The sequence below is a fragment of the Musa acuminata genome, chromosome BXJ1-3 (genome assembly GCF_036884655.1).
Source record: "Musa acuminata AAA Group cultivar baxijiao chromosome BXJ1-3, Cavendish_Baxijiao_AAA, whole genome shotgun sequence".
NCBI classification, from domain to species: domain Eukaryota; kingdom Viridiplantae; phylum Streptophyta; class Magnoliopsida; order Zingiberales; family Musaceae; genus Musa; species Musa acuminata.
Window position 1 is genome coordinate 31,230,456 of NC_088329.1, and position 70,294 is coordinate 31,300,749.

The window sequence follows — 70,294 nt, forward strand, 5'->3', positions numbered from 1 at the left end:
ACCAATAGTACTTATCATATTTATAATTCGTTGCAGGTTTTGACAATACCTAAGAGACTGGCGAGAGGCAAGTTGGACTTTAAGATAGGTAATAGAGTAAAAGTTGCTGTAGTAGTTGTTGGCGAGGTCGCCCTACATCTGCTTGGTGGAGCTATTATTGCATTGGATGCATGCTATTTTGTTCCTTCTATTATTAAAAATATTATTTCCATTTCATGTTTGATAGTTAGTAGATATAAATTAGTTTTTGAGAATAATGATTGTTCAATATTATTAGATGATGAGATCATCACAATAGGAACATTGCATAATAGTTTGTTTATGCTAGACACTACTCCATATATCATTAATGTAAGTGTGTTAAAGAGGAAACGAGATGAGGTGAACAGTGCATACATGTGACATTGTAGGTTAGGTCACATCCATGAGGAAAGTATTCAAAAGTTACTAAAGGATGGATATCTAGATTCATTCGACTATGAGTTATATGCAACCTATGAGTCTTGCCTTCATGGAAAACTGACCAACTCTTCATTTAGTGGAACTAGAGAAAGAGCCACTGAACTACTGGAACTCATACATAGTAATGTATGTGGACCTATATCAACTCATGCCATTGGTGGTTACTCTCTACTTCATTACCTTTACTGATGATTTCTTAAGGTTTGGACATATGTACTTAATGAAGTATAAGTCAAAGGCTTTTGAGAAATTCAGAGAGTATAAGAATGAAGTGGAGAACCAAACTGGAAAGAGTATCAAGACTCTTCGATCAGATCGATGAGGTGAGTACTTAAGTACAGAGTTTACCCAGTTCCTCAAGGACCATAGGATTCTATCCCAATGAACACCTCCTTAGACACCTCAACTCAATGGTGTATCTGAAATGAGAAATCGTATACTATTAGACTTGATACGGTCCATGATGAGTTTCGCTGACCTACCCATCTCATTCTAGGGATATGCCATAGAGACTGTAGCTTACCTTCTAAACAGAGTTCCAACTAAGTCGGTAGTATCTACACCATATGAGATATGGAAAAGAAAAAAACTTGATCTTAAGGTTGTTAAGATTTGGGGCTACCTTGCCCACGTTAAAAGACACAACCCCGATAAGTTAGAATCAAGGACAGAGCGATACAAGTTCGTAGGATACCCCAAGAAAACTTGTGGGTATTATTTCTATCATCTCGAGGACCTAAAGGTCCTTGTATCCAAGAGAGCGGTGTTCCTTGAGAAGGAACACATTCTTGGCGGAGACAATGGGAGCATAATAGAGTTGAGCGATGTTGGAGAACCTAGCTCAAGTACCACTCTACAGCCCAAGTCTGTTCAGGTACCTAACACGCAAGTTTTGACTTTACGTAAGTCCGATAGAGTATCCCATCCTCATAAGAGGTATGTGGGACATATTGAAGGAGAGGATATTAAGAATATTAATCCTCAAACCTACGAGGAGGCTATTATGAGTATAGACTCCGGGAAGTGGCAAGAAGCCATGAATTATGAGATGGATCCAATGTATTTCAACAAGGTTTGGAACCTAGTTGATGCGCCCGAGGGCATTGTACCCATCAATTGCAAGTGGATCTTTAAGAAAAAGATCGGAGTAGATGGAAAGGTAGAGACCTATAAAGCAAGGCTAGTGGCTAAGGGGTATCATCAAATGCAAGGTGTTTACTATGATAAAACCTTCTCACCCGTAGCCATGCTAAAATTCATCCGAATTTTATTGGCTATTGCAACACACTATACTTATGAGATCTAGCAGATGAACGTGAAAACCGCGTTCCACAATGGCAACCTTGAGGAGGAGGTGTATAAGATACACCCCGAGGGATTCGTGTCCAAAGATTACCGAGATAAGGTATGCAGGTTGCTTAGATCTATTTATAGACTGAAACAAGCTTCCCGAAGTTGAAACATAAGATTTGATAAGGCAATCAGATCTTATGACTTCGTTAAGAATGAAGATGAGCCTTGTGTGTACAAGAAGGTAAGTGGGAGCACTATCACCTTCTTGATGTTATATGTGGATGACATCCTGATCATTGGGAATGATATAGGAATGCTATCAATAGTAAAGGCTTGGTTATCTAGACACTTCTCCATGAAGGACTTAGGGGAAGCATCCTATATCTTGAGGATTCAAATCTATAGAGATAGATCCAAGATGATACTTGGCTGGTCTCAGTCCAGATGCATAGACACCATTATCAAAAGGTTTGGCATGAAAAATTCTAAGAGAGGTCTCATACTGATAAGACATGTGATATCACTTTCTAGGAGTATGTCCCCAAAGACTCCTGAAGAAAGGGCGAACATGGATAGGATTCCCTATGCATCAGTAATAGGGTCTATCATGTATGTCATGCTATGTACCAGTCCTAATATAGCGCATGGTCTGAGTGTCATAAGCAAGTATCAGGAGGATCCAGGCTTGGAGCACTAGAAAGCAGTAAAGTGTATCCTTAAGTACTTGAGAAGGACTAAGGATCTTTTACTAGTATATGGAGGTAGTAGCCTCAGGGTTGAAGGCTACAAAGACTTAAGTTTTCAGTCTGATGTCAATGATAGCAAGTAGAATTCGAGGTATGTGTACACCTTGAATGGAGGAGCAGTGTGCTAGAAGAGTTCCAAACAAGATACTACTACTGATTCGACCATAGAGGCAGAGTACATTATTGCAGCAGAGGTAACAAAAGAGGGAGTCTGGATGAAGAAGTTCATCGCAGATCTAGGAATCGTGCCGAGTAGCAAGGAATCGATTTCCTTATATTGCGACAACTACGAGACGATTGCTCAAATGAGGGAACTCGGGTCTCATCAGAAGTGTTCTGAGGAGATTCCAACTTATTAGAGAGATCGTGACCCGAGGAGATATAGCAATGGAAAGAGTTCCATTCGAAGATAACATTGCAGATCCACTGATAAAGTCGTTGTCTCAAATTATCTTTGAGCGTCACAAGGGTCTGATGGGGATCAGACACATATGTAATTGGCTTTAGGTCAAATGAGAGATTGCTAGTCATATATTTGCCTTGCAAGCCAATCACGTGAGTGATGGCAAGTGTAACTTGACACGCAATCTTTTTGCTTATTATATTTTGATATTTATCACTTTATATTGCTTGTTACATATATATATATATATATATATATATATATATATATATATATATATATATATATATATATATATATATATATTGTGATGTCCTTGGATTTGTGTAATGGGAATCGGATTGTGATGAGATCATGATAATAAGACTGATTCGCCTTTAAACACAAATCCTAAATAATCGCGGTCATAGGTTACTCGAGATAACCAGATAGACTGATGTGTTGTATACTCGTCTATATGATGGATTGATCTCATAGCTGCTTATGTGGGGACACTAGGGATACAATACAGGTGCTCATTGGAGAATAAGTTCACTGATTGATTTGCTTATGGAATGTTGAATGGTTGACAATGCCTTATTGTCAGATAGTGATTTCGTAGTCCTAGTGGTGTATCTTGTGCTTAGACTTGAGACACCAAGGATGTCCTATATGAGTGTTTCACTCTTTGATACCAGATTTATAGGTTTAGATGTCCCACATCTAGCATAACCGGTTATCAAGAGTGATAGTCAACCTTACGAGAGCTATTGAGTGTCGATAGAGGATTATTCACTCTCGATGTCATGAGAGGAATGTCCCATATGTTCTTGCTCAAACAAATACCTGGCCAGGGTCATTTGAATTAAGAGAGAAAGAGTTCTCTAGGATAATCCGATTATAGCGAGACTCGAGTAGAAACCGTATGAGTTTGATAGCACCATGCCCGGTATATGGTCTTTGGGATATTAGATGGATGAGGGACTATAGGTACACTGTAACCGAAGATAGACATGTCCAATGGGTTGGATTCCCCTATATCGTTTGGGGACTACGGCGTAGTGACCTAGTACGTCCGCATTTGATGAGTCGAGTGAATTATTATGAAGATAATAATTCACTAGCCAGAAGAAGTTCTGATAGTTATGACTAACGGTCAACTCGATATTGGGCCTAAATGATCACACACATATGGTAAGCATTGTGATTAGTAGAGGTTCAGATATAAGATATCCGTCGGAGCCCCTCTCTTATTGGATATCCAATAAGCCCCTAAATTATTGGATCATATGGATGAGAACCAATAAAGGCCCATAAGAGATTATTGGATAGAGATCCACTAATCTAATAGGCTTGGGTAGTTGGATAGAGATCCAATACCCAATAAGGGAGGATCCATTAGAGTTAAGTTGACAAAGAACCTTTATAAATAGGAGGGCTTCAATAGTTTATAGGCTAGTGTTTTTTCTTCCTCCCCTATTCTCCTCCCCCTCTCCATCTCTGAGTTGGCCTAGAGTTTTAATGAGTGTCATCGCAGCCCTGCTGTGTAGATCACCGGTGGAGAGGAGGGCGCTTGACCTCCTTCACTCTCTCCTAGAGATCTGCAAGGATTCAGGGATATACGATATCCCTAGGTAACACAATCTATATCACACGTGGTTTTCTATTATGCAGATTTTTGTGCATCAATCTTCGCATGACGATGAACATATCTTTGGAAATTGGGAATTTTGTTTTATGTTCTTCTACTGCGCATGTGATGTCGCCCTAAGAATTCCCAACATGATCATCCGTCCACATCATACATCATATGTATATATCTTTATATAGGACTACTAGATAAATAATAAAGGTTAATTAAACACTTTAATTAACTAATATTTTTATAAAATTAGGGACATGTAAGAATTTTTTTAAATTATGGAGGGTGTTTTGGTAATTCGGATAGAAAGGACAAAACCTAGAATTTTTAAAATTCTGATGGGCAAAATCATGCTTTTGCCCCAAAAACCCTACTACCCCTTGTGTGCGGTGGCCGCAACCCTTGCGGTTACTGCTTGGGCTGGTAAGTGGCAATGCGACGCCACCATGCGAGCAGGTGGTCGCCTTGGCGTTGCCTTACCCATAGGCGGCCGCCAATGCGGCACTAGTGCGATGGTCGAAACCTATTATGGTCATCGCCTTGCGCGCAATCGATTGTCGTGTGCAAGGTAGCTAGCCAGCTGTTAGGATCAAGAGCACTAAGAGGGGGGGGGTGAATTAGTGCAGCGATAAACTTTCGACGATTAAAATTACGTTCGTATGTTGAAATCCGATTCCGACGTAAAAGTCATTTCGTGTAGATAATAACTTTGAAAGCTTACGAAAATGAATTTGAAGTAAAGTAAGGAAGGCAGTTTGCAGTTAAGTTAGAAATCAGAATGTAAGCGCAAACTGAAATATGATATTTGTACGATAAAACTGATTTCCGTCTTAACGCCGATTCAAAAGATACTTAACTATGAAATACGTTCGTAAATGAGCAGAAGGCCAGAAGCTATTGAGGAGGTTTGCAGTAAAGATAAGATGCTTAAAGTAAATGCAAACCGAGATTTAGGGTGGTTCGATCAATCTTGACCTACTTCCACTTTTGGCTTCCTCCACCAACGAGGTCACTGACGTCCACTAGAGGCCTTCCTTCAATAAGCGAAGACTAACCACCCTTTTATAATTTCACTCCTTTTGACTGGCTTAGGAGACAACCCTTACAAACTTTTCTCTCCTCTCTTGAAAGATCAAAACTTGGAAAAAGAGGGAGGAGAACTTCTAGACTTTACAACACTTTTGAGCTCTAAAATCATAGAGTAAGATCAAGCTTTCAGTGGTTTGGGTTACCCTTTCATTGCTGAAAGGGGGGGGTATTTATAGGCCCCAAACTGGTTTGAATTTCGAGCTCAAAACTGTCAACTCCCGGAATTCCGGGGTCTGGCGGTTGCACCGCCTGGCAGAGCTCGGAGACTGAGCCTCTAGGCGGTGCCATTGCTTGACAGGGGCAGTTACACCACTTGGCAGAGCTCGAAGACTGAGCCTTTGGGCGGTGCCACCGCTTGACAAGGGCGGTTGCACCGCTTGGCAGAGCTCGAAGACCGAGCTCAAGCGGTTCCACCGCCTGTCAGGGGCGGTTGCACCGCCCAGTTTCGCTCGGAGACTGAGCCCAGGCGGTGCCACCACCTGCCTGGGGTGGTTGCACCACCCAGTCTCGCTCGGAGACTAAGCCTTGGCGGTGCCACCGCTAACCCTGGCGGTGCTACCGCCTGGCAGGAATTCTGGTCCGAATGGGTTGATCCATTCGGCCCAATTTGGGTCTATCAAGGGCCCAATTGCCCCCAGATTAAGTTAATGGGATCACCTCCCATTCCTAACTTAATCTACATGCTAACTATAACATTTCTTAAGACATTTACTACAACTTGCTCCGGTGCGTCGATCGCTTCTTCCGACGAGCTTTCGGTGAACTTTCGTCGATCATCCGATGAACCCTCGGTGATGCTCCTACGGACTTCCGGCAAACTCCTGGACTTGCGATGATCCACTTGGCGAGTTCCGACGAGCTTCTTTTGGCAAGCTCTTGGACTTCTCGGATTTGTTCCCGTAGAACCTCCGACGACCGTCCGGACTTCCGTCGAACTCTCGAACTCCCAACGTGATCATAGTCTTGACTCCGACGCAACTCATGCTGCATGTCTTACTTCCATCGTAGTTAATCCTACACATGTAAAACAAAACTTTGATCAAGACAATTAATCCTAAGTAATTAACCAAGTTGTCCGGCATGTCATTGGTCCCTCGACGCTTCGTCCGATTCTTCGGCGCATCGTCCTCTTCTATGGCCTATTGCCCAATTGGCCAGTTGACTCCACAACTCCGATATCCTTGGCATAATACCCGCTCTTCTTGGTCCGATGCCCGAGTTTATGGCCCGAAGCCTTCTGTCGATATGTCGACCAATCCACCGGCCCGACGTCCAATCTTCTGACATGTTCCTCCGGCACAACATGATTTTTCCTGCTTTAATTGTCTCATCCTGATCAAAGCATCCTGCGTCACTCAAAACACAGATTAAATCATAAACATATATCAAGTGGTTTCATCATCAAAATACGAGATTCAACAATCTCCCCTTTTTTGATGATGACAACCACTTGATGACGGAGTTAACCTTAACTCCCGGAGTTTAAACAAACTCCCCCTATCAATATGCCATATTGATAGAAACTCTTGGATTCAAAAATCCAAGCAACATGTCATCATATACTTATGCATAACATGTCATGTCATCAACATACTTCTCCCCCTTTGTCATCAACAAAAAGGAGAAGTACAACTATTCTTGTGTTTGTGATATTAATTCAACTTATTGCATGAAAAACATAATATCAAGTTTTATCATCATGCAGTTTTGAAACTAAAAAATTTAGCAAGTGTTACATCATGCTTAGAACATTCAAGCTATCAAGTTTTAGATATGCAAGTTTTACAACATATTAGATAGCACTTTTGCTTCTTTTGAGATAGCAACTTCTACATCATGCAAGCTAGCAAATTAGAGATGTTCAAGAAGGCAACTCTTGCTTCTTGAAATATGTAAATTTTGTCAACTTTTCTAGATACGCAAGTTAGCATGTTTTGCTTCTTGAGATAGGCAAGATAGCACTTTTGTAATTTTTGTTTCTTAATATGTTCAAGATAGCAAGCTCTACATCTTGCAAGCTAGCAATGTTACAACATTCTAGATCTTGCAAGCTAGCAATTTAGAGATGTTCAAGAAAGCAACTCTTACTTCTTGAAATATGTAAGTTTTGCAAGCTAGCAAATTCAAAGATATGCAAGTTGGCATATTTGCTTTTTTTGAGATAGGCATGATGGCACATTTTGCATTTTCTTGAGATTTCAAGCTAGCAATTCTCGATGATGTTCAAGATAGCAACTTCTTCTCTTTTGAGAAGTGTAATTTTTGCTTTCTTCTTTAATTGTGCAATTTGCTTCTTTTGAGATAGCAACTTTTTGCTTCTCTTTAGATCACAAGCTAGCGATTCTAGCAAATTTTACATCATGCAAGGTAGCAAATTTTTGTGATGTTGAATATGTCAAGTTCTTTTCCTTGCAATATGTAAGCTAGCAAATATTTGCTTCCTTTGCAAAGTGTATGTTTCTAAATTTTGCAAGATTAGCTAGCGATATTTCTCCCCCTTTGTTAATGTCAAAAAGAAGGGAAGACCCTTTACGTCAATTTCTAATTCATGACAAAGGTGAGTAATCATTCTTATCTCAAAATTCCATAATTGAGATAAACCTTGAATTCAAATTAAGACAATTTTAATTATGATTCATATCATATGCAATACATCACATACATCATAATAAAAGGCATAAGTATTGCATACATAATGCCAAATCATCATGTATATAAAATATAACATCATCATTACATGCATGATTCCAAATCATCATTCTATCATAAAATGATAATTATTGATTTTCACATTATTTCAAAAGAAAAATCAAAGTGTTGCATGCCTTTTTATCTAAGGGAAAAATCATAGTGTTGCATGCATTTTTATATAAGGGAAAAATCATAGTGTTGCATGCATCATTCCAAAACATTTCAAGCCATGCAAGCTATAAATACAAAGAAATCATGTTATGAAGGATAAAATCATTTGAATACCAAAAGACATGATTCATATAGTAAATATCTTCTTTAAATAAAATATCAAGAAAAATCATAGGAGTACAAAGAAGAGATCTTGTTTTGAAAGAAAATCAAGTAATAAATCCAGGAACTTACAAGGAAAAATCATGATTCATTTAGAAAATCTCCTCTTATGAAAATATCAAGTAGAATCATAGGAGATCGATTAATGAGAAATTTTAATTTATAATAAAATCTCATATATCGAATGTCGAGAAATCAAAATGATGATTTATATAAAAAAATATCATAAGTTATATTCAAGAGAAAAATCATCATTCTTTTTCAACTCATTCAATTTGTCAAATCAACATTTTTTAGATATGCATGATACCAAAACATGGTTTCAAATGTTTGACATATAACATGCATAAATTCAAAAATTGAAAGGAGAAGGGAATAATTCAAAGGTACAAAGATTTCAACCATCTCATAAACAAATGTAAGACCAAGTCATGAATCTAAAATTCTATGAATCAAAATGATCATCAAAGTTAATCTCATGTTATTCCAAGAAATCAATATCATGATTTTGATAAAACTCATTTCAAATTCAAATCATCAAAATCACTTTTATGGTTCACAAAATTCATAACATAGGTAGATTCATGATTTCATTGATAATATATATATATATATATATATATATATATATATATATATATATATATATATATATATATATATATATATATATATATATATATTTTAAGTATTTCATTTTAAGTGATTGATTTCATGTTAGCATGTTTTTTCATTTATGTTAAATAAAAACATGCATCAACGTTTAGGATCGAAAAATGAATTTCATCATCAAGATCAATAGATTCTCAAAAATGAATTGTTAGGATCAAGAAAATCCGAAAATGAAATTTAACACTTTCATGTATTCGGACATGGTTTTGCTATAGATTTTCAAATTCAATCAAGAAGATAAAACATGCTCATGATCATGGAATTTTTTGTATCCAAAACACATAATTTTCAACGTGTTATTAAGGCATGTAATAGTGTAAAATCATCAAGATACACATGCATGGATTAATCCTAAGCATTATCACATATCATATAATTATCATCCCTAATGTTGCATACATCATTCAACATTTCAAAACATAACATGCATGAAACCTTAGCAATATACTTTTCATGATCAAATTTTTAATTTTTCAAAGATGCTAAAAAGAAAAACATGATATAATTTTTGAAAAATAATTTTTTATTTCCTATTCCTACTATCTAAATTAAGCACTCATTGAAATCTGATTCCGACGTAAAAGTCGTTTCGTGCCGATAATAACTTTGAAAGCTTACGGAAATGTATTTAAAGTAAAGTAAGGAAGGTAGTTTGCAGTTAAGATAGAAATCAGAATGTAAGCGCAAACTGAAATATGATGTTCGTACGATAAAATCGATTTCCGTCTTAACGCCGATTGGAAAAATATTTAACTATGAAACACGTTCGTAAATGAGCAGAAGGCAGTAAGCTATTAAGGAGGTTTCTAGTAAAGATAAGATGCTCAAAGTAAATGCAAACCGAGATTTAGAGTGGTTCGGTCAATCTTGACCTACATCCACTTTTGGCTTCCTCCACCAACGAGGTCACCGACGTCCACTAGAGACTTTCCTTCAATAGACGAAGGCCAACCACCCTTTTACAGTTTCACTCCTTTTGACGGGCTTAGGAGACAACCCTTACAAACTTTTCTCTCCTCTCTTGAAAGATCAAAACTTGGAAAAAGATGGAAGAGAACTTCTAGCCTTTATAACACTTTTGAGCTCTAAAAATCATAGAGTAAGATTCGATTTTCGGTGCCCTTTCATGCAGGAAAGGGTGGGGTATATATAGGCCCCAAACTAATTTGAATTTGAAGCTCAAAAATGTCTTTTCCCAGATTTCCGAGGTCCTGGTGGTACCATCTCCTGACTCTAGCGGTACAACCGCCTAGCAACTCGGAGACTGAGCCTCTGGGCAGTGCCACCGCCTGACAGGGGCTGTTGCACCGCCCAGTCTCACTCGGAGACTGAGCCCTGGTGATGCCACCGCCTGACTGGGGTGGTTGCACCGCCTGGCAGAGCTTGGAGACCGAGCTCAAGCGGTTCCACCGCCTGTCAAGGGCGGTTGCACCACCCAGTCTCACTCGAAGACTAAGCCCAGGCGGTGCCACCGCCTGCCTGGGGCAGTTACACTGCCCAGCTTTCCTGGGAGACCCTCTCCTGGGCGGTGGCACCGCCGACCCTGGCAGTGCCACCGCCTAGCAGGAATTCTAGTCCGAATGGGTTGATCCATTCGGCCCAATTTGGGTCAGTCAAGGGTCCAATTGCCCCCAGATTAACTTAATGGGATCACCTCCCATTCCTAACTGAATCTATATGCTAACTACGATATTTCTTAAGACATTTACTATAACTTGCTCCGGTGCGTCAATCGCTTCTTCCGGCGAGCTTCCGGCGAACATCCAACGAACCTTCGATGATGCTCCGGCAGACTTCCGGCAAACTCCTGGACTTGCGACGATCCACTTGGAGAGTTCCGACGAGCTTCCTTTGGCAAGCTCCTGGACTTCTCAGATTTATTCTCGTAGAAGCTCCGACGACCGTCCGGACTTCCGTCGAACTCTCGAACTCCCAACGTGATCATAGTCTTGACTCCGGCGCAACTCCTACTGCATGTCTTACTTCCATCATAGTTAATACTGTATGTCTCAACATATGGATTAGATAACAAATGACAATTGACTTCATCATCAAAATCCGAGATTCAATAAGAATGTCATATTAATTCGTCATAAAAACGATTATAAGAAAAACATGTTAATCTAAAATGAGAGTTTCAAATCAACATTTACTTCAAAAACTCATGCATGACATAAAATCATCAAGATACACATACATGGATTAATCCTAAGCATTATCACATATCATATAATTATCATCCCTAATGTTGCATACATCATTCAACATTTCAAAACATAACATGCATGAAACCTTAGCAATATATTTTTCATGATCAAATTTTTAATTTTTCAATGCTAAAAAGAAAATCATGATATAATTTTTGAAAAACAATTTTTTATTTCCTATTCCTACTATCTAAATTAAGCACTCACGAAAAACTTCAAGTAATTTCAAAATAATTCAAGAGAGTTGAGTTACTTACAATGCAGTCGAAGCCCGTCAAAGCCCAATTCGCCGTTTCACCTTTGGAAGTTCTTGATTCATCCTTGGTTGTCTTCCTCTTCTTTGGCCTCTTCCTCCGTTCAAGTTCATTGTTTATTTTAGATTTTTGTTTAATAAACTTATTAAGATTTAATGTTCGAAGTTCAAGTTCATCATTGTCCTCATCACTTGAGTCATCGCTCAAGTGGTATTTATTTATCCGGAGTTACAAATCCTTCCTATTCTTTGGAAGGTGGTTCAAGTGCTCATCGGGTTCAAACTGTTCCAAAAGTGTCATTTCATTGGTCATTAATGACCCGATTAATTCTTCTAATGGAAAATCATTTAATTTTTTTATCTCTTGTATTGCGGTTATTTTAGGATCCCACCTTTTTGGAATAGATCTTAAGATCTTGCTTACGAGATCAAAATTCAAAAAAGATTTACCAAGAACTCTTAGATTATTGACGACATCCGTGAAACGAGTGTACATGTTGCCTATAGTCTCGCTTGGTTACATTCGAAAAAGCTCAAAATCATGCAATAAAATGTTAACTTTTGAGTCTTTGACTCTACTAGTTCCCTCGTGCGTGATTTCAAGTGTTCGCCAAATATCAAAAGTCGTTTCGCACGTAGAAATCCGAGTTTTCCAATAAGTGTAGTCCAATCTGTTAAACAATGGTGGACGAACAACCGATAAGCCCTCTAGAAAGCCATGAAGAGCCATTTCTCTCGGGTGTAAATCCGAAATGAGAAATACCGGGCTCTGATACCAATTGTTAGGATCAAGAGCACTAAGAGGTGGGGGGTGAATTAGTGCAGTGAAAAACTTTCGACGATTAAAACTGCATTCGTACGATAAAAGCGATTTTGGTAAGAAAGTCGATTCGTAAATCACTTTAACTTGTGATCAAGCGAGATATAGTTAAAGCAAATATATAGAGGTAGTTTGTAGTTTAAGATAGACAACAGAATGTAATAGCAAACTCGAATACGACGTTTGTACGATAAAAGCGATTTTGGTATGAAAGTCGATTCGTAAATCACTTTAACTTGTGATCAAGCGAGATGCAGTTAAAGCAAAGATATAAAGGTAGTTTGCAGTTATGATGGAAATCAGAATGTAAGCGCAAACTGAAATATGATATTTGTACGATAAAACTGATTTCCGTCTTAACGCCGATTCGGAAAATACTTAACTATGAAACACGTTCGTAAATGAGCAGAAGGCAGTAAGCTACTGAGAAGGTTTGCAATAAAGATAAGATGCCATTTAAGCATCTTATCTCACTTTATATCTGCCCAATCGGTATGCTGACCTCCACAATATCTGATCTCCTTGGCACAATATCCAATCCTTCTGGCCCGATGCTCGAACTCATGGCACGAAGCCTTCTGCTAATACGTTGACCGATCCTCCAGCTCGACGTCAAATCTTCTGACATGTTCCACTCCGGCCCAACGTCTGATTCCTCTTGCTTTGTCTTTTTATAATCGAAACTAGTCCCGGGTCACTCAAAATGCAAATTAGATCACAAACTTATTAATTGATTTCATCATCAAAATCCAAGACTTAACAACTATGAGACCAACCGCTTCCATTATATGGACGGGTATACAGCACACCAATCTATTTAGTTATCTCGATGTCCCACTCAAGTAACATATGATTAAGATTATTTAGGGTTTGTGTTTAAAGTGGAATCGGTCTCATTATCATGATCTCATCACAATCCGATTCTCAATGCACAGATCCATGGACATTATATATATATATATATATATATATATATATATATATATATATATATATATATATATATATATATATATATATGCAACAAGCAATATAAAGTGAGAAAATGTCATAATAATAAGTGAAAAGACTACATGTTATGTCACACATGTTATCACTAACGTGATTAGCTTGCAAGGCACATCTGGCTAGCAATATGGTCTTTAGGATATTAGATGGATGATGGACTATAGATACATGATAACTAAGGGTAGATAGGTCCAACGGATTATATTCCCTTATACCGTCTAGAGACTATGGCATAGTAGCTTGGTGCATCCATAGTGGATGAGTTGAGTGAAATATTATAGGATGATAATTCACTAAATCATAAGGAGTTTTGACAGGTGCATCTTACGACCAACTTAGTATTATGCCTAGAGGGTTATACACATATGGTGGATGACATAACGAATAGAGGATTGGATATATAATATCCAATAAGCCGATGTTTTATTCGATCCATTGAGTGAGACCCAATAATAGATTAGAGTGGATAATTGGATAGAGATCCAATTTCCATTAAGCAAGAGATAATTAGATAGAGATTCAGTATCCAATATGTTAGGGTAATTAGATGGATATCCAATACCTAATATGATATGATCCGTTAGAATTAGCAAAGATGACTCTCTATAAAAGGGATATATGACTAAAAGGGTTATAAGGCTGAACCCCTTTAGTTGCCACCTCCCTGACCTCCCTCATTCTTCCTTCAGCAATTTGCCCCTTCTCTGGTGTGAGAGGATAGCAAAAGAACCACCCATTTATTGTTTCCCCTATTTGCATGGTGATATGCAAAAGCGAGGAAAGAATGCCTTATGCAATGAGATGTGTCGTCGCTTCATCCATCATGTTGGATCACTGTTAGAGAGGAGCTTGCGGGTGGGAAGGTCTTTCATCCACGGACTTGGATCTATAGTTTTGGGGATATATGATCTTCCCTAAGTGAGAGCATCTTACGAATCTTACGTAGTTTTCGATTTCACGAGTTTTTTACTCCCAATCATCGCATAAATATATTATATCATTCTTTTGTGAAACCAGTTTTGTTTTCTATTTTTCACTGCACATGTGATGCTCTTTCAAGGTTTTCCAACATCTTGCATCGCCCACAAGTAGATAATAGGAAGAACTAGATAGAAAAGCAGATCGACAACACAAATGGATCATTTAAGCATTGTAAATTAAAATTGAATAATATATTTTCACAAGCAAAGTGTGCTAATAAATAGTTCTAAAGTATTTAATTTCAAAACATGGCTCTCATATCGATTATAAGCATAAAAATCATAATTATACTATTATTATATAAAAAAAATTAATGTAAAAAATTAAAATCAAATAATAATATATTAAATTTATGATACTTACATTTCAATGTAATTCAAAAAGCCTTTATCTAATTTACAAGTACACCGTCGTCAGATCCGAAAGCTACAACGATTTGCATGGAGAACTATGCTCGCCTTCTTCTTTCTTCGTATCCTTCATAAAATCGTTATGAGTGATGGATTAGAAACTAAGGGAGATTGAAAATAGATTTATAATCTCAATAATTTGTGTTTCGTCTCTTGTGAGGCACTATCCGACGAGAATAGAGTGTTTAGGATGATAATTAAGAAAATATCTCCCATCAAAATTATATTCTTAAAAATTTTACTAGAACTTCTTTTCAATCGATTGATAACTATAATCATAATATAATTAAATATATACTATATTTTATATAATTAGATAGGATCGAAGCTTGTAACCGAACTCTGAGCCTACTTGTTCATCGGTGTGGGGTGAGTACCAAGGTGTCCGGTGGCATTGCAAAGGATTGGAACATCTTGAATGGATGAATGTACCGAATGAGCAACAGTAACATATAAAGATGCCCTGCCATAATTTGATGTAATTATCATCGAATCGAATTTATGGAGCCAACATCTTCTGCAAGAATAGTTTAAATTAAACTTGGTCGGTTTAAATATGAAATCGAACCGAATCGATCTGATGATACGTCGATTCAAAATGAAACTGGAATCAGCTTTGGATAGTTTGGTTTAGTGAATCGATCTGATGATATGTCGATTCAAAATGAAACTGGAATCAGATAGTTTGGTTTTGATTTTTGGTTTTTGAGAATCAGAATCGGTGGTTGCACTTGTAATTCCATTCCAACCGATGCCTTGTAGATTTTTCGAATAGAAAAAAAATAAAAAATAAAAAATAAAAATTGATCAAAACCTCTTTGATCGATTCTTTGAAGACTATTTGAGCGTTTTAACAGTCGAGACCTGCAGGGGGCAAATGATAAGCTAATTTCAGGAGGTTTTGATTATTTTTTTTTTTGTAATTAAAAACTTAAGAATGACATTATCATATAACCAGTTTTCAAAGTGACAGACATTACAATCAATACTTACAAATAAAATTATGATTTTTTAAATTAATTTTTAATTAAAAATAAATGTAAAATCAATGATTTAAGACTAGTTTGGATGAACACATCTGTTAGGACAAATTTTTTGAGCAAAAGATAAAACAAAAAATAAATTGTTGGACATTTCAAGATTAATATAATCTGAATGAGAATATTTCATGCAAATTGTTATGATATTTTTTTTTGGCATATGTTATGGTGAAGATGGTGCTATAACATTGTTTCCTCCTTAAAGAGCTATCCTTATAGTCGTGTGTACATCACTAATTAATACGTATTTGGGTAAATAAACTCTCAAATACATATTTGTCACGAAACCCAACTCTAAGAACGTGAAGAGATGCTGTTCGCTGCGCTTATCATATTGATTTAAGTGTTTGTGAGATAACGCATGCTCACGACCTTTGTTTGAGAGAGAGAGAGAGAGAGAGAGAGAGAGAGAGAAAAGCAACTAGCATACGAGGAAATTAGAGACAGGATACTGCATTTTTATTCCTCTTGTTTTCTCTCAAGGCATGAAGAAGGTGGGTGACATCTTGATGTTCTCCTAGGAACGAGTATAATATGGCACCATCCGTTGGCCTCCTCCCCGAAACTCTTTCGTTCGTTTTCTTCTTACACAATGCGTGATGATCTATTTCGAGTGCTCCCAGTTCATATTTTTGTGTGTTTCCCAGCCTCGAGGGAAAGCTATTTTGGATAATATTTTAGTTAATCCTGGCTATATTTTTCCACAAGCTACTAATCTGGTAGTGTACTAATTTTATATGGAAGAAATGAAGATGGGAGTCTATAAGAAACGCCTACCGAACTTTCTTTAACCATAGATCACATCGAGGTATTAAAATAAGAGGCATCTTCTCGATGCACGGTGAGAATATTGACGTGGGGGTACTTTGACTCGATCGTATCTTTCAATGCACATTGGGCATGCCTCAACTTCGTGGACAAAACGGATTGGCCACATCCTATTCAACCTTGTGAGGACCAACGAAGATACAATTTTTTTTAGTCTCACTTTGAATAGTTTTACAAAATAGAAAACTTGTTGCTTGAAATTTCTTTTTGAAGCCGATATCTTATGAGGATAACGAATGAATCCTCATGAAAGATGTTAACCTTGAGAATTAAGCTTTAATTATTTAATAAATATTTGATTTTTTTTTTTTGTTTTAAAGTAAGATATAAGAATTTTAAAAGCATTAAATGTTATGTTTTGAGAGGGTATTAAATGAGAATGAAGATGACATAGCAATCTTATAGTTGATCTCTTAAGGTAAAAAATTTTATTTTATCTATAAATATTGATAGAGAATCTACCGTCGGCTTGGTTGTCACGTGGCATCCAAGTCATCATCCATCCATATATATATATATATATATATATATATATATATATATATATGTATATATATATATATATGTATATATATATATGTATGTATATATATATATATATATATATATATATATATGTATATATATATATATGTATGTATATATATGTATATATATATATATGTATGTATATATATATATATATATGTATGTATATATATATATATGTATGTATATATATATATATATATATATATATATATATATATATATGTATATATATATATATATATATATATATATATATGTATGTACATATATATATATATATGTATAAAGATTTAGACAGAGAAATATAAACTTTCATCTCGTTTATTATGATAAGAAATACAATTATAAGCTTTTTTATCTTCTTTTATGATAAGAAAAATAATCATAAACTCTCTTTTCTTCTTTTATGACAAGAAAGATCATCATAAACTACTTTCCCTCTTTCAATATATAAAAATACATCTTAAACTAACAAATAAGATGATTACTCTTTCATTTTCTAAACTACTCGAGCTCACGTTTGGAAAACTCAAATTATTAACTTAAGCGTTAGAGGGATCGGATTGAAAAACCTCTGTCGACCCTAGTCTGGTGATACCTCGAGAGCACAATACTTTTACCTCGAATACACCTCGGATATTATTTCATACATGAGTCTACACCGTATCAAGTTATCAATAATATTTTTCATGATAGATATAGATGAAAAGTGTGTTAGTCTTACATTAACTTTTTAGTATATTTTTTTTATAATTAAATTTTTTGATATCTTTAGCTTCCGGTTGTTCTCTCCCTCCTTCCAATAAAATGATAGTTTTCAGCATTATTGGGGAATGCTTTTTAGCATAAAAGCCAAACCAAATTGCAGGTTAAAGTGGAAGCCTCCTTCCATGGGAATCAGGAAACAAATTCCAGAACAATCTAGGGAATAAATTCCAGAACAAGGCAGTGTTAGAATCAGAGGGGGAAAAAAATAGGAGAAATAATTGAAGTTGATAGCAAGAGTTAAAAAGGATGTTGGAAGAGGTCGGTAGGGCTCACATGCACCTAACCAGCAACAACAAATGGACAAATATCTCGTGGCTATAAATGATGTGGAGAGAGATATAGAAACTGTGTAGGGTAGGGTTCATAGCAACAACAGGCAGCCAAGAGACCACTTGGATGTTTTTGCTCCACCATATACAAGGATAGATATGAGGTGGTCACACCCACCGAGAAGACATTGGACCCGACGACACCACCACATTGCAAGCTGGTCATAAATGTCCATTAACGACTTAGCAAAGACACCATGAAAGCTGGGCCACTAATTGGTGTTTGTGCTTCCATCACCGACTGCTCTCGTAGAAGCACTTTCGAATCACGAGTCTGCAAGATAAATCACAAGGGGAGTGGGGTGGTGAACAGCTACCCTAATAAACTTAAGGGTCGAATCCATGTCTCCTCCCGAGTCTTGCTTGCACTTCCCAACGCTACGTAACGAGAAGTTGTCATCAGCTCACGTGATCACTCTATCGTTGTTTCCTGCATGCATGCTCTCTGGTTTGGCTGAGTTCTCTCTGACGGAGGTCGCTCGCTCACAGGTGTTGCTGAGATTACTGGGTCAAATATATAGAGTTTGCAGCAGTAAAAACAGAAGCAGTATCGACTTCAAGGTGACCGGAGTGGACCCGTCAACGTGTCGGCCACAAGGAGGCGAATTCTCTCGCTCTCTCTCTCTCTCTCTCTCTCTCTCTCTCTCCCTTCGATTCATCCTGCGAGCTTCGTGTGAGGGAGACCGTAAGAGTTATTCTTCTCGTCGATGGTGGCCTCGGTCAGGGTCGATTCCGGAGGTCTTTCATGGATTAATGAGGAGAGGGTAAGTGTTGCCGAGAGAGTCGAATGAGTGGACGGGGAGTTACCAGCAAAAGTAAAAGAGAGTGCCTAATCTATTCGCTGCCAAAGTTGCATAGTGGGAGAGCATAACTATATGTAGCGGTGGAATGATACGTCCCTGTCAAGCCTCGCTGTTGGATTCCCTTATCGGATGAGAGATGCCGCATGCATGATTGATGGAGATGGACCCCCCACCCCCGGAGGAGGGCTTAGGTTGGGTCCATGGGGAGCACAGCTCGATACCAACGTTTCCTCTCCCTCCTCCATCAAAGCCTCCATTATGGCTGCGTTGAGGACGCCCTACCGCCCCCGCCCCCCCACCCTCTCCTCCATCAAAGCTACTGTGTTTAAGGACGCTCTGATGTGATGCCACCGATGGATCGGCCCATCGTTGGTGTCGTGCCTGTTGCAAGGAGTGGGCGAACAGAGGGGGCTCACCGCTGGTGGAATCTTCTTCCTCCTCTGTATCTTCAACATTCTCAAAACATAATTACCATCTTTCACTGAGCTGGGAGCATCCAAGAGCTGCAGGAACGGTGAGCTTTGGGCTACATCATCTTAGCCTCGACTCGTCACTTCAACCGACCCATGCTTCCCGGATTCCAGCACTCCACTTCTCCCAGGAACCCTAACGCTACGCATCAACCTAGAACGCCTGTGATTTCTCTTCTTTTGCCTTAACCTCGATCGAGAACAAAAGGGGGGACAAAAAGTCCACAGAGGCTATTAATATTGTGTAGGGGGCGGGCGGAATGCATGCATGGCTGATGGCTTCCATGGATGTCAAAGACAAAAGGAGGAGGGTCTTTTTACGTTGTTTGACGGCAGCATGTATGTATGAATCGAGTCGTAATAAGACGTTTCCACGTATGAGGAAAGAGAAATGCTTTTGTCATTGTCGTCCATAAGTTTGACCAAGTTCTGCCGGAAGAGGAGGAGGAGGAGGAGGAGCTCAGAGACAAAAACCCTGCTGGCCATACACAGCACGCCCAAACGTACGTGTAGCCTTGAAGTTGGTTTTGGTGAGATGAGCTTGCTGGTTTCCTTTGAATCTAACAATAATCTAATCTTAATCTACAAAGATATACTGACATAACTAAACTGAGCACAATTCAGTGAGAGGAATTTGGATCGCATGTTCATCACCGTATAAGAAAATGATCACACATAACGCATACGATTTTGATTCTCTCTCTCTCTCTCTGTCTTTCTCATCCAATAATTTGATTTCACTTCTCCAGCAAAAGAAACACAGCCTGGGCTCACTCCCAACCATAAGAACCATGCTCTGCTTTCCCTTTCTTCCAACTTCCCATCCTTAAGATGCTTGCTTTCCTGCTCCCACTCTCCCACTCTCTCTCCCTCGGCTTCCACTCTCATGAACCCACCTCCTCGGTCGTATAGTGGGCTCGGGCGGTGGTGGAGGAGATGGACTTCGGTGAGGTGGTGAGCATGGATGGGTTGGTGGGCGCCTCCTCTTCCGAGGGCGGTAACCTCTTCTCTTCTTCCCTGACCTCCCAAGACACCCAAGTCAGCAGGCAAAGAGGATTCTTTGGATCCATTTTCCACAAGCATGACAGGCCTGCTGAACCTGAGGACTGCGACTGGAGATCCCTCAAGATGGCCAGGACCGAAGCATTGGTGACGGCACCAACAAAGACACCTCATTTCCTCAGATCCGACTCCCATCACCTCTTTCCTGACGGAGAACATATGCTCAGCTTCTCGTCCACGTCCAAGCAGAGTGACATGGCTGTCTCTGGTGATGCGACCTTGCCTTACCACATCCGCCCGTCGGCGCCTTCTCCAACGGGGTGTTATCTCAGGAATGCAGGTAACACGCACTACATACTTGCTGGATCAGACGTATTGATGGCGCTATTAAGTCTCTCTGGCGGGTGGTGGATGTTTGGTTGACGGTGGTTTTCTTTTGGGGGTTTTGTTTCTGGTCTCTCAGAACAAGCAGGGGGTTCGGGAAGTAGCAGATTTTGATTCTTTTTCGTAGAATTTTTTGTCCTTTTTTCAGTCTTTTCAAGGAAAGAAAAGAAAAGAAAAAAAAAAAAAAAAAAAACAGAGTTGGCTTCTTCCGTCCTGTTTCTCCTTTCTTTTGGGTTATTGTCTTCCGAGGACTTGTTTTCGGAGCTCAAGTTCTTTCTGTCTTCTCGTGAGAGAAAGTGGTAAGGGACACAGCAATCAATCCAAGAGAGAAAAAGTAACAGAATGAACCATCCATCCCTTAATATTCCCTGATCTCGTGTAATGCTTTTTCCTCGAGGAAAATGATAAGATATGGGGAAAAAGATGGCGTCTTCGATCTTTTTGCAGTTTGATGTGCGTCCTCAAATGCTGCAGGCAAGGCATGGGAGCTGTGATTCATCTGCCAGGTCCCCTCGGGGGACTTTGCGGTTGTCTAATATGTTCATCTTCTTCTCCTTGTCTTCCCCCTGCATCTAACGTGGTTCGAGTTCGGGCTCGTCTTTCACCTCACATTCGTTCCCCACCTTTTCCTTTCTTCTGTTTCAGGCTTGTTTTCCGCAACCTCTCATGCGAGCATGCAAGGGGTTCTTGCGAGGGTTAGGGGACCCTTCACTCCATCTCAGTGGCTGGAGCTGGAACACCAGGCCTTGATCTACAAGTACCTTGTTGTGAATGTCCCCATACCGGCCACTCTGCTCGTTCCCATCAGAAGAAGCCTCAACGCGTCTGGGTTCCCTTCCTTGTCTTCTGGATCTTTTGATTCAGGTACTCCTTGGTCTTTCACCTCCTGTATCCAAGAAATATTTGTTGGCATAAGGGAGCCATGCATGCTTGCTTCTTAGTGAGGTGGTTAGTGTTTGCAGATTCTCAAGAAAGATTCATCTTTTAGGCAGTATAGATCTTCTTCATTAGCATTCTGACATCTTTTTTTGAAGCATAAGCTGAAGTTGCTAGTTTTCTGGAGATATGCACAATCTTTCTTAGCAGAACCTTTGATTGCTTATCCAAATGCATGCTAGATCTGCCAGTGTGCATCTGGAAATATAACTCCACGGTTATATTTGCTAGAATTTATACACTAGTTGTGCTCTTTCCTGACGGATTAATCTTTTGGAAATAGTGCTAACTCAACTAAAGTTTTATCACCTTCATGCCTTTTCCTTTGTAAATATGGTGATACTAATAAAGTTTTGCTCTATAAAAAGGAATGGTCAAATCCTAAATGATACATACACTTCATGACCTTCTGCCTTCTTGATTATTTTGGGTTCTGAAAGATCTCATTTCAAAAACATAAAAGACTATATTATTGCTGCTAAACTCTTTGGTTTTAGCAGTTGGATGGGGACAATTCCATGTGGGATTTTCTGGAAATGCTGATCCAGAGCCTGGTAGATGCCGTCGGACTGATGGGAAGAAATGGCGGTGCTCGAGGGATGCAGTTGCTGACCAGAAGTACTGTGAACGACACATGAACCGAGGCCGCCATCGTTCAAGAAAGCATGTGGAAGGCCACACTGGCCATGCCGCGAAAGCGATGCCTGCCATCGCATCTTCACAGTCAGCTTCAGCTGCTCCTGATGGCACTTTGTCTGCTAGCCTCACCATTTCACAGCATGAGAATAAAAAATTACAGTCAAACATCACTGATCCTCGCTCTGTGCAGCTCAATGGGTAGGAAACAACTAATTATTGATCTTTTTTTCCTCAATAAATTAGATGGTTTTAACACTTACAGCTTATTTTGCTGTCATGACGAAGATGCTGATAGGGTTAGTGGGTTAATGAGTATAAGGAGCCAAGAAATCACTGATCCATGGTTTTATTCTTGATTTGTATTCAATTCATATTTCATTTAAGCTATTGCAAACAACAACATTTGATAAGTTTAAAATTGCTAGTTAGTGCTGATTCACTGCATTTTTAACAATGAAAATAGTGCTGGATTCACCAGCTTGCACTAAATGTTTGTCATTGTTGAACCAGAATTACACATGCAAATGTATGAGAAATTTTAACTTCGACACAAAATTGGACCAATCAAATCATGTTGTGTTTTCGCATAAGCTTGCATCTGTAATATCTTCAAAGTGTTTCTCATTGCTCTCATGCCGTGGGATATCACCAGTGCCGGTCACCTTTTTATACACCAGATCAAGAATAAACTACATTTATGATGATACTTTTAGAGTTTGACATTTCGTAATTTTTTATACTGGAGATTAGTGGATTCTCAAGTCATTTGGTAAAAGATGTGCCATTCCAACCAGATCCTTGTGTAACACTGATCTATGTTCTGCAGGGTGCTGATGAGCAAAGAAGATCGAAATGATTGTTTGCGGAATTTGAAGGGCTTGTCTATGCTGAACCCTGCAAACCAGAATTCCCTTAATAACTCGTTCTCTCTCTCAAAGCAACACAATCCCTTCGGGGAGACCTCCTCGAGAACAGACTTTGGGCTCATTTCTGCTGATTCACTTTTGAATCCCTCAGGTAGTTCATTCTCTGACAACATCGGTTTAATACCGAACACAAAGCTTAATGACCAGCAGTCCAATTCCCATGCCTTCCGACACTTCATTGATGTCTGTCCCAAATCCCAATCTGATCACTCAACTGTTACCTGGCCTGAAATAGAAGAAACACAATCTGATAGAACCCAGCTCTCTATCTCAATCCCCATGTCTTGTTCTGACTTCTCATCTTCCTCCTTATCTAACCATGACAAACTGGCACTTTCACCTCTCAAGTTATCCAGGGAACATGATCCGATCCCCATGGGTCTTGGAGTAGGACTGCTGAATGAAGTGTGCCATCGACAGGCTAGTTGGAGACCAATCTCCTGGGAGGCCTCCATGGCTGGACCTCTAGGGGAGGTTCTGACGAGCACCAACAGCAGCACTCCCAAGGACCAAAGCAAGAACTGCTCATCATCATCTCTAAACTTACTGTGTGACAATTGGGATTCAAGCCGTCAGTTGGAATCCTCGCCGACGGGTGTCTTACAGAAAGCTTCGTTTGGTTCACTGTCGAGCAGCAATGGCAGTAGCCCCAGGGTGGAGAACCTCAAAATTCATGAGAGCACCGGCAAACTGTGCAACGAACTCCTTGGTTCGGCTGTTGTAAACACCCCCACCATCCCCTCACTGTGACCATTCGAGAGGTCTGCAAAGAGAAGTGTCAGCATCAGAGAGAGAAAATGAGATGATCCCTGTTGGCAACTAGTGGTAATTCTGCTAATCAAGGACTAGGAACCGTCGAGTTGTAGTTTTCTAGCGGTGTTGTTTATTTGTTCTTTTGTTTCTGTACCATGTCCTAAATCCAGAAACAGCTATGTATGACTTCATACTGTTGCCTCTTAAGAACAGATGCTAAGCTTAAAATGCCTGGTGTTTGCTCTCTTGCTGGATCCTTCAATTACTTGGGGAACTATATTCCCTGCAATGCTGGTCACGATACTTGGGAATGCATTCTTACATTTTTTTCGAGTTCATCGGTGCAACTTCTGTTATGGAAGTGGGATAGTTTTCAGAGGAACAGGAACCAAAAGTCTGAGAACTGACATTAATCTCATTTGTCAGAAGTAAACCTGAAAGACTAGGTGTTGGAAGTTCTTCCTATGTAAAACCATTGTGGTTTGTTTGCCTGGATTCATCACCATTGAGCTTGCAGCAGTGTTTTGCTAGGCTTTACACCATGATTTGAAGATCCAGGCTTGTTCAGAAACAAAAGACAACTCAAGAGTATCATGATTTTTTGTTTATCTCCGGTCATATATCTGAATTGTCCTATGCTTCAATCATACACTTGAAACAAGTTTTGGTTTCTCATCCACAAATTTGTGAGCAGCTCAGATATCAATTTCTCTCAACAGTAGTTTACAGAAAAAAAAAAAAAACAGTTCAGGTGCATTGCTCCATCGGAGGCAGAAATTTAAGGGCCCCTTGTGTTTTGATCTAAAAACCAAACGCATGGTGTGACAAGCTAACACATCCTAAAGTCTCTAAAAGTTCCTCTGGTTGCCATGAAAACCACTGCTTGAGCAAGTTGATGCACTTCATTTATCTATGCATTCTTGGAATTTATGATAAGTGAGTTGACATTAAAACTGTGTCTCTCGAATGGGTACCAAGTTTTGTAGCTGGCAAAATCTTGTTCATCAGTTTCATCTTAAAACCTGTACCAAGATGACGTATGATAGGTATTTGACAACATGAACTTGATGCTTATATACAAGTATAAATTCTCCAATGGCCATTTCTGCACTGCCCTGACCTGTTTAAAGCATTTTACTGCAGTACCTTTAGGTTCTATGATTCTTCCATCGACTTATTAAACACACTGAAGTAGCAGTACATATTACAGTGTGTGACTTATCAAATGAATCAAGGCTTGTTTATGTCTCGGACAAACTTCCAAACAGGATGTTTGATGTAATGCTTATGTATGTCCGTGTCTTTTGGTATGTTCATACTCTGCACAGCATGTAGAGGGACGGTCGAAGACTTAATAGTCTCATTTTAGTTAGGTTGGTGGCCGCTTTAGGCTTGTAAATAAAGGTTGTGTCATGTGGACACGTGCGAGAGATTTTCGGTCTGTAATGGACTATTTTACCCTTTGTTGTGCAACTGTTCAGAGCTTGTAAAGTCTATTTGTAATTTGCATTGTCTATGAAGTATTTTCGGAGATGTTTGCTTGTGGATCCCGAGTGAGGCATTTTCTCTATCCTGTTCTCTCTTTTGTGGGTCATAAGGGACCATGGGAGGCTTCGAAGAGGCTGACCTTTGCGGACGGACACGCAAGGGTACCGCACGACTCAGGCAAAGCCCGTGACATTTAGGTTTTATGATTCTTCCATCGACTTATTAAACACACTGAAGTAGCAGTACATATTACTAACGTGTGACTTATCAAATGAATGAAGGCTTGCTTATGTAGTTCATAATGCAAAATAGTTGGATGCTGTTCCCAGGTTTCATGCCATTTATGCCTATCAATTACATTACTAATGTTGCACATGGTTTTGTAGGGCACTGACAACAACAACATACCTATAAGACCCTATAATTCATGTTTTGCTGTCCATTCAGTAAATGGTGGATTGTGATTGCCAAAGGCTTTTATGTTTGCCACAGAAATAGACAACTGCGATGTGCAGTTTCTTTCAAGCAGCAATGCAGCAGAAGAGTGTTTCTGTGAGCAAGTGATGCACAGGTGAGAAGCATCCATCAACTCTATTTTAAACATACAGGTATCAAGTGCTGTTCAGATCATTCAACTTATTCTAACATCAATCGAGCATCATCACCACAATAGAAAATTGAAAGGCTGCAGCAACATGCTTACTGAACATTTGTTTTGTTCCTCTATGTAGTCATGGTGGTTGAGTCTTCAATGATGGGGTGAAAAAACTAGTACGGATATGACTCAAGCAATCTCAATTGATGAGTCTTAAGAGGATGCTGTGGTCCATTTTCTCTGAAACCAGCGAGGAGGAACTCGATGTCAATTCACAAGAGATAAAAGGAGGCTCCTGAATCTACTGAACTGATGTGTACCATACTGCTACAGTGATGATGAACTCCACTGAGATGTACAATGAGAGCCTATAATATCTAGAATTGTTTCTTCTTTGATATCTTCGAAGAGGGCAGCTCCTATGTCGATTGCAATCTCCCTCATCTGAAGCTGGAATCGACTCCACTCACTCCTGGAGCTTGCTAGCTCTGAGACTGTCAGCTCTCTTATGGTAGAGAGAGCTTTTTGCTTCAACAACGGAGGAATCTCATGATTGAAACATTCATGGGAATCCAAAAGCTTGTCCGATCGATCCAGCTGCCACTTTGATCCGATGAGTTCATAGAAGGCTGGGGTATAAGCTACCTCAAGCAGCTCGTTGAAGATGTCAAGAACTTTGGCTGGCAAATCCAAACCCACGGTTGACATCTTCCCTTCTACATCTGAAGCAAGGAAAGAACCAACAACATGATGTCCTGCATCACCAATAAGTAGAGGGAGGAGGAGGAAGAATGCCGAGAACTTACGTCGAACATGATCGACTGGTCGGCCACAACGCAGCTCGAGAGTCGAGACGGGACTGCGTCGTTTCGAGTCTACCCTCAAATGATTCCGCGCAATTCTTTCCCAATTCAGAGAGTTCTTCTCAGCCGCTCCGCAGAGCGTCTTCTTCATCATGTCTCGACAAGTTCTCAGATGACGGCATGTCAGCTTCTGCAGACTCGTGCATGTACTCCCACCAGGCCAACAGGTAATGCTTGCAGACCGGGATGCAAGAATCCTATCCGAGTGCCCTTTCTCGAGAAGGTAAACATCCAAGTGGAAAGGCTCTTGTTGCTCTTGCAGCAGCTCGAGAAGGCGTCGTCCATGAACAGCAGGCGATTCAGAAAGACATGCCATTGGTTCTCACGCTTTGAGGCTCTGAAGGAGAGTAGAACGAAGGAAGTTTCAGAAGGGGAGAAGAGTCGAGGAACAGGACAGGATGAGGAGTTATATGCACTTCCAAAGAATCTCTTCGCCCAGATGTTGGTCGAGACATTGCCATCGATCGTAATGGCGACGGAGGAGCGAATCTGTAGGCAGCATGCAAGTGTTTGTTTCTTGGTGGGCAGAGTCTGATGTCTTGTCACGATTTCTAGCTTTTCAGCAACCACCACCAATACCCAGTGAACTCTTCCACTGTTCAAAGGTATATATATATATCTCTCTCTCTCTCTCCCCCACAACCACCGCGGGGCGCCGCCCCCCTCTTTCATAAGAACAAAAGACCACAATACATACATCTCTATATGTCTTCTAACAGAGGAGTTTTCGTGGGCACTGTGATATTTTGGTTGATTTGGTGGGAAGTATCCTTTGAATCCCACAGCAATGATCAAATGCAGACAAGAAACCAGTATTCATCATCAGGAGTGGGGCACTGGACAAGATTGAACTGAGTCACCGTCAGGAAATCACTGTGGCTGCTGCTCTCTGTTCTAGTTTTCCTTCTTCGTTCTTCGTTCTTCCTATGAAGACTAGAAGACATGAATCTTTTGTCTTCCACGTTCACGCATATCTGCAACATCGTTCTGCTCGTGTGATGTCTTCAAACATAAGGAGCACATCTCAGGAGTCGTCGGCTTGTATTGGGAAAATTACTGCAGAGCATAGTTTCCATGGTTGTTCTCTCGCGAGGATGGAAGCGGTCAACTCATGGCAGGGCACGACGGTCAACCAAATCTTTCCGCTCTCCATGATGCTTGGATTGGATGTCTGCACTCCCTTCTTGGCTTAGCCCATAATTCCAGCAATATATTATTCCACACTAATTATTAACTAATACTCTGTAAATTCTCAAAATTAGGATTTGATTCTTCTATAAATATCCTAAATTTTGGTGTGAAGAAAGATACTTTTGAGTAGAGTATTCCTCGGATTCTCTCTAGCATATTTAAAACTTGTGTTCTCTTTGATTTCTAAAAAGGACGAGAGAATAAATATGTTCATTTTTTGAGATTTATGTGAGAATGTATATAATAATAAGGGGATAACTCAGGAGTCTTCTACGTGGATACAGGAGACCTGTGTCTGATAAGGCCGTCGTGACACAGCTTTCGCATGCTTTCGAAGACCATAACGAATCTTCTTTTTCCTGAAAACAAAGAGTATTCAAAGTCATCACCTCACCTATCTTCTACGGTGGATGGCTGTTGAAGATTTGCCGAAGCTGACCAACAACGAGATTCTTCCTCATCGGATTCAGACTTAAGACAATGGTCGAACCAGTAAATTCTCTAGTGGTGTCCGACAGCAGAGATGTTGAGTTGATCCCACCGTCCAGTAAAACAAATAAGTAATCTTACCGTCTTTCTGGAATACTTGCAATCTTTTGATCTATGCAGCTTCGAACTTCTTTAACCCACCCTATCCTATCGGGAATCCACAGGAAGAGCTTTTGGTTTGCGGAAAGAACGGAGTGATCCATGTCAAAAAGTCACTAACTGCGGAAGGAGGAGAGAGAAGCTGGCATCCACCGAGAACAAGTTGCAGCCAACCGGTATCATTCATGCAGGGAATTCCTCGGTGAAGAAGAAAGAAGCTTGTGGATTATTGCTGAAGGAACATTTCAAGAGAATATCACAAACAATTAATTACAAGTCCATATGCTTGTGAACGGTCGGTCTGAAAGAGAGAAAAGAAGAATCCATGTGTCCACACTCATTCATGAGCCTCTATTTAAAAAGCCTCTCCACTCCCCTTCCCTTCTTCCTCCAACTTCAGTACAGCTTCCTCTCTCTGGTGTTCAACCAGCGGGAAGCATCCCCCTGGATCTATCTACAAGATAGCTGTCATGGCAAAGTGTGTCACCTTCTTCGTCATAGCTGTTCTGCTCTCTTTCTCACTTGGCCGAGCAGCTCGACATGAGCCAGTGGATCCCAGAAACACCCAACAAGAGGTACTTGTCCGATTTCTGCAGAAAAACACTCACCTTGGCAGCTGAAATGATGTCTTCTTTGGGTTAATTGAGATTGTTTTCCATGTCTCTGATATGTAATGTGTTTGTCGTAATAGGGTGCAGAAGCAGACGGTTTTGAAAGGGTGGACGAAGGATGTGGAGCAGCTAACGAGGAGGAGTGCTTGATGAGAAGAACGCTTGTAGCTCACACAGACTACATATATACCCAAGGGAACAGACACTGATAAGAGCAGGAGCACACTCTCTTCTTCCTTCGTTTCTTCTCTCGAGAATGCGAGGTGGAAGGAAGAATTCTTCCGAAATAAAATGAAAAAGGAAATTTGTCGAGCAATCTCTTCTTCTTCAAGTCCACTGTGTTCCTTTGCTTCTGTGATGTTCTCTGTTTACCGAAATCAGCGATTCGCTCGACCTTCATCTCTACTTCGGGAGTTTGAGTTAAATAGCTTGTGTAATCTTTGTCAAATCTATCCTTCTTTTCCCTTCTGAAAATGATAAATCTATCGTCTAAAACACTGATACCAACATGGATCATGAGTTGACTTCTATGAAGAATAAGTTGACTCTCTTTTGGTCCATAAAAATCTCTTGCAGCCATATATCTATATATATATATATGTATATATATATAAATACTATTGAGCCTGATCACATCGTCTGGGTGGTGTAGTAGGTTATCACGCTAGTCTCACACACTAGAGGTCCCCGGTTCGAACCCGGGCTCAGACATAGTTGTTAGGCATTACATATATATAATATTATAATGTCATATTTTGGCCTTTTTTCTGTAATTCTCGCCAATTAATTAATTATATATATATATATATATATATATAATGCCATATTTTGCCCTTTTTTGGCATTTATGTAAATATTTATATTTAAATGAAATGTCTACACAACCCTTCTTATCCCCCCCCCCCACCCACCCACCCACCCAGTCGTTCTTGTGTTGCCATAGGTCCGTACAAGGATAAATCCGCACAAGGTTGGGTGTTTCTTTGACACCAAGCAACAGCCATGGTGTCCAACTGCTTCTTCCTTCCAAGATTAAGGAACCCCTGTCTCGTGGTGGTGGTGTCCACTTATGCAAAGAAATCCCACCTCCGATTCCAAGGAGGCATGCAAGTGTCCTCTGAAGAAGAAGTACGCTGCCTGGGTGTTGGGATTTTTTTAGGTGAAGACATGGGTGAAGAAGAAAGCAGTGCGTTCTTCTTGGGTTTTGGCTTTTCGGGTGAAGCAATCATGATTTAGGAGGGAGGCATGGCTGGAGCACAGGACTTGTTTCATACAGTCTTCTTCGTCAGCAGACTTGGGGGATTTCTTAACCATCTCCTTCTCTCGAGCACATCAGTACAAGTTATGCACATTACTTTTGGGTTCTTTCTTTCAATTTACTATGTTATTAAAGTGGCTTCAGTCACCAACTCTGCAGGAAAGTGCTTAACTCGCTGTCATCACAATCTCTCTTTGTTCTCTTCCTCTTTCTTTTGTTCCTGTAGGCCTTCTTCAGTACCATGTAATATGGAACCAACTACTGTTGGAGCAGAGCTAATAGGTAAGTGTTGTTACATATGTCCGATCTGCTTAGTGGTACCTAAGTGACTTTTTTTTACTATGTTACTTTTTGGTTGTCTTATTATTGTTTAGCTAAATTCCTTTTAGTCCTGTGATTCTATCTTCCCAAAAGATAGATAGTTGAGATCCAATTGACTCTCCGTGGACCACATTCACAATTGATAGTAGCTATTGCCCAGTGGTTCTCTCCGGATAAGACTAAATAATTGAACACATTTCTGTTGATTCCTGTGCATATAATAAACAAAGCCATAGATGACCCAAGTAAGATAGTTCGACTACATGACCTGTTGTTCTCCACCTACCCTTGAATTGTTCAGCAGGCAATCAGGAAGAAGAAGGAGGAGGAGGAGGAGGAGAAAGAATAAGCCTACACATAATTACATGAAGGCACGTAAACAATAGAACAAGTGGCTTTCCTTGGAAGGTTGGGATCGGAGTAATACCAAACCCTGCCCACCATGTCAAGGCTTCTTCCCTCTCTTCCTTATCCCACTGGAGCAGCGATTCTTGCTGCTTCTAAAATTGAACCTTTCCTTCCATCCGGCAACTCCACTTGGAAGAAAATTTATTTGTGTATGAATATGCCATCTAGCTCACATGTATTTACAGCAGGACCTTCTTGTATAGTTATGGTGGTTTGTGGGTGGGTGTCTATCTATCTATCTATCTATCCATCTGTCTTACAACTATGATTGGGGTTGGGATCAGTAAGATTTGACATTTTAGCCGAGCTGGAGTATCTGATTTGCCTGTTACCATCTTCCTGTATCTCTTAGCATTATGACAAGGTGGATGATCAGTGTGCAAAAATATGAAGTATATGATTTGCTTGTTACCATCTTCCTGTATCTCTCAAATATTATGACAAGGTGGATGATCAGTATACAAAATGTGATTATGCTGATTGGAGGTGAATGTAATATGCGTAGAGTGATCAGTTCTCAGCAACTTAGGATGAAGAAGATCTTTAACATCAATAAGCAGTGTTTGTGGTAGCATTTTTTCTCTGAATTGACTTGAACCTAAAATTGTTTCGGACACAACTACCATAATAACCTCATATCACAAAGCAATTGAAGATTCAGATCTTTGTGGAAATCGATGGTCCTTGTTTTGATGTATGTATGCTTTAGCTGATTGTTTCATACAGAAAAGAACGTTTCTCACTCTATCCTAACGAAAAGGAAAACAATGACCTATTTTAGCTTGTTTGACTAAAGAAAGCACACATCAATGACATCTTCAACGAGTATGACTTGGAAATTTTATGAAGCTTCTCCACATTTTCCACTGCACTGTTTTCTTTAAGCAAAACAAAATATTCACACTCATGAGGAGGAAGAATTTATGGCATAAGATCCAGAATTGATCAGAAATGAAGCTATCCAATTTGACTGTCATAAATGCATCTAACACTCTTTTGACCCCTTAAGCTTTCCTCAGCTACGATCAATATAGTATGTCATAATTTTCAACTAAGCAACATTTATATATAATTTAAAGTGAGAACAACGTTTAATTGAGTTTTTTTTTTTTTTTTCTTTCATCGATCACCGTCCATTGTTAAATCAACATCATTTAAATTTTCTACTCTTTTGTAATAATTACCTTAGAATAATAATGTATAACAAAAGTCTTGCTGTAATTGGCTCTAATTATAATGGACAAGCCCTAGACTGAATTGATGGCGTTTTCGTTATAAAATTCAAGTACAGTGGCATTTGTATTATATATATATTAAAAAATGGATTTTATTTTAATGACCGTTAAAATTAAATCGTGTCCTTCTTTCGGATGAAGATTTAAGCGAGCGGTGACCGTAACACTACTCCTCCTCCTCCTCCTCTCTCTCTCTCTCTCTCTCTCTCTCTCTCTCGCGTGGTAGACTTCCCTAAACCTTACTCTCCTCCTTGCTTCCGGCGCCCAGAATCCTCCATCGCTCGTCGGGGAGCGTCGCCGCTCGTAATGGTGCTCTGATCCGCCCTTGGAAGGCCACGCGACGGGAGTTCTCGACCCGGGCGGCGTGCCGGCATAGCAACGACCCGGCCGGTGGGGAAAGCTAGCTCCTTTCCAGCCAAGGCGGAGCCGGTCGTGCTAGGTTGCGCGAATGGGTGGTCCCGTCGTGGTTTGATGGAAGCGGCTCTGGGAACTCCTGGGGTCGATATATGGAGGTGAAGCCCTCGCTTCCTCGTGGGGTGTCGTCGAGGGCAGCATTTCCCTTGTCGGTGCTTCTCGCGGCTGTCACTCTTGAGGTAGGGCGGGTTGATCCGCCGATCTTGAGGTTTTGGAAGTTTTGGGGGTTTCTTGTGTTGCGGGTGCGAAGAATTTGGATGATAGTTGTCTCGAGTTTACCTTGGATTACGGCGTCTGCTGTGATCTGGGGCAATTTGGGTGACCGGGCTGGTTGTGGTTTAGGGCTTACTTTTCTTATTCTCGTTTTCGTCGAAAAAACTCTCATCTTTGTGTAGTTTTAAAATGTTTCTGATGATTATTCTTCTTCGCGTTATGGAATCGGTCGAACTGCCTGCGGTGACAGAAGTCTTGATTCTTTCTTGTGGTTGTTCGTGATGTTCATGAGTTTTTGTTGAAAGCTTTGCAGTCGTTGCTGTGCTTTGTATAGAACCAGCTTTATACTTTTTTCTGTGGGTTCATCAAAATTGTGAAGCGCTTTTTGTGTTGATCTAGTGCATTCAATGGCTATTTGATATCGTTCTTTTTGTCCACCTAATGCGCTACAGTCATTTGTTTTTCTGATACTTTGGTGCGATTTTGGCCGATACAGGAAGTTCACAGTTTCAATTTGCTATTCTCTGTACAGTTTGTGTTGCTTCTGGTGTGTTTTGGAGGAACCGGTGCAAAATCTCAAGACAGTGAGCTGCTGTTTTCGCAAAATCCTAAGGTGGGGGCGAAAGATGTTCAACTCACGCACTCATGCATCCATGATGAGATACTCCATCAGAGGCGTCGGCCTGGTCGAAAAGAATACTCCGTTACTCCACAAATTTATTACCAGTCTAGTTTGTCAAGGTCACGCCATAGTGGTGGACGAGCTTTGCTTGAGGTGTCCTCGGCACCTTTGCTGCAAAAGGATGCAAAGCAGCCCATCCGGATACTTTTGAACTATGATGCTGTGGGGCATTCTCTTGATAGGGATTGCCAAAATGTGGGTGAACTCGTGAAGGTAAATGTGTTTCTGTTAGATAATTCCTCCAACTATGAATTCAGAGTCTTGCATTCTTTTGGTGTGAATTAATCTCTTATCATGATGGTATTTCAGCTTGGTGAACCACCTGTAACGTCAGTTCCAAGAACCCCTGTGTGCAAGACTCATGGGGATCGGCCAGTATTTGCAGATTGTTGGTACAACTGCACATCGGAAGACATTTCAGGGGAGGATAAAAAAAGATGTCTTCGAAAGGTACAATTTCTTGTCTGTTGGTGCTTCAGCCATGTCGGCATTGATTCATGTGGGTATAACTTGTATATACCAATTTGATTTGTCTATTTCTTTATTTGCCCATTTTTTAAGAGCAAAATGCTCATTATTTTTTTTCCCAAAATTTGCATATGTTTTCTCATCCAACTTTTGATTTCTCACCTTGTGGGTGGTAACTAGATGAGAACATAAAATAGTGCATTCAAGGTGTCTCACTTTCAAGTTCAGTTTCTGTCCATTCGGTGAAGTTCCACTTTTTGTCTGTACTGAATTAGGTTTTGGAAACCTCAAGAAAACTAGAAGAGAATATTAATGCCATTTAGCTATACATCATGTTGTTTAATATCATTTTTGTACCCTATCGGTGGCTTTACATCTTTAGGTGAACTTTTATTTACTTCGAGTGATGCACTGTAAGCTAAAAGTGTATTACAAGCATTCTGACAATGAACTCAATGCGCCAAAATAGAACAGATAGAACTCTATGAAGTATTAGCGTATTATTCCAACAAGTATTATGTCTACTAGACTAGTTACATTTACTAAATTATCTCTTCTGCTGTTGCTCATTAGTCTTTAATTTTCAATTAGTCAAACTCAATATTGTGTTCGTTAGGTTCATTCTTTTCAGCTTTTGGTAGCAATCCTTACTTCTAAGTACTTAGCAGTTAGGACTTAACAAAAGCTGCTGTTATGCATCATGGTGATGTCTATTAAGGTTGTATTAATGAAACATATTGGGTTAAATTTCTAATATTTCAACCAGATTTTGTATGCATGGAATGAAAGACACAATGCTTCAAAAGCTGATGGCATGGAAATAAGTATAAGCTGCGTTACTTTAGTTCAAGCTGTCATGAGGAATATGGGAAGCATTTCACTAAGAACTAAATGTAATGACAAGCGAACAACCCGATCTTGCATATGATCATCTTTAAAGCTTGATAGTTTGACTTTCAATTTGGCCATTAGAGGGTAGGATTGGGTCAATTTATAGAAAGAGTCAAAACTGGGAAAGAAAAAATGTCGAGTAGACCTAATCAGTGGATATTTGTGATGGATTCACTTTTGGAAATTGGATATGGTCAAGCTTTAATGTTTAGAATTTAGTGTAATTTGAATCTTCCAGTACTGGTTGAAGATGGTGAAGCCTATGAAGATCTGACAGAAACTAGACATTCTATTGGCCAAAATTGACTTGGATACAAAAATTAGTGAAGTTAGTGACGATGTTTTATCATTCTTATTTGTGGAGACCCTAGATCGATTGTTTTTGTTCATAAAAAAAATTCTTGAGCAGGCACTAGGACAAACAGCAGAGTGGTTCAAAAGGGCTTTAGCAGTTGAACCTGTCAAGGGAAACTTACGGTTGAGTGGATATTCTGCATGTGGACAGGATGGTGGGGTGCAACTCCCCCATGAATATGTTGAAGGTGCCGATGTAGTTTAGTTTTGTTATATTATCTTGGCTTCAGCATTTCTCCTTTATTTTTCTTGTCATATAAATCTACCTATACTTTGCAGATGGTGTTTCTGATTCAGATCTGGTTCTCTTGGTAACCACTAGACCCACAACTGGCAACACTCTTGCTTGGGCAGTGGCATGTGAACGAGATCAATGGGGTCGTGCAATCGCAGGTGCTTTTTATATCATTAGTTTGTTGGCATTTACTGACAAACTTTATCTGGATTTTTTTAACTATGATGTTTATGCTAATGTAATTTAGCCTTACGCAATCGGTAGGTCATGTAAATGTCGCTCCCCGTCATTTAACAGCTGAAGCTGAAACGTTACTTTCAGCTACTTTGATACATGAGGTTAGCAACATTCTACAAATCAATCCTTCAACTACTCCTGGTAACTTATGAGGATTTCTGTCCATAGGTCATGCATGTTTTAGGTTTTGATCCTCATGCCTTTGCACACTTCCGTGATGAGAGAAAAAGAAGGCGTAGCCAGGTATCCATTTGCAGTTTCTTCACTAATTTCTAATCCTGTTTAGCTCAATTGGTTAGTCCTTACTATTCAATTATCATCTGTAATATCTAATGGATCATTCTTTTTTTTAGGTCACTGTTCAAGTTATGGATGAGAAGCTTGGCCGTATGGTCACACGTGTGGTCCTGCCTCGAGTTGTTATGCACGCCAGACATCACTATGGGGTATGTTTAACTGAACCATATAGGGAAATGAGATTCTTTCTTTATTCTGTAATGGCAGTATGCAAATGAATTCAGTTCCTGAATTTGAGATTATAGTGTCGCTGAGCACAGTGGTTATGCTTTTCTGTCAGGCATTTTCTGAAAATTTTACTGGCTTAGAGTTGGAAGATGGAGGCGGTCGTGGTACATCAGGTACCTTCAATTTCATAAGTGGAATGTAAATGCCTCATCGAATATCCCATTAAGTTTCTCACCATAATTTCTAAATGATACATGAATTATTGGCAGGATCTCACTGGGAGAAAAGACTTCTAATGAATGAAATTATGACAGGATCTGTCGATATAAGATCTGTAGTTTCAAAAATGACTTTGGCTTTATTAGAGGACAGTGGGTGGTATCATGCTAATTATAGCATGGCAGATCACCTTGACTGGGGTCAGAATCAAGGAACTGAATTTGTTACATCTCCTTGCAATCACTGGAAAGGGGCATACCGATGCAACACTACTCAGTTGTCAGGCTGTACATACAACAAGGAGGCAGAAGGGTATTGTCCTATTGTAAGCTATAATGGGGACTTGCCAAAATGGGCTCAATATTTCCCACAGGCTAATAAAGGTAAGCTTGGAAATATGTGTTCTATTTCATGATGATATTCATGATATCATCTTCTGATGTCTTTGGTCTTTCTTATTTCATGATAAAGTATAATGATGTATCGTGTTTTTTTTATTTTATTTTATTGTTCTTGTTGTCTTTTAAATGCCAGTACTCTGTGCTGGCTTGGAACCTCTGAGCATCTTCCAATGCTGCCTGTTTGGAGGGTTCTGATCTTGAGTCAGAATAGCAGTCACATTTTCTGGTTGGTTCTTGTTTTTCAGTGTGGGGTAATTGAAATATTAAATTTACAAATTCAAATAGGTATAAATAGTCACTTGATGGATGAAGCTGAGGAGATGCCATAGGTGGATGAAATGAGTGAGATCAAGCTGGACCAGACTATAGACAGGCTAAGGGGGCGTAGTATATGCATATATTGTCAGTAATTGGTGAAACACATTGAAGGCAAAGAAAGGTGAATTGTATAACAGTGTGATCAACCTTGGCAGTTTGAAGTGAAATTGTTAGTCTGCCTGTCTGGTGATATAGCTGTTTCAGATTTACAAGAAGCTTTCTTGCTTTGTGTTCCCATCTCCTTGGGGTTCTAATTACAAAAATGAATCACTGCAGGTTTGTGTATGTATGATACGAGCCTTGTGTGACAATTTCTCTTTTTCATGTCCTTATCTTCTTACCTATGTTTGTTTTTGAAAAGGACTCCTTGTGGTTGAGAAAAAGTTAATTCTTGATATCATTCTTTATAATTTTGTATGTAGTGAACCATCAATTTGCTAGAATTATGCACATTTGCATGCTAAATAATTGCATTGTATTGACTACAACTTTTGTAATCCTACTTCTAGGTCCAGTTTGAAGCAAACGTGCCTAAGTTTGCCCTCATTAGATAAAGCTATTATTATTTTATCAATCCAACTGAAGCGGTATTTTTGTAGCTCATAAGATTTAGAAATATGAGCTTTTCAGATGATGCATTTTTTAAATATGTTTTAAGACCTGTTGTATTGCAGGTGGGCAATCATCATTGGCAGACTATTGCACATATTTTGTTGCTTATTCTGATGGTTCTTGCACAGACACCAACAGTGCACGTGCACCTGATAGAATGCTAGGTGAGGTCCGAGGAAGTAACTCCAGGTAAGAACGAGATTTAGTATTTGGTGTAACTGCATAAGTTAAATTTGCTTGTGAGAAAAGCCTTAAATATTAAAGTGTGCAACATAATGGGAAATCCAAATATGCCTGAAGCAGTGATTAAACAGACCAAAACTGTAGTCTTTCTTGATCACCTTCCTATCTGGTGGTACATGCTTGTTAGGTGCATGACTTCATCATTGGTGCGCACAGGCTTTGTAAGGGGCTCTACCACTCAGGGTAATGGTTGTTATCAACACAGGTGTACAAACAACACTTTAGAGGTAAAACAACTTTTTATCTTGCATAATCTTCCTGTTGTTTTTCATGCCAGTAAGTAGGACAGCTTATTTACTCTCCATACACTTGATTTGTCTGATCAATTCATGTGAGATTTTATCAGTAGGGACTCTGGCAGCCAGGATTAGTGTCTAAGCTTTGTAGATTGTAATTTACCTTGGTCATTGATGGTAGCTATTGGACCTGCATTGTATCTTGGTAACTTTGTAGATGGCATTATGTTCTGAATATAAATAATTGGATTGGATAGTGAAATTGGTTTGACATATTTTGAACCAGTTTATTTCTTAAGTATAAAATTATTCTGAATGTTGCAGAAGAAATTCCTACCTAATGCAGACAAACTTGTAATTGTTGTCCTCCTTTGGATCTGTAGCAAACAAGTTTTCACGATGCAATTTATTATTTGCTCCTTTTTTAGGTTTTCCTCTGCCTGTCCTTGCAATATTGTTTTAGATTTATCGACTTCATGACAGGTGGATCTAGCATGTGTCTGTAGACCTATGCTCATATATAACCATGGTAGATCTTATTAATTTCTTTTATCTAGGTTGCTGTGGACGGTGTTTGGAAGGTCTGTCGTGAATCTGGTGGTCCTGTTCAATTTTCAGGATTCAATGGTGAGTTGGTCATTGTGTTAAACATCACATATGTGATCTTTGTGGACTCACAGTTAGATATACTACCTTGATGATTCAGGTGAGCTGATATGCCCAGCATATCATGAGTTGTGCAGTGGTGCACCGGTGCCTATAATTGGCCAATGTCCTGGCTCCTGTAGTTTTAATGGTGATTGCATAGATGGGGAGTGCCACTGCTTCCTTGGGTTTCATGGTGATGACTGCAGCCAAAGTGAGTTAACATGATTAAACCCTTCATATATATTTAGTTTGTCATGGGGTTTAGTTAGAAGTCCTGAACTGTCAAGCAGGAGTGAGTTTCAAAATGCTCAACTGAATTGGAGGAGCTAGAATAAGTGATTTGTTCCTACAATTATTGCTGGTCATGCCACTAAGATTTTTGAGAAAACAAATAAAGATTATATGATTCTATAGTGGGTGGGTGGGGTGCTACATCATTTTTCTGGCATCAATTAAATAATTATCCTCAGTGGGATATTTGGCTTTCTTTGTTTGATGATGATTTTAGCTTCGCTGATGTTGTGAAAGTTACGAGTAAAATGTATGCCAAGAAGCATATCTTACATCATTATAACCGTCGGGATGATTCACTATGAAGGATATGATCTCAGTCTTATTCTATCACAAAGTAGAAACCATTTCTAAATTGTATTATGCTGCCTTACAAAGGACTGGCTGATCTTTTACCTTTTACAATATTGTAGTGGCATTATAACGTCCTTTCAGATCGTCTTTTCTTTTTCACTCTGCAGTATTGACAACTCGTGCATTGTGCTCTAGTTCATTCTTTTCACTATATAAACTATGTTTCTTCATTTACAGGATCATGTCCACGAAATTGTAGCGAGCATGGCACATGCTATCCAAATGGTGCCTGTCAGTGTGACAGTGGCTTTGCTGGCATTGATTGCTCCACTGGTACTCTTCCCTGTTCTGCTATCCATGTTGTCTTCCAAATTCATTTGTTATGTTTGATACCTGTACAGTAACAATTAGATGCTCATGCTCTTAAACCAAAGAAAGCATTCAAATTGAGTCATTAATGCATATTTTGCAGCTATTTGCGATGAGCAGTGCAGCTTGCATGGAGGAGTATGTGACAATGGTGTTTGTGAGTTCCGCTGTTCCGATTATGCTGGCTATACTTGCCAGAACAGCTCCTCATTGCTGCCTAGCCTTTCGATTTGTGGTGATGTGCTAGCTCAGGATGCATTTGGACAACACTGTGCGCCAAGTGAACCAAGCATACTCCAGCAGCTTGAATCAGCTGTAGTAATGCCTAATTACAACCGGTTGATGCCAGGTGGCCGGATGCTGTTTAGCATCCTTAATAATGGCCACTGTGCTGCTGCAGCAAAGCGGCTCGCCTGCTGGGTATGTTATTCGCATCTATTGACTCTCAAGATTCTGTTAAATGTTCTGTTGATTGGTTCTGTATCACCGGTACATGGATTTTAAAAAAGTTTTTGGATTGTGTTTTCATAATTTTTATAAACAGTTTAATTTGCTACTCTTGGTAAAGATATGAACAGCGTCTATCAGGGAAATAGGATACTTCATCTTATTTCACAACAATCAACATTCATGTAGTGTTCACCCAATTTGTTGAATAGACACTCTGGTTCAAATTTTTACCTATAATAAGTTGTGCTCTGAAGCTAGCCTTTGTCCTGTTTGCTCATGCTTGCCATCACCTGTCTATATGATTGATCACTAGTTTATTTAACAATATAGCCAAGATGGTGTCGCGAAGAGGGATGTACCTGCACCACTTTGTATGGCATTCAGAAGGTTAACAAGTTCTTAACTTTTTGCTCCTTTTCTATTGTAGATCTCAATCCAACGTTGTGACAAGGATGGAGATAATAGGCTCCGGGTGTGCCACTCTGCATGCCGGTCATATAATGCAGCATGTGGGGCCAGCCTCGATTGCTCAGACCAAACTCTTTTCGGCAGAGAGGAGGAAGGGGAGGGGCAGTGCACAGGCTATGGCGAGATGCGACCATGGTGGATGAGACGCATCGGCAATCTGTACTCACAAAACCAGCAGTACCTGTAAAGCCTTGTTTTTCCTGTTTGTATCTCTTTTCTCCATTATTTTTCTCTTCTCAAGCTTCTGTTCTAGGACTAGTCACGCCTGTATTTTGCGTGCCAAAAGGTTAGGGCAGGGAAAATCCTTGAAGAAGAGGATCCATGGGTGTTTCGTGGTATGTAGTTGGGCTTGTTCTAAGAACTAGCCTGGCTGACAGCAAAATGGGAGGAGGGTAGTGTGGAAACAGCTGAATGTATTTAGTATTTATTCTATTATGAGTTTCTTGAAGATAATGTGGGTCTTCTTGCTCTGTGAATGAATAACAAGACCATGATGAGATCACCACAACTCCAAGGTCTCCAGTTGAAGTGATGTGGCATGCAGAAACTACATTGGAAGTGTTTATATATATATTGTTGTTAGGATTTGTGAAATATTTCAAAGCTACAAACTCCTGGCTGAATTTTCCTTTTAGGAAAACATCCTACCACCAAGATGGTTTTAGTTTCATGTGATTTTAAGCTTATTAAATTTAGCAGCAATTGTTACACAGGAAGTAATTTTTTTGAATATGGTTGGATGATATGTTTGCATGTTTAGGTGTAATTTTATCTAAATTCAATTGTTCATTTTTCTAAATAATATTCTAATAATATTTAGTATTTATAGTTTTAAAGTGAAGATAATACAACAATGTCGTTGTAGTATAGTGGTGAGTATTCCCGCCTGTCACGCGGGTAACCCGGGTTCGATCCCCGGCAACGGCGATGTCTTTTTATAAGTCATTTTTTCCCTTTCTATTATTATTATTATTATTATTATTATTATTATTATTATTATTATTATTATTATTTCAAACCGTCACCGTCTCCACAACAACACTATCCACAGATTGACATCACACCATTCATATGATTTTTGCATGTTAGAGATCACTCACACACTCTTTACCTTCAAACACAGGTGGGCCCTCACTGGCTTATGGTCAGAGGTCTTGACTCGATCGATCGACTCGTAGGAGTGCAACGCCGCATCGATCCCCGATGAGCTATCGATCTTGAACAAGATTCTGTCGGTCCACGAAGGCACTCTGACCTGTGAATCATAGCGAGCAGTCATTGCACGGGCACTGAATGCTAATCAGCAATGATCTCTCTCTCTCTCTCTCTCTCTCTCACACCTTGTAGCTCGTATCGTAGTTGTTGCTCCCCACGTCGTACTTGTACGTCGGCTTAAACGACAAGCTCCCTTCGCAGTACCCAACGAACACTTCCCCACTTTTCGCTTCCCGGAGCAGCTGGTCTTTGCTCGTCAACAGCTGCATCGTCATCACGTAACGCAGAGTACCTAAGCACGGAGAGGAGAGGAGAGGAGAGGACAGATGTGAGTCATGATCTCTTACGTACGTTGTGAAGGTTCTTACGGATCAGGCTTCGTGCTGGGTGGGTGCTGATTCCCTGCAATCTGTAGTTGAGATCTCCCATCCACACCGTCACATGGCAATGCCTCCGACATGGATTCCCGTCCTTGGCGAAGAGCGAGTGGGAGATGTGCCTGCACTGGGAGTTCCTCTCCTCCACGTTGCGCGCATGAGCTGCATGTAACACACACACGACAGTTCGATACGATTGCTTATGAGCAGTAGGATCGATCCAAGCATTCCACACCTGAGAGATGACAGGAAACGAAGACCATGCGGATTCCATTGAACTCGATATGCACGCCCACGGCTCCCTTCTTCCTTCCTACCAACCCTCCACAGCCTCTGACTGCGTGCTTGTCCACCCTCGTCTCTGCATCGTCGAGGAGTTGTCAGCAGAAGCTGCAAGCGGAGTTCTCGTGGCGGCTCCCTGTTTCTGCGTGCTCTCACCTTTCGCCAAGGGTTGGGAGTTTTTGGGGCCGAACACAAACAGTTGCAGCGATTGCATCGTCGCTGCTGCCAAGAGGCTAAAAGAAGGACGGTATATGAGAAGTTCCACAAGATATGAAGCAGTAAGAATGAAGTACCGGTGGGTTTCGGCAAGAGCAGCCTGCAACTGCACTCCGACGTCATGCTTTGGGACTTCCTGCAACCCTACCGCTAAAAGATCAAACCTTCTGTGCCAGCCGATGAGCTCCGCCATGTCGCCCGAGGATGCCTTGGAATAAACCAACATGGGGTTGTGAATCCAACGTGAATCGGGAATACATAGGTGCTTTTGCTCGGTCGACCAAATCGAAACCTTTGTCTACCTTTCCATTCATGTTCCATGTCACTATGCAGACACAAGTAACTGAGCTGGTGGAGAACTCACAAACCTTTTCGATGGCCACCGTCTTTATCCCTTCATGAGCAGCGCCCATGGAATCAAATCTGCGATCCTTCTTCAGCTCCATGGATCTTTCCCTGCAAGTAGCCATCACCATCGCCGCATGATAGTGAAAATGATGTCTGCCTGACTCATCGTTACACTTGTCTCGTTATCTTGAGTTCATTTGACCATCGTGATTGTTACACTTCGATACGTAATAGATTGTCTTAGGTAAACAAATCCTAATGCTTCCAAGGGAGGGTCTGTGTGAAAGAATACTTGCAAAACCAGATATCGTTGATCGAATAATAATATATCTAAAAATCGATATAAGATTTAACTTGGTTTGATGATCTATATCAGTGTTAGATTAAATTCTTCCTTACGTGAGATCAATCACAAGTTGTGATTCTTAAGTTCTTTCTATTCAAACATAAATGTCATTGTACTTTTTTAAAAGTAAATTTCTAAGATTTTTTTTTTTTCTCGCTCTTTTCAAAACTTTAGAGAATAAAACTCTTTCCTCCAAGTATTCTTTTTTACTATCAAAACCTAAGATATATAGAATAGTTTATGCTAAATTTCAGGATAATTCTCTTCTTTCACGAGACTCCTTTTGGTACTAACAAAGATTCTTTATCCCTAAAAAATCCTAAAATACTTATTAATCCTAACGGTCTTCTTCTATTTCTGTTTATATAATAAGTTTCATCTCCTATGCATGCCAACGAAGAAGACGAGAAGGGAGGAGGAGGCCATTAGGCGAAGGAAGAAGGAGACAAACCTTCTACAATGAAGACCACTGCAGTTGCCCATGATAGCTTGCCTCCTTGTTGCAAGATTGCTGATGCCAAGAATAGGTCCTTCGTCTTATATATATATACACACACACCTCTTCATGCTTGGAAGAGGCAAAGCACAACTCTGACCACAGCTCAAAGAAGTCGGTTTCCTTAAGTTAGGGTCCTTTTCATGTTCTGCACTGGTCAAACTAAAATTAGTGCTGGATGGATCAAAGTTTTGCCATATCTTCTTTCCTCGCCGCCTTATGAGCTAACATAGTTAGGTGTGGGTTGCAAATTTCCTTCTCAGAGCCTTTCACATTTGATCTATGCTTGGGTCTCTCGAGTTTCCAAATCGGATACCTTTTCCTGCAATCAATATGTTTCACATTATTTGTTGCGTTTGCAGATTGTATACTGTCATCAACTGAGCTCAATGTGATTTGGTCAGTGCAAGAAATCTGAGAACCCAACTTTGTCGGAGCTCAAACGTAGAATTTGCTGGAGCTGACACCGGAGGGTCTTTATCGGGCACCTGTCCGTCCGTTAATGACATGGGACAAATGTCTGATTTCCGGTGGTAGACTTATTTGATTAGGAGACCGGCCATGACATTTGAGATCACTTCCTGGTGTTCATGGAGCTTCGAGAACAAGCATCATGATCCTTCTTTCAAGCTCAACTGCTACTTTGACATTGCTGCCTCGACAGTGAAAGGCTATGGAAATCAAATACCTGCAAACAAATTTTTTGGAATAAAGTAGTCGATTCAGAGTACATCGTTCCAGACAGCTCTTTTACTCTGCGCTGCGATGCCTCCTAAATCTTTTCCAATTGCCTTCATCATCGAGTCACAAAGGATTTCTTGAGGCGGCGCCAAGATAGCTGTAGCCGTCGACCGGAATCTGACGCGTGAGAGGAACATAGGCATCCTAATTATCCATGCAAAAGTATTGATTTGAAGAGAACGTAGTGACGAAGAGAACATGGAAATTGTTGCCACTTCTGTATAGAGACAGTGCGTATTCAACTCCAAAGTGTGTGTTTTCAGTACAGATGGACGAAAGAGCATGGCAGATCAATGGATTGCGTTGCCCAACAGGTTGTTCTCGGAGAGAGAGCTCCGATCGCTGAACCATGGCTCCTGCACTGAAACAGGGGATCCTCCCTTCACTTCCTCTCCCCTGCTGCTCACCGACGCCAACCTCCTACTCTTCGACGTCGTGCGCGGCTTCTCGTTGCAGCTCGGCGGGGACGAGCACGAGGAGGACGACTTCGACAAGAACATGCTGCCGTCTGTGGGTACCCACCCGCTGAGCCTGATCTGTTCGAGCTCGTCCGCCACCTCCGTCATGGACGGCCGCATGTCCCTGTGGAAGGCAAGGCATCTAAACGCCAGCTCGGCCACCTTGTGAATGGAAGCCAGCGTCCGTGGATCTCTGTGCGGGGCAAGGTGAGGGTCGATTATGTCGTCGATGCAGCCTTTGCCGATCCTGTCCACCGCGAGCGCCGCCAAGAACACCTCGCTCTGCGCCCTGCTGAAGTCCACAGCCTTCAGCGCCGTGATGATCTCCGTCAGCACGACGCCGAAGCTGTAGACGTCGCTCTTGTCGGAGAGTTGGAAGTTCTGGTGGTACTGCGGGTCCACGTAGCCGGGGGTCCCCTGCGGCGCCGTCGAGATGTGCGACATCTCCGTCATGCCCATCCTCGACAGGCCGAAGTCTGCAACCTTGGGGTTGAATCTGTGATCCAGCAGTATGTTGCTGGACTTGATATCCCGGTGGTAGATGGGAGGATGGACGGCCGAGTGGAGGTAGGCGATGGCCTTAGCTGTCTCGGCGGCGATGGTGAGGCGAACGGTCCAAGGCAGCACCGGCCCCCGCACCCGCTGTAGGTGCTGTGCCAAGGTGCCGTGGGGCATGTACTCGTACACGAGGATCTGCTCTCTTTGCTCCACGCAGCATCCCAGGAGGCGGACGAGGTTGGGGTGGCTCACCGAGGAGAGCAGCCTGATCTCGTTCATCACCTGCTCGATGCTGTCGTTGTTAAGGTTCTTGATCTTCTTCACCGCCACGAGCCTGTCGTGGCTGAACATGCCGGCGTACACGGTGCCGAAAGCACCGGTGCCCAGGATGTGGTCCGCCGAGAAGCCGTCGGTGGCCTTCTCCATGTCCTTGTAGGAGTAGAGGGGAACGGCGCACGATGCCTCGGAGAGCAGGCGTCTCATGCTCTTCCGCTTCCTCGTCAAGGAGGAGTGACGTTTGATCCACCAGCAAACGGCAGCCAAGGCAGCCATTGCAGAGGCTCCAGCTATGATGCCTGAAACAAGATGATCGATCATCTTAGCACCGCAGTCATGGTCGGCAAGAACATCAAATTTCTGCTGGCCATTTGGTCAACCACATAGCAGGAAGAATACCTCCAGCGAGAAAACCATAACTGCTGGTGGTTCCACCGCAGCCACCTGTCATGTACTTTGTTGGATTGCATTTTTGATTGGGATCAGACACTGGAAAGAGCGAACGCAAAAGGAACAATCACAATTGAAGTCCAAAAAGTATCGGTTCAAAGGAAAATGGAGATAGAAGGAAAGGCCTAACCTCTACGGCAACCTGTGCCGTCGATGAACCCGTCCCCTTGGAACCCCTCCGAGCAGCCGCACCGGAATCCCGGCCGATGGGTCACCGGGGATGTAACGGTCGTGCAATTCGCGTCGGCCGCGCATCGACACGTTCCCTCGAGCCACCACGCCAGCTCCGCCGTGCTGAGGTCCAGCGACGGCACCGAGACGCCGCCCGGGTCGTTGATGCCGAAGGTCGTGAAGAGGAATCCGCAGCCGGAGGCGGCGATACTGTCGGCGTTGAAGAAACCTTCCTTGGTCGCATTGTAGAGGCAGGTGGCGTTGTCATACACAGGCCCGCAGCTGCCGTCGATCAGGATGGTGTCGACGCTGCATCTCTCTGTCAAGCTCTTGCCAGCCGTGGGCGTGCAGTTGCGGAGAAACAGTCCGTTCCTCCGGCTCAGCGCGTAGTTGTTGCCGAAGAGGCTCCTGGCAGCGTGGACGGAGCGGTTGCAAGCCGGTGGGACGTCGACCAGGAGGCCGTCGTCTGTGATGTTCCGCACCGTGAATTCTCCGATCCGGATCGTGGGTTTCGGGAGATTGGAACAGCCGAGGTGGATGGGGCATCCATCGGAGAAGCCGAAGGGATACGGGGCCGCGTAGGAGCCGCAGGCTCGTTCGCAGTCCTTGGCTGCTTGTGCAGAGACAACCAATCCGACGGCAACCACCGTGTCCGCGAGGAAGACCAAGAAGGACAACAAGAGAAGACGGTGGCACGTTCGCTGGAAACGAAGCATCTCTGTCTCTCCTCCTCGTTTCAGCTGCGCTCCAGCCCAATCACCGGGACGAACCCACACGCTTGCAGCATCGGAACCACAATCCTCAAGGAGAGACTGCTCTTCCAATCATCACAAGGCAAACAAAATCTCATGGCACTGATCCTAAACCTCAAAACGCTGCATCAAATTGACTTGAATCTGTGCTCTCTAATCTTCAACCATTTGGTCGTCTTCTTATCCCAGCCACCAGTCCAACCTGTGACGCAGAAGAAATGCCGCAGCGACTGGGAAATGGATTTAATAAGGCTTGAATTCCCGTGGCTTCAAGTCATTAATCTACTAATCTTTTATTCTGTACTTTGAATCATCATCATCATCCACCGTAGCGTCGCAGTTGGCATTTGGACTCTGCTTTCCAGGTTGACTGACTCACGCAGGGGAGAACCTTTCCGGTTCATGGTGTCGCCATCTGACAACAAGGGAAGACCTGACAAGTGGATCTTGATGAGTGGTGGTTAGCTTAGATCGTTCAGTGCATCCTGTCGATTCAAGCCGACCACGTCGACTAACCAACAAGACAAGCAGAGTGCGGTGGATTTCTACAGGACTGTCGGCTCCATTCGACACAAATATCCGAACCCAACAAAGGAGAAGGGAAGATTTAGGCCACGAGGCATCACCACCATGAACTCCGCGTGAGATCCAAGTTGAACATGGCAAGTGTGCAGGTTCTTCTTCCTCGCCCGTCCATCCTCAGCAGAGGAGACTAGAAAAACCAGCAAATACTCCAAAGAACCACACCACGGAGATCTGTGTAGAATTGACGTACACGTTACGAGGACTTGTGGTAGGCGTAATTGCTGACCGGAGCTGAATACAGAGAGCTCAAGCAAGTCTTCTACGTGCACATTTTTTATGGATGACCAAGAAAGATGATCGAGCACAGAGACATCCATTATTGGCATTCTACTCATATTCTTTTCGGGCACGAAATATCATTGAAAGCCATGGTGACATTGTTAGTGGTCTGGGAATCAGTTAGGCATCACGCCACCAGATCCATTCACCTTTGTCGTTCCGATACCGGTGGCACGGAGAACAACACCTTGCGTTTGAGCTGGTCAGCCGAATCCATCAGAGCATTAATGCAGACAAGTAGGGCGGCGTTGACCCATGGGCGACGGGACCTCTTCTTATCCAACATGTAACAGTCAACTCTTCTTTCTGTTGATTAAAGACGTTGCAACTGGAGTGTGGAGAAACTAGAAAGGATCTGCATCTCCCAACTTCTTCGCAGATTCAGGTTTGTTAGTCAACAAAGATTCTGTGTGGCCGGTGAGTCAGGACGATTAGGTTCGTAGGCTGACATTAAAAACTTTTGGTGGAATGAGTAGGATGATGAGGTGGCTAAGCTGAGTCCTCGGAACTTTTCAAGTGCTTCAGGCGAAGATTGAGCTAGAAGGGTCGGCTGAGTCCTTGCGAGCGGCTGGGGGTTAGCACTCCAAGGCTAGCCGACTTGAGTGTTGTTTATGATGAGATGTGTCATTTCGTCCCCGGGGTAGTTGGTAATCTTTCTTCGTGAGTGTGCCCTTGAGATGGGAGGTGCAGGCTGGCGTTGGTTGGGACCCGATCCGCTGGTCCACCCTCCTCTGCGCACTGGATGATGACTTCGGGGTGAAGACGCCCGTTGCTCAGTGGCAATCACCTTGCAAAACGACCTTCGTCGAGTATCTCCCGACTTTTGCCCATCCGACGAGCAAGTCAGTTTGGTTCGGATTCCCCTGTTTTTTCCCTTCCCCTTCCTTGGGATCGGACGAGGGTATTTATACCCGCGTGTGAGAGTTGATTGCCCCTTGATTCGGAGTGGCCGCTGACCTTGTGGGGATGGGACAACTTCTGACGAGATGGCGTCCTCGGGGGGTGCTTGTGGCGTCAAACGACACTGCCCCCCTCCGGGGTGTGCCGACAGATCCCCAACGGACCGAGCGGCATGCCTGGGGCTGAGGGACGTGATCGTACTGGGCGTCTCCATGGGAGAAGTGGGTTGACTCGTCGGGGGTGTTTTAGGGGGGTAGGACCCCATAGTGTGGGCAGGAGCGACCTTACTAATTGCACGGTAGGGGCGTGACGAAGCAAAATCGAGGCGTCGATGTAGGCGAGTCGAGGTCATCGTGAGGCGACTCGGATAGTGGAATGTGACTTAGTTGCACGGTGTGGCTCAATCGTTGGGATCGGGCCCGTGGGCAAAGCACCTACGTCTGGGCTCGAGTTTTAATGCCGACCGGTTGCAAACTGAGAGTGATTTAGCACACTTTGGTCGGAAGCTGGATGTGGGGGCTGAGCGGGTAGATCCTGCTCCGATTTGAATCTGGGGACCGAATTTGTGAGCTCGGCTCTGAATTGAGTATGGGGACCGAGTTTATGAGCTCGGCTCCGAATTGAGTCAGGGAACCGAGTTTGTGAGCTCGGCTCTAAATTGAGTCTAGGGACCGAGTTTGTGAGCTCGGCTCCAAATTGAGTCTGGGGACCGAGTTTGTGAGCTCGGCTCCGAATTGAGTCTGGGGACTGAGTTTATGAGCTTGGCTCGAATTGAGTATGAGGATCGAGTTTGTGAGCTCGACTCCGAATTGAATCTAGCGGATCGCTAGTCGGGAGCGATCTGGAGCAACTCGGGTAGGAATCGAGCTTGGGGCGCTGACGGGTCGTCAGTCGGGAGCGATCTGGAGCGACCCGGGCGGGAATCGAGTTTGGGGCGTTGATGGGTCGCCAGTCGGGAGCGATCTGGAGTGACCCGGGCAGGAATCGAGCTTGGGGCGCTGACATCTCACTAGTCATGAGCGATCTGCAGTGACCTGGGCAGGAATCGAGCTTGGGGTGTTGATGGGTCGCTAGTCGGGAGCGATCTGGGGTGACCCGGGCAGGAATCGAGCCCAGAGCGCTGACGGGTCGCCAGTCGGGCGCGATCTGGGGCGACCCGGGCAGGAATCGAGCTTGGAGCACTAATGGGTCGCTAGTCGGGAGCGATCTGGAGCAACTCGGGTAGGAATCGAGCTTGGGGCACTGACGGGTCGCTAGTCGGGAGCGATCTGGAGCGACCCGAGCGGGAATCAAGTTTGGGGCATTGATGGGTCGCCAGTCGGGAGCGATCTGGAGTGACCCGGGCAGGAATCGAGCTTGGGGCGCTGACAGCTCACTAGTCAGGAGCGATCTACAGTGACCTGGGCAGAAATCGAGCTTGGGGTGTTGATGGGTCGCCAGTCGGGAGCGATCTGGGGTGACCCGCGTAGGAATCGAGCTCGGAGCGCTGACGGGTCGCCAGTCGGGCGCGATCTGGGGCGACTCGGACAGGAATCGAGCTTGGAGCACTAATGGGTCACTAGTCGGGAGTGATCTAGAGCGACTCGGGGTAGGAAACGAGCTTGGGGCACTAACGGGTCGCCAGTCGGGAGTGATCTGGGGCGACCCGGGTAGGAATCGAGCTTGGAGAGCTGACGGGTCGCCAGTCGGGAGCGATCTGGGGTGACTCGGGTAGGAATCGAGCTTGGAGCACTGACGGGTCACCAGTCGGGAGCGATCTGGAGCGACCCGGGTAGGAATCGAGCTTGGGGCACTAACGGGTCGCTAGTCGGGAGCGATCTAGAGCGACCCGGGAAGGAATCGAGCTTGGGGAGCTGACGGGTCGCGAGTCAGGAGCGATCTGGAGTGACTCGGGTAGGAATCGAGCTTGGGGCACTAACGAGTTGCCAGTCAGGAGCAATTTGGGGCGACCCGGGTAGGAATCAAGCTTGGGACACTGACGGGTTACCAGTCGGGAGCGATATGGGGCGACCCGGGCAGGAATCGGTCTTGGGGCGTTGACAAGTCACCAGTCGGGAGCGATCTAGGGCGATCCGGGCAGGAATCGAGCTTGGAGCGCTGACGAGTCGCCAATCGGGAGCGATCTAGAGCAACCCGGGTATGAATCGAGCTTGGGGCGCTGACGGGTCGCCAGTCGGGAGCGATCTGGGGTGACCCGGGCTGGAATCGAGCTTGGAGCACTGATGAGTCACCAGTCGAGAGCGATCTGAGGTGACCCAGGTAGGAATCGAGCTTGGAGCGCTAACGGGTTGCTAGTTGGGAGCGATCTAGAGCGACCCTGGCAGGAATCGAGCTTAGGGCGTTGACGGGTCGCCAATCGAGAGCGATCTAGGGTGACTCGGGCAGGAATCGAGCTTGGAGCATTGACGGGTCACTAGTCGGGAGCGATCTGGAGTGACCCGAGTAGGAATCAAGCTTGGGGCGCTGACAGGTTGCCAATCGGGAGCGATCTGGGGTGACCCGGGTAGGAATTGAGCTTGGAGCGCTGATGGGTCGCTAGTCGGGAGCGATCTAGAGCGACCCGGGCATGAATCGAGCTTGGGGCGCTGATGGGTCGCCAGTTGGGAGCGATTTGGAGTGACCCAAGCAAGAATCGAGCTTGGGTTGCGAGTTATACTTGAACGCCGTTGTGCCATGTGGTGGGCCAAGCGGAGCTGTTGAATCTCAGATTTTGATGATGAAACCAATCAATTTGTGTTTATGTTTTAATTTGCGTTTTTGTGTGACGCAGAATGCTTCGATCAGGATGAGACAATTATAGCGGGAAAATCATGTTGTGCCGGAGGAAAATGTTAGAAGATTGGACGTCGGGCCGGTGGATTGGTCGACATATCGACAGAAGGCTTCAAGCCGTAGATTCGGGCATCGGGCCAAAAAGAGCGGGTATTACGCCAAGGATATCGGAGTTGCAGAGTCAACTGGCCGATTGGGCAATAGGCCGCAAGAGAGGACGATGCGCCGAAGAATCAGACGAAGCGACGAGGGACCAATGACATGCCGGACAACTTGATTGCTTAGGAGTAATTGTCTAGATCAAAGTTTTGCTTTACTTATGCAGGATTAACTATGATAGATTGAAGACATAGAGCAAGTCTATCAGAGTCAAGTTTGATAGGTGTTTGAGAGTCCGAAGATTCGTCGGAGATGTTGTCGGAACCAATCGAGAGGAAATCGGGTACTTGCCGAAGTTTTCGAAAGTCCACCGAAGAGATCGTCGAAGGTTCACGGAGATCACTAAGAAAGATCAGCTACTTGCCAAAGACTCATTGAACTTGCCACAAGACCGGGAGCCTACTGGGAGTCCGTCGGAAGAAATCCGAAGGTGTATCGGAAGTCCACCGGAAGTTCACGGAAAAGCTCGCCGGAAGGAAACTCGATGTTGTCGGTTAAAAACTTGCTTAGGACTATGTCTTAATTTCATAGTTTGTATGTAATTAGGGTTAGGATTAAGGGTTAATCCTATAACCCGGTTATGGGCCAATTGGGCCCAAGTTCTGACTAGTTTGGGCCAAGTTTGGAGCCCAACCAGTGAGCTGAAATAGATTGGGCGGTGGCACCGCTAGTACACTGTCAGTGTCAACACTGATAGGTGGTGGCAACGCCAGCATCGGGAACCCAAGAGAATTCAAAATTTGGAGCCTAAATTTGAATCCTCTTGGGGCCTATAAATACCCCTCAATTCTTAGCAGAGAATACAACCTTTGAAAAGTTAAAGATTGAGATAAAGCCTTAGCAAAGTCTTTAGCAAGTCTTGTTTTCAATTGCTTGAGTGTTCACCTCCTTCTTTCTTGTTGAAAAATTGTAAGAGTGTGAACCATTGTAAAAGGTTGTAAGAGGGGTATTTGTCCTTCACCTTCAAAGTGATTTGTTAGTGGAAGTTGGGAGCCTCTTCGAAGAAGGCTTCGCAAGTGGATGCAGGTCATTTTGACCGAACCACTTTAAATTGATGTGTTCCTTGAATGTGTGAGTTCTTACTTTCCTGAAATTGTTATTTACACTACTACTAGCTTTCAATTTTCATCTACTCAAGTTACTATCGAAACGAAATCTCTTAGTATTTACGAATTCATTTTTAAACTTACAAGTATTAATCCGCAGCACTAATTCACCCCCCCTCTTAGTGCCACTCCGATCCTAACAGGAGCGTCACGGGGCTTGGCGGGAAACTTCATTTTGAACGGTGCTCAACGGGGGGTCTTGAGTGATGGGATGCCTCTAGTGGGGAGTCCGAGGCGGGTGAAAATGGCGGATCCGAGGGTTCATGACGGGTCATAAATGCCGTGACTGTTGCTTTCCTCGGGAAGCCCTAATCGCTGCCTTGCCATGGGTCACGCCTATTTTATAATCCCTGTCCAGGGCAATCATCATCACTCTTGCGATCAGCCTTTCGTTCTGTGCCTCGGTTCCCTCCTCGCAACTCTGTGGCCTTCTTTGCTTCACTTCCCTTGCCCCGACAATTGGGCCTCTTTCCTATAACTCCTAGATCGGGATGCCTTCGTCTCCGTCTTCGTCCTTGTCTTCGTTTTCGTCCCCTTCTCCTTCTCCCTCGCCTTCTTCCTCTCCTCCTGCAAGCTCCTGGGACGAGGTAGTGAGCGTGTCCTTGGGTAGCGCCTCTGTAGAGGCCTTGAAGGGTTCAGCCGAGCTTGAGGCCCTCAAGTCTTGGCACGATGTGGACTCGGTGGTGACCGAGGACTTGTTGAGAGTGCTCTGGGATCACTATTGCATCCCAGAGTGCTCGACCTGCACGCTCCTCGCCCGGGGCAGCGGTCGTATGACCGGTTCCCTGACGGGTTTGGGTTGACTGTGGGGGCACTCGAAGCTGGTCTACGATTTCCAGTGCACCCCGTCATTAGGGATTGCCTTCACTTTTGGGGGATTTCCCCATCCCAGGTGTTGCCCAACTCCTGGCACTACCTAGTGGCCTTCATCTGGGAGTGTCGGGAGGTTGGGATCGATCTGTCCCGATCTTTGTTTCTGGCTTGCTTCTGCATAGGGAAGGGACCAGGCGGATATTACTTGACCACCCATAGCGGTTTCAAGATTAGTGGTGCACCCTCTAACAACAAAGGTTGGAAGAGGCACTTCTTCTTCATCAGTTGTGCTCAAGATTGGGGCTTCAATACCAGGTGGGCTATTCGGTCCATCGATAACGCCCTCCCGTCACTCTCTGCTGGTGACATAGCGATGGTGGACCATCTAAGGGGTATCATGTCCTCTTCTTGGGTAATAAAAGAGATGACTAAGGAGTGGATGGTTGGAGCTGAGCTGAGCCCTACCACCGGGGGTATGGCCATTTGTATATAATGGGTCATTCGTTCATCCCATGTCGTCTGACCGCTGTCTATTCTTGCAGAAATGGTGGACCTACGATCAATGAAGAAGACGGCCAGCACCAGGGTCGTCGAGCCCCCGTCTCGGGATGGGGAGAGCTCCGGAGGCGGGATTGTCCCGTTGGACGGGACGCCGAAGAGGGCGCTAGAATCACCGACATCGAAGCGCCCTCCTAAGAAAATGAAGATAGCGGTTCGAAAGATGCCGGCCAGTTGAGCCACTTGCTCGAGCGCCTCCCTGGCATCACCCGGGGCCCCTGCCCAGGGGGAGGGCTCGACGAGTAAGAAGGGGGAAGGGGTCAGTCGGGTCGTCCGACAGCGACCCTTCCAGGAGGGGGCCAGCATGCCCCCTGCCAGTGCGGGAACTGTGCCACATTTTCTCCTGGCCCGAGTGTTGGGAAATCATTGGGGGGGCGACATCATATGCGCAGCGGAAGAACAAGAAAAACAAAATCCCCGATTCCCAAAAAGATGTTCGTCATCGTGCGAAGATTGGTGCGCAAAAATCCGCAAAACACAAAACTGCGTATAGAGATTATGTTACCTAGGGAGATCGTATATCCCTGTTTTCTTGCAGATCCTTAGGAGAGGGTGAAGGAGGTCAAGCGTCCTCCTCTCTAGCGGTGATCCACACAGTAGGGTTGCGACGACGCTCCTCAAAACTCCAGGCCTACTCTGAGGTGGAGAGGGAGAGGAGAATAGGAAAGGCAAGCAAAGACTCTAGCCTATGAGGCTGTGAATCCCTCCTATTTATAGAGATCCCGTGTCAAACCCTAATGGATCCTTCCCTAGTGGGTATTGGATCTGCATCCAATAAGACAAGGGCTCCGTCGGATATCTCATATCCAAACCTCTACTCATCGCAATGCCTACCATATGTGTGTGACCCTCTAGGCCCAATATCGAGCTGGCCGTGAGTCATACCTATCAGAACTCCTTCTAACTCAGTGAATTATTATCTCTGTAATAATTCACTCGACTCATCGAATACGGACGTACTAGGCCACTACGCCGTAGTCCCCAGACGATACAGGGGAATCCAATCCATTGAACCTGTCTGTCCTCAGTTACCATGTACCTATAGTCCCTCATCCATCTAATATCCCAGAGACCGTATATCGAGCATGGTGCTGTCAGACCCATACGGTTTCTACTCGAGTCTCGCTCTAATCGGATTCTCCCGGAGAACTCTTTCTCTCTCAACCCGAATGACCCTGGCCAGGGATTTGTCTGAGCAAGAACACATAGGATATTCCTCTCATGACGCCGAGAGTGGATGATCCTCTATTGACACTCAATAGCCCTCGTAAGGTCGACTACCACTCCCAATGACCAGCTGTACTAGATCTGGGGACAGCCAAACCTATAAGTTTGGTATCAAAGAGTGGAGCACTCATACAGGACATCCTTGGTGTCTCAAGTCTAAGGACCAGATACACCACTAGGACTACGGAATCGCTGTTTGACAATAAGGCATCATCAACCATCCATCATTCCGTAAGCGGATCAATCAGTGAACTCATTCTCCAATGAGCACCTGTACTGTATCCCTAGTGTCCCTACACGAGCAGCTATGAGACCAGCTGCATCCATCATATGGACGGGTATACAGCACACCAGTCTATCCGGTTATCACGATGTCCCTCTCGAGTAACCTATGACCGGGATTATTTAGGATATGTGTTTATAGGTGAATCGATCTCATTATCGTGATCTCATCACGATCCGATTCCCATTGCACAAATCCAAGGACATCACAATATATATATGCATTTATGCAATAGTTATAAAGTGATATACGCCAAAATATAATAAGCAAAAAGATTCTGTATCAAGTCACACGTGCCATCACTCACGTGATTGGCTTGCTGGACACTTATGACTAGCACCGAGGGCGAGCAGTTCCAAGCCTGGATCATGGCCGATCTTCCGGCCAAGGAGGCGGGAGCCCCTTATGCCGCCCTGAAGGCCGACAATCGCCCCTGGGGCGATGGGAAAATCGCCCAGGAGTTCGTCCGGGGGGCGCTGCACCCCTTGTTGGCCAAGGACTTGTACTACTCCGACTCGGAGGCACTAGTTGAGCGGGCGGCCAAGTCACTCGTCTGGTTCCTTTGTTGGTGCTGACAATGATTCCCATGCAGAGCTTGCACTACGGAATGGCGCTGATCGATCGGGTCCTCGACGCCGGCCGGGCGATTGGGCGTCAGATAGAGCTCAATGACACCCTCCGGAAGGTGAACCTGGAGCTGCGGGCCAAGGGGGGGGTGTGGAGGCGGTTGCTGCGGCCGAAGAGCGCGCCACGACGTTGGAGGAGGAGGTGGCTCGTTTGAAGACTGAGCTAGAAGAAAGCCGATTACACATCCGTTCATTGGATGATGAGTTGCTATCCCTTTCCCAGGACGTTGATGCCGCCAAGGCGATGGCCCGGGCTGCCAAGGAGGCACTCGAGGGGGAGTGGCTAGAACTGCCTAGGAAGGTCGAGGAGGCGATCGCCGGGTACAAAGCATCCGTCGAGTTTGAGCGTGGCCTGGTTAGGTCGGGCCGGGTCATGTACGAGTATGGGTATCGGGTGGCCTTTGCTCGTTTCCGGGCAAAATACTCGGACCTGGACCTGGATTCGGACCCGTTTGTTGATAACCCAATAGACCAGGATGTCGACATGCCGACGAATGTCCCCTTCGACGACAGGCCGGTGACTCCTCCCTCGAGTTAAGGGCTGCACCCCCTCAACTTTTGAGCCTTGTTTTCCTTTCCCCCACCTTTTTTTTGTTTTTTTTCTGGTCGGGCTTGGGGCCACATCGGCCGACCGCTACATGTACCACCTTTAATCAAGAAGCACTTTCACTTTAGAATTCTGGCTTACTCTTCTCCCTGACAATGGATACACGGGCTCCCACATCTTCCCTGCGTCCCGACCAACCCTTCCCCCCTCAAGGGTAGAATTTTTTTAGGTTCATGGCATTCCATGTTCTCGAGAGGTGACTTTCATCCATAGTTTCGAGTCGGTAGGTTCCTTCTCATACCATGTCATAGATCGATATGAGCCTTTCGAGTTGGGTGCAAGTTTTCCCCTTGCTCGGGTCGGGTCGCTTACTTCTGCTCTTCGGACGATAAGGTCACCGACCTAGATCGATCGCGGACGGACCCTTCGGTTGTATATCTGAACGGTCGCCTTCTTGTAGGCCAGGGCGCGTAGGTGTGCCCTGGCTCTTCTCTCCTCAAGGAGATTCAGGTTAGCATGCAGTCCCTCTTCTGAGTACCCTCACTCATAGTTGGAGGCGCATAAGGTCGGGAATACCATCTCGGGTGGAAGAACCGCCTCGGTCCCGAACGCCAGGCTGAACAGGGACTTCCCCGAGGTGGTTTTGGGAGTTGTTCACATTGCCCACAGGACGCTGGGGAGCTCGTGCACCCAGGCCCCATGCGTGCTCGAGATTCTCCTCTTGAGGCCTTCCAGAATTGCTCGATTCATCACCTTGGTCTGACCGTTGGTTTGGGGGTGTGCGACCGAGCTGAACTTCAACTGGATTCCGTATGACTGGTAATAAGCCTTGAATTTAGTGTTGTTGAACTAAGTCCCGATGTCGGCGATGATAGCCTTCGGGATCCCAAACCGGGTGATGATGTTCTTCTATGTGAAATTCTGGACGTGCTTCTCGGTGATGGAGGCCAAGGGTTTGGCTTTGACCCACTTCGTGAAGTAGTCGACCCCGAGTATAAGGAAGCATCGCTAATCTGACGCCGGAGGGAAAGGCCCGAGGAGATCGAGCCCCCATTGGGCAAAGGGCCAAGCCACATCTATCGGAGTCGGGGGAACTGCCGGCTGGCATGGCAGTCAAGCGTGTCGCTGGCACTACGGGCACTGTTGTACGTAAGATACTGCTAGTCATAGGTGCCCAGCAAGCCAATCACGTGAGTGATGGCATGTGTGACTTGATACAGAATCTTTTTGCTTATTATATTTTGGCGTATATCACTTTATAACTATTGCATATGTGCATATATATATTGTGATGTCCTTGGATTTGTGCAATGGGAATCGGATCGTGATGAGATCACGATAATGAGATCGATTCACCTTTAAACACATATCCTAAATAATCCCGGTCATAGGTTACTCAAGAGGGACATCGTGATAACCGGACAGACTGGTGTGCTGTATACCCGTCCATATGATGGATGCAGCTAGTCTTATAGCTGCTCGTGTAGGGCGGATCATCAGGTTCTTTCCCGCCCGCTTTATAGCGGAGGATCTCCTCTATCCAATTCGGGGGTAGATTCATTTCGATAACCTTGTGAGTCGCTATTGTCGGGGCCGGCACAAACTCCGTGGTTGGGACCGACGTAGGGGTGCAGGTGGAGGCTGACTTGGACAGCGCGTTGACTTGCTCGTGGAGGCTGACTTGGCCAGCGCGTTGACTTGCTCGTTCTGTGTCCGAGGTATTCTGGTGATTGGATGGCGATTAAAATGGTGGACGAGTCGCTTTACCTCCACTAGATATGATACCATCATTGGGTCTCGGGCTTCGTAGCTCCCATTGATGTGTCCCGTCACCAGTTGGGAGTCGCTGAAGACTTCAAGATTGTCTACGTGCAACTCTAGAGTGAGGCATAGACCATAGAGTAGCATCTCGTACTCAGCTTCATTATTAGTGGCTCGGAACTTCAATTGGAGAGATCTTTCATAGGTTTCTCCTGACAGGTCCCTGAGGATAATCCCGACCCCAGCCCCCTCAGAGGTGGATGAGCCATCTACGTGCAGCGTCCACGTGCCCTGGCTGCTTTGCTGCCCTGCAGCCTGGTCCTCGGGTGCTTGCTCAGAGATAAAATCGGCCAGTACTTGAGCTTTAATGGCAGTCCTGGGGAAGTACTGAATGTCAAATTCGTTGAGCTCGACTGACCATCGCAGCACACGACCCGATGTGTCAAAGTTGGAAAGGATCTATCGCAGCGGTTGGTTGGTGATTACTTTGATCGTATGGGCTTGGAAGTAGAGCCGCAACTTTCGGGCCATCATGATAAGGGTGAGAGCTAGCTTCTCAATCGGGGAGTATCGTGTCTCGGGCCCTCTGAGGAAATGGCTGATGTAATGCACTGGCTGCTACACCGGTGGTACCTCCCAGACTAACACCGAGCTGATGACCTATGCCAAGGCCACTAGGTAAAGGCCGAGGGTCTCGCCCGGCTCAGGCGAAGTGAGTCCGGGCAAGCGGGCGAGGCACTCCTCAATTTTTCGAAGGCCTCTTTGCACTCTGGGGTCCAAGTGAAGTCGCCGGCCCATCGTAGAACCCGGAAGAAGGGGAGGCACTTGTCACCTGAACGCAACACGAACTTGCTGAGCACTGCCAACCTCCCGACAAGTCACTGTACCTCTTTAGCCGGGCGGGGGGAGTGCATCTCGGTAATGGTGTGCACCTTCTCTGGGTTGGCATATATTCCCCGTTGGTAAATGATGAAGCCAAGGAACTTCCCCGAGCTGACCCCGAAGACACACTTTGCCGGGTTCAGACACATGTTGAACTACTTGAGCGTTTGGAACATTTTCTGCTAGGTCAGCCAAATGTGTCCCTACAACCTTGCTTTTTACAATCATGTCATCTATGTACACCTCCATGTTCCTCCCGAGCTAGTGTTTGAAAAGTTTATCAACCATTCTTTGGTAGGTCGCACCAACATTCTTTAAGTCGAAGGGCATCACCTTATAACAATACGCCCCTTGGTTGGTGACGAAGGCAGTGTCTTCTCAATCTTGGGTCGCCATCCGGATTTGGTTGTAGTCGGAGAATGCACCCAGGAACGTAAGGTGTTTATAGCCTATGGTGGCATCGACTAACTGGTCTATTCTAAGGAGTGGATAGTAGTCCTTGAGACATGCCCGGTTGAGATCGGTGTAATCAATACATATTCTCCAACTTCCATTAGGCTTCTTGACGAGGACTATATTAGACAACCATTGGGGGTATTTAACCTCGGTGATGAACCCGGCCTTTATAAGGCGATCGACCTCGTCTCGGATCACCTTTTGTCGGTCAAGGGTGAACCTCCTTAGTTTCTGTTTTATCGGTCGCGCCTCAGGGTCGACGTTAAGCCGGTGTTGCACCACCTCTGAGTTGATCCCAATCATCTCTTCAGGGGACCACGCAAATAGGTTAGCATTCTTCCTAAGGAAGTCGATAAGGTGGAGCTGGTCCGCTTCGAGGAGCACGGTCCCGACCTTGACAGTCTGGTCGGGTCGGCTCCGCTTCAGGGGGTACCTCGATAAGCGGCTCCGGGGGCTCCAGTGTCACTGGTGGGACGGGTGCTTCACGGGGATCGAAAACTGGGGTTGGGTGCTGCTTCGCTGGGAGAGCAACTACGGTGAGGTAGCATCACTTCGACTCCCTCGGGTCACTCCGGGCCTCCCCAACCCCAACCGAGGTTGGGAACTTGATGGTTCTGTGATAGGTGGAGACCACCGCTTGGATCTTGTTGAGGGTCGGGCGGCCGAGAATGACATTGTAGGCCGAGGGCAAGTCGACTACCATGAAGGTGGTCATTACCATTTTTACCCTCGGTTCCTCCCCGATGGTGATGGGGAGCACTATGGTCCCGAGCGGGGAGATGGAATCCCCAGTGAACCCTATATGAGTTGATGCCGCAGGGGTAAGATCTCCCTGGGTCAAGCCGAGCCTGTTGAAGGCATCGAAGTAGAGGACATCGACGGAACTCCCGGTGTCGACCATCACCCTCTTAACTTGGGCGTTGGCGATTTGGATGGAGATTACCAGAGCGTCGATGTGGTGGGAGCGCTCGACCTCTCCTACCCCAAAGGTAATTTTAGGCTCGTGCTCAGGCCGGGTATGCTTCTCTACTGTGCTGCGCGCGTAAGCCTTTCTTGCTGCCGTGCTACTTCCGTCGGCTACTGGCCCACCAGAGATGACGTTGATCTGTCTCTCGGGGGGTCCTTTGAGGCGTGGAGTCACCTCCCGGGATTTGAGGTAGTGTCCGAGGTGGCCTCTACGAATCAGTGCCTCTATTTGATTCCGGAGGTCGTGGCAGTCCTTCGTGTCATGACCATAGTCCCGGTGGAACCTACAATACTTAGATTGATCTCTGCGGGCGGCCTTCATGGGGCGAGGTTGCTGCAAGAGACCCATCTCCTTGATCTGGAGGAAGATCTTGGTGTGGGATGCATTTAAGGGAAGAGGTGGGGGCCTTGGGAGCGGTAGCTCTTGTCGGTTGAGCCCTTAGTGGGGAGGTGTCGGCACCGCCAAGGTCGTTCCTCGAGACAGCTCCATCCTTGGCTTCTTGCCCTCCATGCGCCTCCCCACCACTAGAGCCTCGGCGGCGATGTACTGGTTGGCACGTTGGAGCATTTCAGAGATGGTCGCTGGTGGTTTCTCGATCAATGACCAAAAGAACCTCGAAGGCTTTAGACCCATCAGAAAGGCTTGCAAGATTAGAGAAGGGTGAGCATCCGGAAAACCCCGGATCTCGATGGCAAATAGTGCCACGAACTGAGAGAACGACTCGTCCTCATGCTGAGATAGTGCAAGCAAGGTGGCCATGGAAGGCCTGGGCTACGTGCTGGCGAGGAAGTTTTGCTCAAATTCCTCAGCAAGCTGGTCGAAGGACAAAACAGAAGCTTGGGATAGCCGGCTGAACCACATCCGTGCCGGCCCCTGTAGAGTGGTCGGAAATGCTTGGCACATCAGCGCATCGGGGGCACCATAGAGGGCCATCTGGGCCCAGAATATAGAGATGTGCTCCATGGGATCGGAGCCTCCGTCAAATGTTTCCAATGTCGGGAGCCTGAAGTTGAGGGGCACATGTTTGTCCTATACTTCCTGGGTGAAGGGGAACCCGCCCATAGCGCCCTCGCTGGACTCACTCTGCGACCTCCGAAGCTCGCACTAGAACACGTCCAGGCGCTGATTAACCCGGGACAACTGGACTCTAAGCGAGTCGTCCGCCGAGTCGGACGATATGGTGTCAAACTCCAGATAAGACAACGTGGCTCGGTCAGATACAGGTGTGTTTTGCTTAGGAGGACCCCTCGGGTCCGTCGCTCACCCCGAGGCCTCTCTGATCCCAAGCTGCTCCCCATTCGGGGGTTATCGGGCCGGATCGGTCGGGGGCGTCGCCAGTTGGACGATTTGAGGAATAATCGGGGCGAGCATCTACATCATGCCCGCCATAGTCTACACTTGCTTGGTTAGGCTGAGGAATGGCTCGGGTGTCACGGCCGAGGGCCCTGGGGCGAGCCCAGGGGGCAACAGTCCAGGGTCATTGAACAAACGCCAATAGCGATTAGGTGTCGAAGCCGGTATCCTTCCGTCCACAGGGGCGGGGAGGGCTTGACTTTCTAGCTCAGCGGAAGGGAGGTCGGTCGGGGGTTCCCTCCTGGGGTGAGTTCCTGCGAGTTGTTCCTATGACATGGGCCCTAATTCTAGCACCAATATGTTAGTGAACAAAAATACCGTGGCTGATGAGTCAGCACGATTTTGTCCGCAGGCCGATGTTGGGAACTTCTAGTGGAATGAGTGGGATGATGAGGTGGCTACGCTTCTCGAGCGCTTTGGGCGAGGATTGAGCCGAAAGGGTCGGTTGAGTCCTCGCGAGCGGCTAGGGGTTAACACTCCAAGGCCAACTGACTTGAGTGTCATTTATGACGAGATGTGTCCTTTCGTCCATGGGGTATTGGCAATCTTTCTTCGTGGGCGCGCCCTTGAGATGGGAGGTGCAGGTTGGTGCTGGTTGGGACACGATCCGCTGGTCCACCCTCCTCTGCGCACTGGATGATGATTTCAGGGTGAAGACGCCCGTTGCTCGGTGGCGATCACCTTCCTGCAAAACGGCCTTCGTCGGGTATCTTCCAACTTTGGCCCCTTCGACGAGAAAGTCAATTTAGTTCGGATTCCCCCGTTTTTTCCTTTTTTCCCTTCCCCTTCCTTGGGATCGGATGGGGGTATTTATACCTACGTGCGAGAGTTGGTTGCCCCTCGGTTCGGCGTGGCTGCTGACCTTGTGGGGGCGGGACAACTTATGACGAGATGGCATCCTCAGGGGTGCTTGTGGCGTCAAACAACACTGTCCCAAAAGCAGACGACATTGCCCCGAGCTCTTGGGTTGGTCAAGTTGCATAGTGTATCAGTACGAACTTGACGTGATGTGCACCTCGTGGTTCTGGCAGCGTGTGGCGTTGCGTATTGGGCTGACGGCCTATAGTAGGTTCAGCCCATGGTGGGCTTTATCAGCTCATAGCACACACCCCTTTGACCTAACCCTAGATCAATATAAGGGGGGTGTGGTTGCTGTGTTTTGAGAGGCAGGAGGTTACGTTTTTTGGGATAAAAACTGCAACAACGTGGTGATCCTTGCAACACTAAAAAGGAGAAGAAAAAGACAGAAATCCAAGGAGAAAGAAAGGGAAGAAAACAAGGACAACACAGAGAGATTGTTCTTAATCATCCAATAGTGTTCTCATCTCAGGTTAGATCAAATATACAGTAGATTCTTACTTTGATTACTTGGGAAGAATTAGGGAAGATTTACATATTGAGCACAGTGACGTGATCCTTATATCCCAGTTATTCTCTTGTGATTGTTGCTAGAGTTTTGGACAAGAGATTGAGATTTATATATTTATTATTATTATAGTAAATTATTTCTAGTTTGTCCCGTGATTTTTACGGAGTTTTTCTACGCATATCTTGGTGTTCTATTTGATTATGATTTAATTTAATTTTACTGCTTATTATGTTCATATACCAAGATTATTTCGTATTATATCTCATTATTGTGTTTGCTGGTGATTGGGTCAAAATATGTCATATTTTGATATATTTCCAAACGGTGATTTCAATCACAAACAGAGGACACAGATGGATATGACTGCTGCAGGAGTTTTCATTCATTTGGTAAGATATAGTATGGTTGGTAAATGCCAGTTTCAGAGAACCAATAGTCGTTGCATTGCAGCATGATTATTCTCTCCGAGAACAAGAAGACGAGGAAGAGTAGACAAGTTCGGAGGGAAAGCAGACCTCGACGAGCGCCAAGATTGGCATGCGCAAGTCATGGCCAAAACTGTAATCACGTCACGGAAGTGTCTTCTATGTTGACCTGTGTGTGATGACAAGATCAGTTTGAGATGCTGCAGGTGCTGATGTCTCTCTGGTACGGTGGGGTCATTTTCCACTGATAAGATCATTGCAGGCACCCACAGAATTATCCTTCTCTCTTTTATTATTGTGATATATAGAGCCAACCAAAAGCTTATATCGGCAGCGGAACTTCCGACGATCATGTTTTTGTCAGGTGAGGTGTATGTTTCTGGTTCTTCAAGTGGCTTAATCGTCGTGTTAGACTTCGAAGGAGTTTGTGTTGCAGCTCCTCTTTGTTAGAATTAAACTTGTTCAAGTGTCATAAAAAGGGTTCATTACATTAAGTGGGAGAATCATTATATCAAGAAGAAAGAATGGATTAAAAGTCTATAGAAGGATAAGTCAAATTGGTTATTGGTTCTTGAAAAGATTTCTTGAAAGAGAATGATTCATCTTGAATACAATTAATATAATGTATCTTTGGGGACTATATAAACCCCATATGTTGGGTCATGAGAGTAATAGAGTTTCTGAAATTGTAAAGAGTTTTTCTTGAGAGAAATATAGAAGATTGAAAGCTTATCATACTCTTCCTCTGTTTGATATCTCTATCCCCTCTTCCTATCAACATCAACATTTGGTATCAGAGCATAGGTTAAGCTATGGCCTCTTCCTCAAGTGTCATCCAAGATCCCCAGATTGACAAAAGAAAATTATGACATATGGTGCATCCAAATGAAGGTTCTTCTAGGCTCCCAAGATGTGTAGGAGTTTGTAGAAGATGGATTTGCTGAACCAAGTCCAGCAGAAGAAGGAGCAATGAATGTAGAAGGAAGAAAACAACTCAAAGAAAGAAGGAAGAAGGAGAAAAAGGCTTTGTTCACAATCTACCAAGGCCTTGATGATACAATGTTCAAGATCATCGCTCCAGCAAATACTTCAAAGGAGGCTTGGAAAATGCTTCAAAGAGCATTCGGTGGTGTTGATAAGGTAAAGAAACTTCGTCTACAAGTTTTACGAGCCAAGTTTGAGAAATTACAACAAGGTACTTCTGAAACCATTTCTGATTACTTCTCAAAAATCATTTCTATTATTCATCAAATGAGACGAAATGGTGAACAAGTAAATGATCAGAGAGTAATAGAAAAAATATTAAGATCTCTAGATCCGAAATTTGATTTTATTGTTGTTGCGATCGAAGAATCTAAAGATTTGGAAAAAATGTCTTTAGAAGAACTTATGGGTTCCCTTCAAGTTCATGAACAAAGGATTACAAAAAGAGAAGAAGAGAAAACTATGGAGCAAGCACTACAAGCTAAGTTTGCTCTTGAAAATAAAAGAGAATCAAATTCTCAAAGAGGAAGAGGACGAGGACAAAGAGGAAGAGGAGGCAGAAATCATACCAATCAAGAATCTCCAAACAGTGAAGATGTTAGAGAAAATTATAGCCAAAGAGGCCAAGGTTATGGTCGAGGACGTGGCCAAGGCCGTGGACGTGGCAGAAACTCTAAAAGGTCTGAAATACAATGCTATGTTTGCAAAAGGTATGGACATTACTCTTATGAATGTTATTATAATCCTAACAATCAAGGTGATAAGGCAAATTTTGTTGAGGAAGAAAAGAAGGAAAATCAAGTTTTACTAATGAGTTATGAAAATTTGAAAAATGATCAGTCTATGACATGGTATCTAGATACAGGAGCCTCAAATCACATGTGTGGCATCAAAGAGCTATTTTCAGAAATGGATACAAGTTATTCCGGGAATATTACATTTGGTGATTTGTCTCAAAGACCAGTAAGAGGCAAAGGTAAAATTCTCCTTGAACTTAATAATGGCAAGGAATTATGCATTTCAGATGTTTATTATGTTCCTGATATGAAAAATAATATTCGAAGCTTGGGACAATTACTTGAAAAAGGTTATGAAATTGAGATGAAAGATATGGCTCTCTCAATTCATGATAAGAATAAAACAATGATATCACATGTGAAAATGGCACAGAATAGAATGTTTCCTCTGCATTTAAGTATTTTTTATCAATCAAATTGTTTTAAAGCTGATATTGAGGATATCTCTACACTTTGGCATCTTAGATATGCTCACTTAAATTTTGAGGCTTTGAAACTTCTAGAGAAGTATAATATGGTGACAGGAATGCCAAAAATTGATCGCCCAACAAAATTGTGTGAAGTATGTGTCATGGGTAAGCAAGAAAGAAAGCCTTTCAAAGTGAGAAGGACAAAAAGAGCATAGAATCGACTTGATCTGGTACACTCAGATGTTTGTGGCCCTATCAATCTAGTATCACTTGGAGGAAGCAGGTATTTTCTTACATTTACTGATGATCATAGTGGCAAAACTTGGGTTTACATGTTAAAAGAAAAGAAAGAAGTTTTAAGCAAATTCAAAGAATTTAAGGATTTGGTTGAAAGACAAAGTTGTTGTAAGATTAAATGTTTAAGAACAGATAGAGGTAGTGAATATATATCAAATGAATTTGAAAGTTTTTGTAGAAATAATGGAATTCTACATCAATTCACCATGCCATACATACCTCAACAAAATGGTGTCTCGGAAAGAAAAAATAGGACTATCCTTAATATGGTCCGATGTTTGTTAAAGGAAAGAAAAATTCCGAAAGAATTTTGGGGTGATGCTGTTGCTTGTGCAGTTTATTTGCTTAACAGGTTTCCGACAAAGCGAATTGGTAATGTTACACCAGAAGAAGCATGGAGCTTACAAAAACCAAGAGTTGATCATTTGAGGATTTTTTGAAGTGTTGCATTTGCCAAGATACCAGAAGAGAAGAGAACAAAATTGGAGGATAAAAGTCAAAAATGCATTTTGCTAGGTTATCCGGAGAATTCCAGTGGTTACAAACTCTACAATCCTATCACAAATAAAGTTGTGATATCAAGAGATGTTGAGTTTGATGAACAACAGATTTGGAACTGGAAAAATGATGAGCAGCATAAGAAAGCTGTAGTTTCAGAAGAAGATGATATAATACAAGCAAGCACCGAAGTTGCTTTGCCAGAATCATCACCTAGATCAGCTAGGTCACATGATTCAAGAAGTCCAATTATAAGAAGGACAAGACCTATTCATGACCTATATGATGTGACTCGAAGGATTGATACTAACAATGATGAACTTTCTTTATTTTGTCTTTTTGCAGGATATGATCCATTAACCTTCGAAGAAGCTTATAGAGATGAAAAATGGCGACAAGCTATGACTGAAGAGATTCATGCAATTAACAAAAATAATACATGGGAGCTTACTACACTTCCAGAAGACCACCAAGCTATCGGTGTTAGGTGGATCTTCAAAACAAAAAGAAATGCAAAAGGAGAGGTGGAGAAATACAAGGCCAGATTGGTTGCGAAGGGATATAAACAACAATATGGGATTGATTATGAAGAAGTATTTACGCCAGTTGCTCGATTGGAGACAGTAAGATTACTTATCTCTCTAGCAGCTCAAATGAAATGGAAGATTTTACAAATGGATGTCAAATCAGTATTTCTTAATAGAGTTCTTGAAGAAGAGGTATATATTCAATAACTTCGAAGAAAAACTTGGCATGCTAGATGAAACAAGTTTAAGGGGGGAGAATGTTAGAATTAAACTTATTCAAGTGTCATAAAAAGGTTCATTGCATCAAGTGGGAGAATCATTACATTAAGAAGAAAGAATGGATTAAAAATCTATAGAAGGATAAGCCAAATTGGTTATCGGTTCTTGAAAGGGTTTCTTGAAAGAGAATGATTCATCTTGAATACAATTAATATAATATATCTTTGGGGACTATATAAACCCCATATGTTGGGTCATGAGAGTAATAGAGTTTCTGAAATTGTAAAGAGTTTTTCTTGAGAGAAATATAGAAGATTGAAAGCTCATGATATCTCTATCCCCTCTTCCTATCAACATCAACACTCTTCTGTGCAACCTCAAAGAATCGACACAGCAATATGCCCATCTAACGATCTTATACTGCACAAACTCCAGATTCCAATTAGCTCTCTAATTTATTAGCATTCCAAATCCATATCTTGCCGTCTGCAATGACATATACCCCTAACTACGATCCTAAATCCACGCTGCTATTACACACGGTTGAAGAGCCTGCGCATGCTCAGCAGGGTGCGAACCGGTTCATGAGCATCCAAATGGTGGCTTCCGAGAAGGCCACGCTCTTCATCGCTCCCTTGTCTCCGGCAACATCCTCCTGCTCCTCTCGTCTTAGCCACTGACGACGAGGGTCTGCTGTCGTAGCACCGCCTCCAGCCTTCTTCTCCCTCAGCTTCGCAAACTCGAACGTCCAGATGTCGACAAGGCTCGACATGGCTCTCTCTCTCTCCCTCTCTCTCTCTCTCTCTCTCTCTCTCTCTCTATCGCTTCTCCAATACTTTGTGGCCGGTGGCGCAAGCAGACTATATATCGCAGCGAGCCACGGACGCACAGGTGAAGATGCAAGGATAAGATCAGGTAGGAGTTGGACGGTATCCAGGGGGTGCACTGCACACAGAATAGGACTGACTCGCTTTAGGACCAAGAAACAACGGGCTGAAGCATGAACTATATATATATATATATATATATATATATATATATAAAGCTGCCCATCCCATCTCTTCTTATCATCTTAATTATATCTTTATCGTACTCAAATCTATTTATAAGGTCTGTTGATGGACTTTGCGAAGTGGGATAACGTGCATGGATTTAAGATTTGGTTTGGAGGCTCCCATACCTTCATCCTCTCTGTGGGCAAATGGTAAACTTCTCTGGACGTCACCTCACCCTCCAAATCACTCTCATGTCAATTAGGCAATTGAAGGTGGGGCCATTTTTTTTTTTTTTTAATGTCATGATTCAAAATAATTATCGACCCTAATCAATGATCCACATTATGATCATTCTGAAAAATTACTAAATAGGGTTTACAAATTTTATGTCATATGATTCAAACAATTA

The 70,294-nt window shown here is 43.5% G+C and overlaps 5 protein-coding genes, 1 long non-coding RNA gene and 2 other non-coding genes across 14 annotated transcripts; 5 read left to right on the forward strand and 3 right to left on the reverse strand.

Moving 5' to 3' along the window:
- The first annotated feature begins 20,458 nt into the window (after positions 1-20,458).
- Positions 20,459-24,630, forward strand: LOC103978342 (growth-regulating factor 6). 2 transcript variants are annotated; one of them, XM_009394105.3, is made up of 4 exons: positions 20,459-21,100; positions 21,790-22,008; positions 22,578-22,917; positions 23,546-24,630. In XM_009394105.3, exons 1-4 carry the CDS (start codon positions 20,695-20,697, stop codon positions 24,393-24,395), a joined length of 1,815 nt encoding a protein of 604 aa, XP_009392380.2. In that variant the 5' UTR covers positions 20,459-20,694; the 3' UTR covers positions 24,396-24,630. The 2 variants fall into 2 exon arrangements, with proteins under 2 accessions (XP_009392380.2, XP_009392381.2); XM_009394106.3 differs by having other exon boundaries at positions 20,463-21,100; positions 22,581-22,917.
- A 4,882-nt stretch (positions 24,631-29,512) lies between these two features.
- Positions 29,513-30,065, forward strand: LOC135637240 (uncharacterized). The gene is made up of 2 exons (XR_010496200.1): positions 29,513-29,698; positions 29,815-30,065. It is a non-coding gene; the product is annotated as an uncharacterized LOC135637240 (long non-coding RNA).
- Positions 30,066-30,371: 306 nt separating this feature from the next.
- TRNAV-CAC (transfer RNA valine (anticodon CAC)) lies at positions 30,372-30,445 on the forward strand. The gene has a single exon. It is a non-coding gene; the product is annotated as a tRNA-Val (tRNA).
- A 2,670-nt stretch (positions 30,446-33,115) lies between these two features.
- On the forward strand, positions 33,116-42,518 carry LOC135624605 (uncharacterized). Of its 2 annotated transcripts, none has more exons than XM_065128409.1 (17): positions 33,116-33,468; positions 34,116-34,478; positions 34,575-34,715; positions 36,034-36,166; positions 36,258-36,371; positions 36,478-36,551; positions 36,619-36,693; positions 36,804-36,896; positions 37,028-37,088; positions 37,185-37,517; positions 38,528-38,654; positions 38,836-38,935; positions 39,502-39,571; positions 39,651-39,803; positions 40,415-40,510; positions 40,650-40,966; positions 41,424-42,518. In XM_065128409.1, exons 1-17 carry the CDS (start codon positions 33,463-33,465, stop codon positions 41,649-41,651), a joined length of 2,484 nt encoding a protein of 827 aa, XP_064984481.1. In that variant the 5' UTR covers positions 33,116-33,462; the 3' UTR covers positions 41,652-42,518. The 2 variants fall into 2 exon arrangements, with proteins under 2 accessions (XP_064984481.1, XP_064984476.1); XM_065128404.1 differs by having other exon boundaries at positions 33,116-33,549; positions 41,424-42,517.
- On the reverse strand, positions 40,433-45,530 carry LOC103978352 (type IV inositol polyphosphate 5-phosphatase 11). 5 transcript variants are annotated; one of them, XM_018824112.2, is made up of 9 exons: positions 44,700-45,530; positions 43,857-44,010; positions 43,632-43,762; positions 43,495-43,571; positions 43,292-43,417; positions 43,048-43,218; positions 42,805-42,971; positions 42,576-42,719; positions 40,433-40,570 (listed from the first exon to the last, which is right to left on the reverse strand). In XM_018824112.2, exons 1-9 carry the CDS (start codon positions 44,729-44,731, stop codon positions 40,529-40,531), a joined length of 1,044 nt encoding a protein of 347 aa, XP_018679657.2. In that variant the 5' UTR covers positions 44,732-45,530; the 3' UTR covers positions 40,433-40,528. The 5 variants fall into 5 exon arrangements, with proteins under 5 accessions (XP_018679657.2, XP_018679659.2, XP_018679658.2 ...); XM_018824114.2 differs by having other exon boundaries at positions 42,805-42,942; positions 43,031-43,218; XM_018824113.2 differs by having other exon boundaries at positions 43,495-43,762; positions 43,923-44,010.
- On the forward strand, positions 42,320-42,391 carry TRNAD-GUC (transfer RNA aspartic acid (anticodon GUC)). Its single transcript has one exon. It is a non-coding gene; the product is annotated as a tRNA-Asp (tRNA).
- Positions 45,531-45,670: 140 nt separating the features above from the next.
- Positions 45,671-48,312, reverse strand: LOC135624614 (wall-associated receptor kinase-like 14). Its single transcript, XM_065128416.1, has 3 exons — positions 47,298-48,312; positions 47,117-47,206; positions 45,671-47,016 (listed from the first exon to the last, which is right to left on the reverse strand). The coding sequence occupies exons 1-3, from the start codon at positions 48,052-48,054 to the stop codon at positions 45,776-45,778; spliced, it is 2,088 nt and encodes a 695-aa protein (XP_064984488.1). The 5' UTR covers positions 48,055-48,312; the 3' UTR covers positions 45,671-45,775.
- A 13,279-nt stretch (positions 48,313-61,591) lies between these two features.
- Positions 61,592-62,359, reverse strand: LOC135638614 (uncharacterized). The gene has a single exon (XM_065151816.1). The coding sequence runs from the start codon at positions 62,357-62,359 to the stop codon at positions 61,592-61,594; it is 768 nt and encodes a 255-aa protein (XP_065007888.1).
- Positions 62,360-70,294: the final 7,935 nt, after the last annotated feature.

Coding starts and splice junctions, on each gene's coding strand:
- LOC103978342 (XM_009394105.3), top strand. CDS start 20,695: ATGGACTTCGGTGAGGTGGTGAGCATGGATGGGTTGGTGGGCGCCTCC. Junction 22,009..22,577: donor TTCTGGATCTTTTGATTCAG/GTACTCCTTGGT, acceptor CTTTGGTTTTAG/CAGTTGGATGGGGACAATTC. Junction 22,918..23,545: donor CGCTCTGTGCAGCTCAATGG/GTAGGAAACAAC, acceptor TATGTTCTGCAG/GGTGCTGATGAGCAAAGAAG.
- LOC135624605 (XM_065128404.1), top strand. CDS start 33,463: ATGGAGGTGAAGCCCTCGCTTCCTCGTGGGGTGTCGTCGAGGGCAGCA. Junction 34,479..34,574: donor ATGTGGGTGAACTCGTGAAG/GTAAATGTGTTT, acceptor ATGGTATTTCAG/CTTGGTGAACCACCTGTAAC. Junction 37,518..38,527: donor TTTCCCACAGGCTAATAAAG/GTAAGCTTGGAA, acceptor GTTGTATTGCAG/GTGGGCAATCATCATTGGCA.
- LOC135638614 (XM_065151816.1), bottom strand. CDS start 62,359: ATGGGTCTCTTGCAGCAACCTCGCCCCATGAAGGCCGCCCGCAGAGAT.
- LOC135624614 (XM_065128416.1), bottom strand. CDS start 48,054: ATGCTTCGTTTCCAGCGAACGTGCCACCGTCTTCTCTTGTTGTCCTTC. Junction 47,207..47,297: donor CGGCACAGGTTGCCGTAGAG/GTTAGGCCTTTC, acceptor CGCTCTTTCCAG/TGTCTGATCCCAATCAAAAA. Junction 47,017..47,116: donor TTATGGTTTTCTCGCTGGAG/GTATTCTTCCTG, acceptor ATCTTGTTTCAG/GCATCATAGCTGGAGCCTCT.
- LOC103978352 (XM_018824109.2), bottom strand. CDS start 44,731: ATGGGCAACTGCAGTGGTCTTCATTGTAGAAG. Junction 43,219..43,291: donor CGTTTCCTGTCATCTCTCAG/GTGTGGAATGCT, acceptor TGTTACATGCAG/CTCATGCGCGCAACGTGGAG. Junction 40,571..42,575: donor GGGCCCACCTGTGTTTGAAG/GTAAAGAGTGTG, acceptor GTTACTGTACAG/GTATCAAACATAACAAATGA.